Source organism: Ammospiza nelsoni, chromosome 32 (assembly GCF_027579445.1).
Source record: "Ammospiza nelsoni isolate bAmmNel1 chromosome 32, bAmmNel1.pri, whole genome shotgun sequence".
Taxonomy (NCBI): domain Eukaryota; kingdom Metazoa; phylum Chordata; class Aves; order Passeriformes; family Passerellidae; genus Ammospiza; species Ammospiza nelsoni.
This window is the reverse complement of record NC_080664.1, coordinates 879-67,537: the sequence shown is the minus strand read 5'-3', so window position 1 is coordinate 67,537 and position 66,659 is coordinate 879. Positions and strand designations below refer to the sequence as shown.

The 66,659-nt window shown below is 50.6% G+C and overlaps 7 protein-coding genes and 4 non-coding genes across 16 annotated transcripts in view; 5 read left to right on the top strand and 6 right to left on the bottom strand.

The window, feature by feature from the left end:
- CHMP2A (charged multivesicular body protein 2A) overlaps positions 1–1,020 on the top strand; it is a 7,469-nt gene extending 6,449 nt beyond the window's left edge. For both annotated transcript variants that reach the window (XM_059491310.1, XM_059491309.1), the window contains exon 6: positions 1–1,020. This exon is cut by the window's left edge and continues 1,393 nt beyond it. The gene's annotated coding sequence lies outside the window, so the exon portion shown is untranslated.
- Positions 1,021–2,216: 1,196 nt separating this feature from the next.
- LOC132085831 (natterin-3-like) lies at positions 2,217–6,157 on the top strand. Of its 3 annotated transcripts, none has more exons than XM_059491307.1 (4): positions 2,217–2,440; positions 2,874–2,898; positions 4,010–4,093; positions 4,927–6,157. In XM_059491307.1, exons 1-4 carry the CDS (start codon positions 2,369–2,371, stop codon positions 5,934–5,936), a joined length of 1,191 nt encoding a protein of 396 aa, XP_059347290.1. In that variant the 5' UTR covers positions 2,217–2,368; the 3' UTR covers positions 5,937–6,157. The 3 variants fall into 3 exon arrangements, with proteins under 3 accessions (XP_059347290.1, XP_059347289.1, XP_059347291.1); XM_059491308.1 differs by having other exon boundaries at positions 2,373–2,440; positions 3,958–4,093; XM_059491306.1 differs by lacking the exon at positions 2,874–2,898 and having other exon boundaries at positions 2,218–2,440; positions 3,958–4,093.
- A 14,638-nt stretch (positions 6,158–20,795) lies between these two features.
- On the top strand, positions 20,796–24,956 carry LOC132085706 (putative DMBT1-like protein). The gene is made up of 4 exons (XM_059491141.1): positions 20,796–20,853; positions 23,119–23,464; positions 23,881–23,982; positions 24,150–24,956. The coding sequence occupies exons 1-4, from the start codon at positions 20,796–20,798 to the stop codon at positions 24,475–24,477; spliced, it is 834 nt and encodes a 277-aa protein (XP_059347124.1). The 3' UTR covers positions 24,478–24,956.
- Positions 24,957–25,925: 969 nt separating this feature from the next.
- Positions 25,926–30,188, bottom strand: LOC132085830 (zinc finger protein 883-like). The gene is made up of 2 exons (XM_059491305.1): positions 30,157–30,188; positions 25,926–28,224 (listed from the first exon to the last, which is right to left on the bottom strand). The coding sequence occupies exon 2, from the start codon at positions 28,214–28,216 to the stop codon at positions 26,558–26,560; it is 1,659 nt and encodes a 552-aa protein (XP_059347288.1). The 5' UTR covers positions 28,217–28,224; positions 30,157–30,188; the 3' UTR covers positions 25,926–26,557.
- Positions 30,189–31,948: 1,760 nt separating this feature from the next.
- On the bottom strand, positions 31,949–32,030 carry TRNAS-GCU (transfer RNA serine (anticodon GCU)). Its single transcript has one exon. It is a non-coding gene; the product is annotated as a tRNA-Ser (tRNA).
- Positions 32,031–32,791: 761 nt separating this feature from the next.
- Positions 32,792–32,863, top strand: TRNAM-CAU (transfer RNA methionine (anticodon CAU)). The gene has a single exon. It is a non-coding gene; the product is annotated as a tRNA-Met (tRNA).
- A 1,090-nt stretch (positions 32,864–33,953) lies between these two features.
- Positions 33,954–34,027, top strand: TRNAT-AGU (transfer RNA threonine (anticodon AGU)). Its single transcript has one exon. It is a non-coding gene; the product is annotated as a tRNA-Thr (tRNA).
- A 200-nt stretch (positions 34,028–34,227) lies between these two features.
- Positions 34,228–34,299, bottom strand: TRNAE-CUC (transfer RNA glutamic acid (anticodon CUC)). The gene has a single exon. It is a non-coding gene; the product is annotated as a tRNA-Glu (tRNA).
- Positions 34,300–36,082: 1,783 nt separating this feature from the next.
- On the bottom strand, positions 36,083–40,633 carry JOSD2 (Josephin domain containing 2). Of its 3 annotated transcripts, none has more exons than XM_059491271.1 (5): positions 40,583–40,633; positions 39,633–39,840; positions 38,585–38,719; positions 37,664–37,858; positions 36,083–36,734 (listed from the first exon to the last, which is right to left on the bottom strand). In XM_059491271.1, exons 1-5 carry the CDS (start codon positions 40,602–40,604, stop codon positions 36,635–36,637), a joined length of 660 nt encoding a protein of 219 aa, XP_059347254.1. In that variant the 5' UTR covers positions 40,605–40,633; the 3' UTR covers positions 36,083–36,634. The 3 variants fall into 3 exon arrangements, with proteins under 3 accessions (XP_059347254.1, XP_059347255.1, XP_059347256.1); XM_059491272.1 differs by having other exon boundaries at positions 38,585–38,710; XM_059491273.1 differs by lacking the exon at positions 38,585–38,719.
- Positions 40,634–40,795: 162 nt separating this feature from the next.
- Positions 40,796–47,103, bottom strand: ASPDH (aspartate dehydrogenase domain containing). Its single transcript, XM_059491270.1, has 8 exons — positions 47,079–47,103; positions 46,588–46,645; positions 45,215–45,356; positions 44,125–44,209; positions 43,176–43,325; positions 42,048–42,280; positions 41,076–41,227; positions 40,796–40,988 (listed from the first exon to the last, which is right to left on the bottom strand). Exons 2-8 carry the CDS (start codon positions 46,640–46,642, stop codon positions 40,951–40,953), a joined length of 855 nt encoding a protein of 284 aa, XP_059347253.1. The 5' UTR covers positions 46,643–46,645; positions 47,079–47,103; the 3' UTR covers positions 40,796–40,950.
- Positions 47,104–54,088: 6,985 nt separating this feature from the next.
- On the bottom strand, positions 54,089–62,613 carry LRRC4B (leucine rich repeat containing 4B). Its single transcript, XM_059491140.1, has 3 exons — positions 62,329–62,613; positions 56,561–56,906; positions 54,089–55,624 (listed from the first exon to the last, which is right to left on the bottom strand). The coding sequence occupies exons 1-3, from the start codon at positions 62,611–62,613 to the stop codon at positions 54,216–54,218; spliced, it is 2,040 nt and encodes a 679-aa protein (XP_059347123.1). The 3' UTR covers positions 54,089–54,215.
- Between the last annotated feature and the right edge of the window lie 4,046 nt (positions 62,614–66,659).

Here is a 66,659-nt window from a genome sequence, read left to right as displayed (position 1 = left end):
CCCCTTTTTGGGATTTTTTTTTGGGACTTCCCCCTTTCTTTTGGGATTTCCTCCCTTTTTTGGGGATTTCCCCCCTTCTTTTAGGGTTTTCCCCTTTTTTGGGGAATTTTCACTCTATTTAGGGGTTTTCCCCTTTTTCTGAAATTTCCCCCCTTTTAGTTGGGATTTTCCCCATTTTTTGGGGATTTTCCCCATTTTTTGGGATTCCCCTCCTTTTATTTGGGACTTTTCTAATTTTTGGGGGGATTTCCCCCTTTTTTAGGGATTTCCCCCCATTGTTGGGATTTCCCTCTTTTATTTACTATTTCCCCCCTTTTTGGGATTTTCCGGTTTTTGGGGCTTTTTCGGGATCTTCCTCCCTTTTGGAGCACTGGCACTACTTTGGGGTCAATCCCCCATTTTTTGGGGTCAATCCCCCCTTTTTGGGGTTTTCCCCCTTTTTGGGGGGGTTTCCCCCTTTTCTGGGACACTGGCACTACTTTGGGGTAAAAATCCCCATTTTTGGGGTCAATTCCCCAATTTTGGGGTCTTTCCCCGCTATTTTCAGGTCTCTCTCTCCCATTTTTGGGGTAAATTCCCATTTTTGGGGTTTGTTCTGGGTCTCTCTCCCATTTTTGGGGTAAATTCCCCATTTTTGGGGTCTGTTCTGGGTCTCTCTCCCATTTTTGGGGTAAATTCTCCATTTTTGGGGTCCATTTTCGGTCTCTCTCCCATTTTTGGGGTAAATTCCCCATTTTTGGGGTCTATTTTCGGTCTCTCTCCCATTTTTGGGGTAAATTCCCCATTTTTGGGGTCTATTTTCGGTCTCCCATTTTTGGGGTAAATTCCCATTTTTGGGGTCTGTTCTGGGTCTCTCTCCCATTTTTGGGGTAAATTCCCCATTTTTGGGGTCCATTTTCGGTCTCTCTCCCATTTTTGGGGTAAATTCCCAATTTTGGGGTCCATTTTCGGTCTCTCTCCCATTTTGGGTTTCTCTCCCCATTTTGGGGTCCCCCCCCCAATAAAGTTTTGGTTCCTGGGGCGGCTCCGGCTCCTCCTGCTGGGAGGGGGGAGGGGCGGGGGGGATTTGGGGATTTTGGGGAATTTTGGGGAATTTTGGGTCTTTGGGGATTTTGGGTCCATTTGGGGTGTTTGGGGTGGGGAGTGGAAAACCCCAAAATTGGAATTTTTGGGCGGGGAAGCCCCAAAGTTTTGGGGTCTCTGGGGCAACTTTGGGCTCAGTTTGTGGGGTTTGGGTTCAGTTTTTGGGATTCCGGGTTCATTTTGAAGGATTTGGGTTCATTTTTTGAGATTTTGGGTAATTTTGAAGGGTTTTCACTTCATTTTTTGGGGGGTTTGGGGTCCTTTTGTGGGGTTTGGGTAATTTTGAAGGGTTTGGGGCTCATTTTGAGGGGTTTGGCTTCATTTTGGGGGGCACAAACCCCAAAATTTGACTTTTTCGGGGGGGAAAACCCCAAAATTTGGGATTTTCTGAATCTCCTGGGCTGAATTTTCGGGTTTTTGGGGCGATTTTGGGTTCATTTTATGAGATTTGGGTAATTTTGAAGGATTTTGGGCTAATTTTTTGGGTTTTGGGTTCATTTTATCGGGTTTGGGGGCTTTATTGTGGGGTTTGGGTTCATTTTATGGGGTTTTGGGGTTTTGGACGGGTTTGGGGTCATTTTGGGGTTTTTGCGTTAATTTTTTGGGATTTTGAGTCATTTTATGGAGTTTTAGGTCATTTTTGGAGGATTTGGGTTAAATTTTTAAGTTTGGGGTTCATTTTTTGGGGTTTTGGTTCATTTTATGGGATTTGGGTTTATTTTTGGGGATTTTTGTTCTTTTTGGGGTTTTGGTTTCATTTTTGGGGGGTTTTGTGTCATTTTAAAGGGTTTGGGTTCATTTTTTGGGTTTTGGGTTCATTTTGTGGGATTTTGGTTCATTTAATGGGGTTTGGATTAATTTTGAAGGATTTGGGTTTAGTTTTAAAAGTTTTGGATTCATTTTTAAAGGTTTTGGGTTCATTTATGGGATTTTGATTCATTTCTTTGGGTTTGGGGGGACATTTTGGGGCCTCTCACAGATTTTTGGTGTATTTTTCTCATTGCTGTTAATTTCTAAATAAAATAAAAATTCTTTTCTCGACCCGACCCTGGGAAAAGCAGAAATTCCTCAATCCCCCCCAAAATCGCTGATTCTGGCACCGTTTGGGTTTTTCTCAGTTTCAAATTGAATAAAAAAAACCCCAAAAAGTGAAGTGAAAAATCCCCAAAAAGCGGAAAAATCCCCCACAAAAAAATTTCACTTCTCTTTTTTGGGGGTTTTTGGGGTTTTGGGTTTTTTTTTTTTGCATTTCTGACGTTTTTCCTGGGAGGTTTTAGGGGCTGAAATGACACAAAAAGCTCCAAAATCAGCTGAAAAAAACCCAAAAAATCAAAATTTTCCTGGGACAGGAGCACAGGTGAGGGGGGACCCCAAAATTTGGGGTTTGGGGGCCCAAAATGGGGAAATTTGGGGAGAAAATCCCAAAATTTGGAGGTGGGAACACCCCAAAATTCCAATTTTGGGTAAAAAAATCCCGAAATTGGGGCTGGGAATTGGGGGAGCCCCAAAATTTGGGGGTTTGGGATTGGAGAACCCCAAAATTTTTACTTTTAGAGAGGGGAAACCCCAAAATTTGGGGATTTGGAGCCCCAAAATTGTGAATTTTGGGAGGGAAAACCCCAAAATTTTTATCTAAAAATGCCCCAAAATTCAGGTTTTTTGGGGTAAAAAATCCCAAAATTTGGGCTGGGAATTGTGGGAGCCCCAAAATTTGGGGTCTGGGACCCCCAAAATTGGGAATTTGGGGTTTGGGGTTGGATTTTTGAGGAAATTTCCGGATTTTTCCGCAGCCCCGGAGCGATGGCGCCGCTGCAGGTACGGCCGGGGGGTTGGGGGGAATAAAATGGGGAAATTATTTTGAATTTGTGTCCAAAAATCACAATTTTGAATTCTTTAATTTTGATTTTTTAATATATAATATATATATTTTTCTACATTTAAATGTTTTTATTTTTCATTTTTAAAATTCATGCTAAAAATTTAATATCTTAATTTTAATGTATTATTTTTAGTTTTAATTAATTTAATTTTGAATTTAATTTTTTAATTTCTAATTTAATTTTTAGTTATTGAATTCTCTAATTCTTGACTTTCTAATCTAAAGTTTTTAATTTTTAGTTTTGAAACTTTTAATGTTTTAATTTTTGATGTTTTCATTTTCTATTTTTAATTTTTAATATTTTATTTTTGAAATTTTCTATATATTATTTTTTAATTTTTAGCTTTATAATTTGTAAGTTATTTTTAATTTTTCATTTATTAATTCTTAATGTTTTAATTTTAATGCCTTCATTTTCTATTAATTTTTCATTTTTAATTTTTAATATTTTAAAATTTATTTTAATTTTTAATTTTGATTATAAGTTTCTTAATTTTTAATTTTAATTGTAGTATCTTAATTTTAAATTTTAAATTCTTATTTTTTTATTTTTTAATTTTTAATTTTTATTTTGAATTCTGGATTTTGTGTTTTTAATTGTAAATTTTAAATTTTTAATTATTTATTTTAAAATTTTTATTTTGAAATTTTTATTTTGAAATTTTATTTTAAAATTTCACTTTTAGTTTTAAAAATTATTTATATTTTAGTTTTTAATTTTTAACATTTCTTAAAATTTCGAATATTTTCATTTTTACCTTTAATTTTAAAAAAATTTAATATTTTCTTTATTTTAAAATTATTTTATTATGTAATTTTGAATTTTTAATTTGAATTTGTAATTTTTTTTGTTTTTTTTTTTTATAAGGGGAGGAACGGGATAAAATCCCAAATCCAGACCTGGGGGGGCTTTGGGACAATTTGGGGTTTCAGCCCCAAAAGGGAATTTGGGGTCGGCTTTGGGGTTTGGGGTGACGGCCCTGGGTCCCCCCCAGCTCCCGGTGCTGCTGCTGCTGCTGTTCGGAGCAGCAATTCCAGCAATTCCAGGAAATTCGGGAATTCCGGGATTTTCGGGAGTTTCGGGGATTGCGGCGGCGCCGGCCCCGGGCAGGAACCGCGAGGAGACCCCAGGTGAGTGCTGGGCTGGAGCCCGGAGCAGTGTGGACCAGTGTGGACCAGTATGGACCAGTATGGACCAGTATGGACCAGGCCATCCCAGTCCATTTCAATCCATCCCACTCCATCCCAGTCTGTCCCAGTCCGTCCCAATCCCCTCTCAGTCCATCCCAACCCCTCCCAGTCCCTCCCAGTTTTGTCCCAGTTTGGTTTCAGTCCTCCCCAGTCCATCCCAGTCCCTCCCAGTCCATCCCAGTCCCTCCCAGTCCATCCCAGTCCTCCCCAGTCCATCCCAATCCCATCCCAATCCCATCCCAGTCCCTCCCAGTCCATCCCAATCCCATCCCAATCCCATCCCAGTCCATCCCAATCCCCTCCCAGTCCATCCCAATCCCATCCCAGTCCATCCCAGTCCATCCCAATCCCATCCCAATCCCATCCCAGTCCATCCCAATCCCATCCCAATCCCATCCCAGTCCCTCCCAGTCCATCCCAGTCCATCCCAATCCCATCCCAGTCTATCCCAGTCCATCCCAATCCCCTCCCAGTCCATCCCAATCCCCTCCCAGTCCATCCCAGTCCATCCCAGTCCCTCCCAGTCCATCCCAATCCCATCCCAATCCCATCCCAATCCCATCCCAGTCCCATCCCAGTCCATCCCAGTCCCTCCCAGTCCCTCCCAGTCCATCCCAGTCCATCCCAGTCCATCCCAATCCCATCCCAATCCCATCCCAATCCCATCCCAGTCCCATCCCAGTCCATCCCAGTCCCTCCCAGTCCCTCCCAGTCCATCCCAATCCCATCCCAGTCCATCCCAGTCCCTCCCAGTCCGTCCCCCTCCGTTCCAGCTCCCTCCCAGCGCCGCCCTCGCTCCGTGGCCGCCTCCCCGTGGCTCCGCTGGGCTCCGTTCCGCGGCTCCGTCCCCGCCGACGCCGTGTCCAGCCCCGACCCCGTGTCGGGCCGCGCCGCGTTCGTGTGCTCCACGCGCGCCCACGGCTGCAACCTGGGCTCCTTTGAGCCGGCCCGCGGCCCCTTCTGCGCCTACCCCTGGAACGAGCTGGAGCTGCGCAGCTCCGACTTCCAGCTGCTCCTCAACCCCGGCGGCTTCGAGGCGCTGCACTGGGTGGACGATTCCTTCGGCGGGACGCCGCCGGGAGCCGTCGAGGGCTGTCCCCTGACCGACGTGTTCGTGGGCCGCAGCCCCGAGGGGCTGGGCAAGGTGTCCAAGGAGCAGCAGGCGCTCTTCGTGCCCGTGGAGGGCGAGGAGGTTTGGTACAAGTGGTACCAGGTGCTGGCGGTGCGCCAGGACCCCGCCGGCCTCTCCATCGCCGACGTGTCCTACAACGGCAGCGCGGCGCTGGAGAGCGCCGAGGAAGAGGAGCTGGGCGAGGCGCTGGCCCGCAACGAGGGCTGCCGGGCGGCCTGGCAGGCGGTGGCCGTGCAGGAGGCCACCGAGGCGGAGCGGGGCTGGAGCGCCGCGCTGCCCGCGCTGGCGGCCGCCCGCGGGGTTCTCCGCGCGGCCCCGTTAATCCCGACGGAGCCGCGCGGGTGGCGCTTGGGCAACGCCAGCGCCGTGCCGTGGGTCGGCGGCGCCGCCGCCACCGAGTTCGTGTCGCGGGCGCACCGCGCGTGGCGGGAGCTCCCGGCGCGCTCCGAGTGCTCCGTGCGGCTCCGCGGGCTCCGGCGCCGCCTCCGGGTCCCGTTCGAGGCGCGGCTGACGCGCGAGTTCCGCTCGGGGCCCCCGCACCGCGTGCGCGTGGCGGGCACGGCGTGGAGCAGCGGCGTCACCGGGCTCCGCGTGGAGCTGGGCACGTGCCGGCCGATCACCGGGCTGCCGCCGTGCCCCGGCCGGGGCTGAGCCCCCGAAACTGCGGTGTTAGCCCCAAAAAAAACCACCCCAAATCCCCAGGAATGCCTGGCTTCCACGTGGGGGTTTGAGTTCTGTGGAATGAAGTGACCCCAAAGTGCAGGAAAATGGTTCTGGTGAAGTGTCGTTTTTTGTTCCCAAAAATCCAGCAGGAAACTGGGGGTGAGTCCCTGGAATTCCGGTTTTATCCCAAAAAAAAAAAAAAAACCAAATTCGTGGGAATGCTCAGTTTTGGAATGGGGTTTTGGGGTTTTGTGGTATAAAATTCACCTCAAAATGCAGGGAATGGGGTTTCTGGTGAAGTGTCCTTTTTTGTCCCCAGAAATTCAGCAAGAAACTGGGGGTGAATCCCTGGAATTCCGGTTTTATCCCAAAAAAAAAAACCCCAAATTCGTGGGAATGCTCAGCTTTGGAATGGGGTTTTGGGGTTTTGTGGTATAAAATTCACCTCAAAATGCAGGGAATGGGGTTTCTGGTGAAGTGTCCTTTTTTGTCCCCAAAAATCCAGCAGGAAACTGGGGGTGAATCCCTGGAATTCTGGTTTTCACCCCAAAAAAACCCCACAGATCCATGGGATAACTCGGCTCCGGTGCCCGAATCATGGAACCGTGGAGCCACCAGGGGATGGTTGCGTCAATGGCCATGGTCCCACCACCTCTGCTGGCTCGCAGGGAGCACAGGACGGGGTCACGGAGCCACCGGGTGATGGGAGACACCAAACCCCAGCTCAGGTCCATCCTCACCCGCGTCTGAGCCACCTCAGGGCAGCCCTGGGGCCACCGGCTCCTGGGGGACACCAACCCAACCAAGGCGGACATCCGGGAGCTGGGATGGGATCGTGGAGCCACCAGGGCACGGGGGTGCCAATGGTCGTGGTCCCACCACCCGTGTGGGACCTCTGGGAGCAGGGAACAGGTTCAGAGAGCCACCAAGTCATGGAGGACATCCCATCAGCCATGTGGGATACCTTTAAGCAGGGAACCAGATCACAGAGCCACCAGATCATGGGGGAGTCAATGGCCATGGTCCCACCACCCATCCTGGATCTCCAGGGGCAGAGAATGAGATCATGGAGCCACCAGGTCATGGAGGACATCCCATCAGCCATGTGGGGGACTCTTGCCCCAAAATCCCCGAACGTGGTATTGGGGACTCTTTCCCCCCAATATCCAATCCCGGGGGTCCCCAGATCCCCCCTCACCCCAATATCCAATCCCGGGGGTCCCCAGATCCCCCCTCACCCCAATATCCAAACCCGGGGGTCCCCAGCCCCTCTTTCCCCCCAATATCCAAACCCGGGGGTCCCCAGCCCCTCTTTCCCCCCAATATCCAATCCCGGGGGTCCCCAGATCCCCCCTCACCCCAATATCCAAACCTGGGGGTCCCCAGATCCCCTCACCCCAATATCCAAACCTGGGGGTCCCCCCGAGCAGGGCCCGGCCCCGCGGCCGCCGCCCCCCGACACAAAGGGCGGGAGCGGCCGGGCCCGGCACCGCCCCCGGCACCTCCCTGGGGGTCCCGAGGGGTCCCGGGAGTCCCGGGGGGTCCCGGGGATCCCAAATTTCTCCCCCCTCCCCAAATTCTCCCCGCCGGGACCCGCCGTACCTGAGGGAGGCGGCGAGGCTCCGCCCCTCATTGGGTGAGGGAGCTGTCAATTACGGGGAGGCCACGCCCACAAGGCGGAGTGGGGGCGGGAGCCCTGGGGGTCAGATTGACAGCACGAGCAGCCAATGAAAAAACGGGATGAGGGGAAAGAGGCGGGACAAGGGCGGGAGGGCTCGCCCCTACACGGCATGGCGGTGGGGAATGATTGACAGCACCGACAGCCAATAGAAGGGCAAGAAGGGCGAGGAGGCGGGGCCTGTGGGAGAGGCTCAAAAATTGTTCTTTTTTCAGGAAAATCGGTGAAAATATTTTCTTTTTCCTGGAAATTGACGAAAATTGGGCTTTATCCAGGAGAATTTGGTGCAAATTGTTTTTTTTTTTTTTGTCAGGCAAATCAGTGAAAATTGAGGGTTTTTTTTCTAGGAAAATTGGTAAAAACTGGGGGTTTTTTCCAGGAAATTCAGTAAATTTTTTTTTCAGGAAAATCGGTAAAAATTGGGGGTTTTTTAATCCAGGAAAATAGGTGAAAATTAGGATTGTTTTCCCAGAAAAATTGGTGAATTTTTTCCTCAGGAAAATTAGTGAAAATTGTCTTTTATGCAGGAAAATCATAAAACCCAAAAATTTGTGGGTTTATTCCAGAAAAAATGGTAGAATTTTTTTTTCCCCACAAAAACCGGTGAAAATTGAGATTTTTCTCCAGAAAAATCAGTGAAAACTGGGGGCTTTTTCTCTAGAAAATTGGTGAAAATTGCTTTTTGGGGATTTTTTCAGGGAAATTGGTGAAAATTGCATTTTTTTTCCCATGCAAATCAGTGAAAACTAGGATTTTTTTCCAGAAAAATTGGTGAAAATTGGGGTTTTTTTTCCAGGAAAACCAGTGAAAACCTTTTCTTTTCTGTGAAAATTGGTGAAAATTGGGACTTTTTTTCATGAAAATTGGTGAAATTTCCTTTTTTTCTTTTCCTCTTCTTTTTCTTTCCCCCCTCTTTAACCAACATTTTTCCTTTTCCCTTCTTTTTTCCCATTTGTCCTTTATTTATTTTATTTTTTTAGTTTTTTATTCCTGATTTATTTCACTCCCGTTCCAGGGCGCCTCTCCCGGTACCGGGGGTTCAGAGCGGCTCCGGGAGCGGCCCCGGGGTCGGCCCCGGTACCGGCACCGGGAGCGGCTCCGGGAGCGGCTCCGGGATCGACCCCGGTACCGGCTCCGGGAGCGGCACCGGCACCGGCACCGGGCGGATCCGGAGCGCCCCCTCCTCCCCTCGGGACACGAACGGGAAAAACTTTCCCGGGGAAATCCCGGCCAGCGGGTCCCGGTGCCCCGGGGGATCCCGGAGCGAGATCCCGGCCAGGAGCTGCCTCCGCTCCGCATCGTAGAACTCCAGCAGCGCCTTCTCCCGGTCCAGGAGCACCCCGAGCACCGAGAGACGCCCGGGATCGTTGGGGAGCACCGAGAGACGCCCGGGATCGTTGGGCAGCACCGAGAGACGCCCGGGATCGTTGGGCAGCACCGAGAGATGCCGGGAACGCTCAGAGAACACCGAGAGATCCCGGGGATGATTCCCGAGGGTGGAGAGATCCCGGGGATGACTGGGGAGCACCGAGAGATCCCGGAACACCGAGAGGTTCCCGGGATGATTCCCGAGAACTGAGAGATCCCCGGTGAGCGCCGAGAAATCCCGGGGGTGATTGCCGAGATCCCGGGGGTGATTCTCGAGATCCCGGGGGTGATTCTCGAGATCCCGGGGGTGATTGCCGAGATCCCGGGGGTGATTCTCGAGATCCCGGGGATGATTCTCGAGATCCCGGGGATGATGATTGCCGAGATCCCGGGAATGATGATTGCCGAGATCCCGGGGGTGATTCTCGAGACCCCGGGGGTGATTGCCGAGATCCCGGGGGTGATTGCCGAGAGCGCGGCTGGCGGAGAAGAGGCGGCCCTGGGACGCGCAGAGAGCCCAGAGCCACGGCGGCTCCCGGGGATTTCGGGGGTCCCGGGGCTCCGGGGGCTCCCGGAGCACGCCCAGGGCCCAGCCGCGCTCCCGGCCCAGCTCCACCTCCCAGTAGCGGCTCCCGGCTCCCAGCGCGTCCCGCGCCACCAGCGCGTCCCCGAGGGGCAGGAGCCGCGGCTCGGCACCCAGCGCCACCGGAGCTGCGGGGACATTCCCGGGAGAGCGGATTCGCAGGAGCCCCGAGTCCCCGAATCCCCAAAATCACAGAAACCCCCAATCCCGGAATCCCAGAATCCCCAAATCCCCAAATCACAGAAACCCCAAATCCTGTAATCCCAGAATCCCCAAATTCCGGAATCCCAGAATCCCCAAATCCCCAAATCCCACAAACCCTGAATCCCCAAATCCCGGAATCCCAGAATCCCCAAATCCTCAAATCACAGAAACCCTGAATCCCCAAATTCCGGAATCCCAGAATCCCCAAATCCCCAAATCACAGAAACCTCGAATTCTGGAATATCAGAATCCCAAATTCCAGAATCCCAGAATCCCAGAATCCCCAAATCCTCAAATCACAGAAACCCTGAACCCCCAAATTCCGGAATCCCAGAATCCCAGAATCCCCAAATCCCACAAACCCTGAATCCCCAAATCCCTGAACCCTGAATTCCCAAACCCCCAAATTCTCAAATCCTCCAATCCCTGAATCCGCAAAATCCCAAATCCCTGAAATCCCAAATTCATGAACCCCTGCACCCCCAAATCCCCCAAATTCCTGAATCCCTGAATCCCCAAATCCCCGAATCCCCAAATCCCCAAATTCCCAAATTCCTGAACCCTTGAATCCTCAAATCCCAAATCCTGGAATCCCCGAACCCCCAAATCCCTGAAATCCCAAATCCCCGAATTTCCCACTCACCCGCGTGGCTCCGCGCTTCCCAGAAATCTGCAAGGAGAAGGAAAAAAATGGGAATTGTGATTTTCATGGAGGAGTTCTGATTTTTATGGAGGAATTCCATCCTTTTCTCCCCCAGAGTTCCCATTTAATTTCCCCCAAATCCCAGGAATTTGGGCATTCCTGAGGTTTTCCCAGGAATTTGATTTTTCCGGGAATTTGGGCATTCCTGGGCATTTGGGGATTCAGGGATTCAGGAATTCGGGGATTTGGGGATTTGAGGTTTCTGGGATTCGGGGATGGGGAAATTCAGGGATTCAGGGATTCAGAAATTTGGGATTTTCGGAATTTGGGGATTCAGGAATTTGGGGATTTGAGGTTTCTGGGATTCGGGGATGGGGAAATTCAGGGATTCAGGGATTCAGAAATTTGGGATTTTCGGAATTTGGGGATTCAGGAATTTGGGGATTTGGGGATTTGAGGTTTCTGGGATTCGGGGATGGGGAAATTCAGGGATTCAGGGATTCAGAAATTTGGGATCTTCGGAATTTGGGAATTTGGGGGTTCGGGGATTTGGGAATTCGGCCGTTCAGGAATTCAGGGATTCAGGAATTTGGAGATTTGAGGTTTCAGGGATTCGGGGATTTGGGATTTCAGGAATTTGTGAATTTTGGGAGTTCAGGAATTCAGGGATTTGGGGGTTCCTGAGGTTTCCCAGATATTTGGGTATTCCCAAGATTTTCCCAGGAATTTGGGCATTCCCAAGGTTTTCCTGGGAATTTGGGGATTTCTGGGATTCGGGGATGGGGAAATTCAGGGATTCAGAAATTTGGGGTTTCAGGAATTCGGGAATTTGAGGATTCGGGGGTTCAGGGATTCAGGGATTCGGGAATTTGGAGATTTGGGTGTTCCCGAGGTTTTCCCAGGAATTTGATTTTTCCCAGGAATTTTTGCCATTCCCGAGTTTTCCGCACTCACCCAGCTCGGCTTTCAGCTGACCTGAAAGGAAAAGTTTTTCCGTCCTTTTTTGGGATTTTCCCGTTTTTCCCCCCATTTTCCCCATCCAAACCAACCCTGAATTTGGAATTGCGGGAAATTCCCATCCCTGGCTGAATTAACCCCAAATTCCAGGGAAAATGTGGAAAATCAGCAGAATTCCTGGGTTATTTTTAACCGGTTTCAGGGGAAATGTGGATTTATGGAATCTGAGGTTTCTCACCCAAGCGTTCCTTGAATTGGATTTTTGCTGGAAAGGAAAAAAGGGAAATGAGTGATGGGAAAATTCCATGGAAAAATGGGAATATCAGCAGGAAAGGCATGGGAAAATTGGGAAAAAATGGGAAAAGGAGAAGAAAGGGGATAAAAGAAAGAAAAATGGGGAAAAAAAGGGAGGAAATGGGATTTAAAATGGGATTTAGAATGGGATTTAAAATGGGATTTACCTTCTCGTTTCTTGGTTTTTTCTCCATCTGGGAATTCCGGATGTGGAATCAAAGGAATGACAGGGAGAAATATTAATTTAATAATGGTTAATAGTATTGAATAATAGTTAATAATAGTTAATTATATCAGGTTTGTAAGTGTTTGCATTGATGGTGTTTGTAGGGGGAAGGGGAAAGGGGAAAAACAGGAAAAAGTAAAAAAAGGGGTAAAAAAAGGAAAAATGGGAGAAAAAGGGGTAAAAAAAGGAAAAAAGTGGGGAAGGGGAAAAAAGGGAAAAGGAGAAAAAAAAACATGAAAAAAAGGAAAAGGGGAAAAAGGGGGGAAGGAGAAAAAGGGGGAAAGGCAAACGAGAAAAAGGAAAAAAGGGGAAAGAGAGAAAAAAGAGGAAAAAATGGGGAAAAAGGGGAAAAATGGGGAAAACGGCGCAAGGGCAGCACTCACCCAGCAGCGCCTTCACTTTCTTCTTGTCTGGAACAGAAGTGGCAGAAATTCAGCCCCAAGCCCGGGAAAATCAATTTCGGGTTTTGGGCACCGATAATTTCATCCACAGAATCCGCAAAGTTCGTTTTCATTAACAGGCGAGGGCAAGTGAAAATCAATTAACAGTTCATTTCTGATTAATGCATGAAATAATTCAAAAATTAATATAATTATTGTATTTAATAGGCGAGGTTAAATTAAAATAAATTAATACTTCATTTATGATTCATACATTAAATAATTCAATAATTAATGCAATTAATTTGAATTAATAGGCGAGGTTAAATTAAAATAAATTACTAGTTAATTTATGATTAGTGCATTAAATAATTCAAAAATTATAATTTAAATAAGTAGGCGAGGTTAAGTGAAAATTAATTAATAGTTAATTTATGATTAATGCATTAAATAATTCAAAAATTAATACGTGACAATTGATTTAATAATTAATATATTTATTAATTTAATCATTATTATAGTTTATCATAAGTATATATGGCATATTTAATAATTAATATATTTTATAATGATCATGTTTAAAATTTAATATATTTATAATTAATCTATTTAATAATAATGTAAATATTTAAAATATTTTAATTTTTTTTACATTTTCACTTGAGCCAAAAGTCGTTTCCCAAAAGAAACCAAACCCAGATTTGATCCATTTTAAATGGGAAGAAAAGAGCAAGTAAAGCAAAATTAGAATCGGGAAATATTGAATTAAACATTAAGCATTAAGCATTAAAAATTAAAAATTAAAAATTTTGCAAGTAAAGCAAAATTAGAATTGTGAAATGTTGAATTAAAAATTGAAAAATCAATTTTAGATATTAACATTTTTGACATTTGAATTTTCTTTCATTTGGACATTTTGAAGTTGTAAGAGTTCAATTGATTAAAAAATTAAATTAAATTAAAGAAATTAGCAACTCAATCAAAAATCTAAATGTAAGAAAAACGAGGGAATTTTTGGAATGGGAATTTTTAAATTGTAAGAAACTTAAAACTACAAATTTAATTAATTTAAATAATGAAATTTAATTTATTTCAAACACAGAAGATTTTTACCTTCCTCCCTGTCCAGCTTTGCCTTGCCTGGAAAAAAGAGAAACATTTAATGAGTGAATTGGGAACAATTCACAATATATTTATATTTATATTTATATTTATATTTATATTTATATTTATACCTATATTTATATTTATAAACATTTAATGGGTGAATTGGGAACAATTTATAGTATATTTATGTTTATGTTTTTGTTTATGTTTATATTTATGTTTATGTTTATGTTTATGTTTATGTTTATGTTTATATACGTGATTGTACACATATTTATAGACATATTCACATTTCCATTTCCATTTCCATTTATACTATTTCAGTTACTTATGTTTTCAATCTATACCTAATTACCTGTTAAATATGAACATATCCAATATCTTTAATTAATTATCTTTAATTTGAATTAATTTGGAAGTAAATCTATTGAATATTTGTACGATTTTGTTGTAATTATATCTCTATATATTTCTATTTCAATAATATTTAATAAAACCTACATTTGTTATTTTATATTGAATAGTTTCAAGATTTTATCATATTTTCTATGTCTACATCCGTTTAGCAATATTCAATAAAATCTTATTTTCTTATTTACTGATGTATTATCTTTCATTTTTCTTTCAACTTTAATTATTTGCTACTTTTATTCATTACAATTAAATAATATAATTTTAATAACAATTATTAGAAATTAATAACTACAAATAAATCATTAATAAATATTTTTACAATATTTTAATGGTCAAAATTGAAAGTAATAAGTAAAATTCTCTGTAATATAATTTTATTTAACATTATTTTATAAAAACAAAGTATTAAATATTTTATGTAATAAAATATTAATATTTTATAAAAATAAAATATTTTAATAAATATAAATATAAAATATTTTCTGGTAAATATTTGATGAAATTTTATTTTTATGAGTTCATTTAAATTTCGTTTTTAAGAAATAGAAAAGAAATATTATTTTAAAAAGAATTATTTGTAATAAATATTTTATGATGATGATAATAATTAATGATTATAATATAATATAATATAATATAATATAATATAATATAATATAATATAATATAATAATATCTTAATATTTATAATTAATTAGGATAATTTTTGATATTGTAATATTTAATTGCAAAAAAATACAAGTAAGAAATAATTAAAGTAAAACCAAAAATTAAATTATGAAAATCCTTGGCAAAACCGCCATTAGCTATCATTAATAAAGACATTATTATTATGATTAACAATTAATTATTAATTAATTACTAATTAATTCCCCTACCTGCCTTCAGAGTTCTCTTGTGGCTCCCTGGGGGAAAACAAAAAAAGAAGAAAAATTTCAAAATGTCATTTTTCCCCAAGGTTTGGGTGGGAAATTCGGCTCCTCCTGCAGGGTTTGGTTGGGAGCGGGAACGGCCGGGACTGCCCTGACTGCGGGATTCGGGATTTGGGGTTTCATCGGATTTGGGATTTTGGGGTTTCATCGGATTCGGGATTTGGGGTTTTCATCGGATTCGGGATTTGGGGTTTCATCGGATTTGGGATTTGGGGTTTCATCGGATTCGGGATTTGGGGTTTCATCAGATTTGGGATTTTGGGGTTTCATCGGATTTGGGATTTTGGGGTTTCATCGGATTCGGGATTTGGGGTTTCATCGGATTTGGGATTTGGGGTTTCATCGGATTTGGGATTTTGGGGTTTCATCAGATTTGGGATTTGGGGTTTCATCTGATTTGGGATTTTCTGAGATTCCTGCGGGATTTGGGATTTGGGGTTTCATCGGATTTGGGATTTTCCCTGGATTCTGGAGGGATTTGGGATTTTTTCTGATTCCAGCAGGATTTGGGATTTTCCCTGGATTCTGGCAGATTTGGGATTTCTGTCCCTCATTCCAGCAGGATTTGGGATTTTGGTGTCCCCGATTCCAGCAGGATTTGGGATTTCTGTCCGTGATTCCAGCAGGATTTGGGATTTTCCCTGGATTCTGGCAGATTTGGGATTTTTGTCCCTGATTCCAGCAGGATTTGGGATTTCTGTCTGTAATTCCAGCAGGATTTGGGATTTTGGTGTCCCCGATCCCATCAGGATTTGGGTTTTTTTGTCCCCGATCCCATCAGGATTTGGGATTTCTGTCCGTGATTCCAGCAGGATTTGGGTTTTTTTGTCCCCGATCCCATCAGGATTTGGGGTTTCTGTCCCTGATTTTGGGATTTCCCGGACTCACTCTGGAGCAGACAGAAAATGCCAGAAATCAGCGCCAGGGTCAGGAACAAAAGCGCCAGGAAAATCTGCAGCCAGAGCGAGACGGACGGCAGGAACGCCTCTGGGAAAACAAAGAATTAACAATTAATAACTAATAACTGATAATTAACAATTAATATTAACCAATAGCTAATGATCGATAATTAATGATTAAAATTTATAATAAATTGGCGGCCCTGCCGTGCGCACCGTGCAGGCGCAGGCGGGCGCCGCGGGAGCCGTTCAGCCGCGGGTTGAGCACCAGGCAGGAGATGTCCGGCTCCGCTCCCGGCGGGACGCGCACCGAGCCCTCGACGCTGAAGAGCCCCCCGGGGGTCGCGGTGGCCGCGGTGAGCGAGGGCTCCGGGCGGACGCGGCCGCGCCCGTCCAGCCAGAGCAGCTCCGGCCGCGGGAACCAGCCCGAGGCGCGGCACGACAGGCCCAGCGCGCGGCCGTCGCGGCCGCGCAGGATCAGCGACGGAGACTCGCCCATGGCTGCGAAGAAACAGAGGGATTTTCATTGAAATCGTGGTAAATTTGGGGTTTTGGGGAGTCAAGGATTCCGTTCATGATGGAGATGTCACCATGGGATCAGCGACGGAGACTCGCCCATGGCTGCGGAGAAACAGAGGGATTTTCATTGAAATCACGTTAAATTTGGGGTTTTGGGGAGTCAAGGATTCCGTTCATGATGGAGATGTCACCATGGGATCAGCGACGGAGACTCGCCCATGGCTGCGGAGAAACAGAGGGATTTTCATTGAAATCGTGGTAAATTTGGGGTTTTGGGGAGTCAAGGATTCCGTTCATGATGGAGATGTCACCATGGGATCAGCGACGGAGACTCGCCCATGGCTGCGGAGAAACAGAGGGATTTTCATTGAAATCTCGTTAAATTTGGGGTTTTGGGGAGTCAAGGATTCCGTTCATGATGGAGATGTCACCATGGGATCAGCGACGGAGATTCGCCCATGGCTGCGGAGAAACAGAAGGATTTTCATTGAAATCACGTTAAATTTGGGGTTTGGGGAGTCAAAGATTACGTTCGTCGAGGAGCCGCCGCCCACCGGATCACGGATGGAACCTCTGTGGAAAAACAGGAGTTCCCATTTTAATCCCGTTAAATTCGGGGGTTTGGGAGTCAAGGATTCCGTTCATCGAGGAGGTGCCACCACAGGATCACCAATGGAGATTCAACGATGGCTGGGGAGAAACGGGAATTTGTGATTAAATTCTGGTAAATTTGGGGTTTGGGAGTCAAGGATTCCGTTCATGATGGAGGTGTCACCACAGGATCACGGATGGAGATTCACCCATGGCTGGGGAGAAACAGGAATTTCCAATTAAATCCCGTTAAATTTGGGGTTTTGGGGAGTCAAAGATTCCGTTCATGATGGAGATGTCGCCATGGGATCACGGATGGAGATTCGCCGATGGCTGGGGAGAAACAGGGATTTCTGTTCAAATCACGTTAAATCTGGGTTTTGGGAGTCAAGGACTCTTTTCATCAAGGAGGTGTCACCACAGGATCACGAATGGAAACTGTGTGGAACAACAGAGGCATTTCCATTTTAATCCCGTTAAATTTGGGTGTTTTGGGAGTCAAAGATTCCCTTCAATGAGGAGTTGTCACCATGGATGGAACAACATAAATCCTGTTAAATTTGGGGTGTTGGGAGTCAAGGATCCCATTCGTTGGGCAGTTGTCACCACGGGACCATGGATGGAGTTTCTCCAACAGCAGGGGAAAACCAGGAATTCTCCATTTCGATCCCATTAAATTTGGGTTTTTTGGAACTCAGTTTTTTGCCCAGGGGCTGTAAAGTCTTGGAGGATTTTCCGGGATTTGATCCACGGGGTTGGAGGTTCTCAGTGGTCGATGGATCCGAGAATGTCCTTGGGAATGAGGGATTTAATGGAGAATCTGGAAAAGGATGGAGCGGTGGGGGCGGTTCTGGGATGGATTTGGGAGTGGAATTTGCCAGGATTTTGTGGAATGCATGAAATATAAAAGTTGTAGTAACAAATACATAAAATATATAGAATTATCTTTTATCTTTTATATAGTTATACCTATATATAGAATTATCTTTTATTAAAACTATAAAATATAAAAATATAAACTATATGATTTAGAACTGTAAACAGATAAATATGAATATAAGTGTAAATGTAAAATAATGTATCACTCATATTTATTTTCTTATATATTATATATATTGTAGCATGTATTGTAATAGATCTATAACTGTATTAATAATTGTATTAATAATATATTATAAATATAATATAATATAATATAATATAGTATAATATAATAGAGTATAATATAGTATAATATAGTATAATATAGTATAATATAATAATGTCATGATATAGCAATTATTATATTGATATAATTAATTATAGCAATTATTATATTGGTATAATGATATCGCATTATAATAGCAATAGCATGTAAGATATAAGATATAAATTAATAATATATTAATATATTTAATATATTAATAATTATAAGTAACATAATATATGTAATATAAAAAACAAACAATACCTAATTACAGAGCTGTATAATATATAAAAAATTATTCTATTGAATTGAAGATAACTTATATCCTATAGTATTATACATAATGCAATACATATAATATATATATTATTGTGTATATGTATATACATATATGTATTTATATCTTTCTATAATGTAATATTTATATTATATAACATATGTTATACATGTTACGTTTTACAAAGTATAAGAAGTCAAATATAAAAAATAAAAGTATAAAAACAGAAATTAAAGGTGCAAACATATAAATTGTCTAATGTAAAAAAAAAATTAGACATGAACACTAAAAACATTATTTAATTATTTAACGATTAGAAAATGCAAAAACATTAAAATGTAAGAGTGAATTGATTTTAATGAAACGAGAAAAAGGGGGGAACGGCACCGACCTGCCACTTGCAGCTCCACCAGCACCTCCCAGGACTCACCCTGGAGGGAGACCCGGCAGCCGTAGGAGCCCTGGTCGGAGCTGCGCACGTCGCTCAGGAGCAGGGACGCGTTCCCGGCGCGGAGCTCCCGGCGGAACAGCTCCGCGCGGCCCCGGTACCGCCGGTCCGGCTCCTCGCCGCGGCCCTCGCCGCTGTAGCCGCACACGGGGACGCGCCGGGACCGCCCGGCGTGGAAGGTCCAGCGGATGGAGAAGTCCTGGCCAGCGAGCGTGGCGCGCACCTGGCAGGGCAGCAGCACCGGGTCCCCGATGATGCCGAGGACGGGAGTGGAGGGAGCGCTGAGCAATCCGCCTGGTTTGGGGTAAAACGGGACAGTTCTGGGTTTCCCCACCGCGTTTCCCATCGACTTCCATCGGGATCCATCCCGTCCTCAGCAGGAGAGGGATATCCGGAGGAAAACCAAAAAACAAAAAATAAATGGGAACGCGGTGCTCATGGATTTGTCGTTGGGTGTTTTGAACAACAGCTCGATTTCTCGGCTGGTAAAACGTTGGGGAATCCCGGGAAAAGGGATGGAAACAGCAAATTCCTTCCAAAACGGGATTCTCGAAGCTGGGATTTACATCCAGAAAATCCCAGGCGGGAATCGCCCGCCCCCGCAGCGGTTCCCAGGAAGGTTGGGAATGTCCCAGGGCCTGGAATTCATCCCTACAGCGCCGGGAGATGTGGGGACGTCCCCAAGGATACACGAGGGGTTCCTTGGATGTCCCTGAGGGTCTCCCAGGGCGGGATTGGGATGTGGGTGATAAAACCATGGAATTCCCTGAGCTGGGAGTGGTAAAATCACGGAATTCCCTGAGCTGGAAGAGGATCAGAGCCCAACCCCTGGCCCTGCACAGGAGAATCCCGACAATCCCGACAGTCGCGGCAATCCTGGAAATTTTGACAATCCCCACAATCCTGACGATCTCAACAACCCCCACAATCCCAAACAATCCCAACAGTTCCAACACTACAGTCTCAATAATCCTGACAGGCCCGACAACCCCGACAATCTCAACAGTACCGACAATCCCAACAATCCCAACAGTCCCAACAACCCTGACAATTCTGACAATCCCATCAATCCAAAAAATCCCGACAATCCTGACAATCCCAACAATCCAAACCCAACTACCCCGACAGTCCCAACAACCCCGACAATCCCAACAATCCTGACAATCCAAACCCAACAATCTTGACAATCCCAACAGTCCCAACAATCCCAACAATCCCAACAATCCCAACAATCCCAACAGTCCCAACAATCCCAACAATCCCAACAATCCAAAAAATCCCGACAATCCTGACAATCCCAACAATCCCAATAATCAAAAAAATCCCGACAATCCCAACAATCCAAAAAATCCCAGCAGTCCTGAATATCCTGACAACCCCAACAGTCCCAACAGTCCCGACAATCCCAACAGTCCCAACAACCCTGACAACTCTGACAATCCCAACAGTCCCAACAATCCAAAAAATCCCAACAATCCCAACAATCCAAAAAATCCCAGCAGTCCTGAATATCCTGACAACCCCAACTATCCCAACAGTCCCAACAATTCCGACCGTCCCAACAGTCCCAAAATCCAAACCCAAAAATCCCGACAATCCCGACAATCCCGACAATCCCGACATTCCCGACAATCCCGACATTCCAACAGTCCCAACCCGACAATCCCGACAATCCCAACAATCCAAAAAATCCCAACAATCCAAAAAATCCCAGCAGTCCTGAATATCCTGACAACCCCAACTATCCCAACAGTCCCAACAATTCCGACCGTCCCAACAGTCCCAAAATCCAAACCCAAGAATCCCGACAATCCCGACAGTCCCGACAATCCCGACAGTCCCGACCCAACAATCCCGACATTCCCAACAGTCCCGACATTCCCAACAGCGCCAACAATCCCAACAGTGCCTGACAGCGTTGCCCCAACGCTCCACAAACTCTGGAATGTTCCGGAGTCGCTGCGGAGCAGCTCCACCCTCTGGAGACGGAACCTTTCCCAAGCTAACCCCGCGCGCTCGTTAGGCGTTAATTGACATTTCGGAGCGGGAATCGGCCGTCTCCCGGGAACGGGCGCCCGGTGGAGCCTCCCTCACCTGCGGCCAGGACCGGGAGCAGCGCCAGCCGCCACAGCCGGGCATCCATGGGCGACCCCGGCGGGAAGCTGCGAGAGGGAAAACCAGAAACATCCGCGGAACCCCGTGGGAAACGGGACCCCAGGAATCTTCCTCCCCGCGGAGTCGCGCGGGGCTCAAACCCACCCGCGAAATCCTCCTGGGGGTCTTCGCTCCCGCTTTTCCCCTCTCACTGAGGAACCCCGCCCAGCTGGAGCTTGGTTTGATATCAGTTTGGGATGTCGTTTCGGTATCGGATTTTTGGTTCGATATCAGATTTTAGTGGGGTTTGGGATGTCGTTTCGGTATCGGATTTTTGGTTTGATATCAGTTTTAGCGGGGTTGGGATGTCGCTTCGGTATCGGATTTTTGGTTTGATATCAGTTTTAGCGGGGTTGGGATGTCGTTTCGGTATCGGATTTTTGGTTTGATATCAGTTTTAGCGGGGTTGGGATGTCGCTTCGGTATCAGATTTTTGGTTTGATATCAGTTTTAGCGGGTTCGGGATGTCGTTTCGGTATCGGATTTTTGGTTTGATATCAGTTTTAGCGGGGTTGGGATGTCGTTTCGGTATCGGATTTTTGGTTTGATATCAGTTTTAGCGGGTTCGGGATGTCGTTTCGGTATCGGATTTTTGGTTTGATATCAGTTTTAGCGGGGTTGGGATGTCACTTCGGTATCGGATTTTTGGTTTGATATCAGTTTTAGCGGGGTTGGGATGTCATTTTGGTATCGGATTTTTGGTTTGATATCAGTTTTAGAGGGGTTGGGATGTCATTTTGGTATCGGATTTTTGGTTTGATATCAGTTTTTAGTGGGGTTGGGATGTCGCTTCGGTATCGGATTTTTGGTTCGATATCAGTTTTTAGTGGGGTTTGGGATGTCGCTTCGGTATCGGATTTTAATATTGGATCTTGTGATTATATTTTAATACTAAATTTTAACAGTGGGTTTTGATACTGTTTTGAAATAATTTCTAATGCTATACATTATAAAAATTATTAACATTACAGATTTCCCGCCCCGGGTGAGGACAAATGCTCAAACTGAGCGGCGAGCCGGGATTTCACGGGGGATTTTTCCTGGGATTTCCTGCGTTTTCCGCCACATCCCAAACCACGGATAAATCCCGCGGGAGAGCAATTCCGCCCCAACCGCTCATTAATCCCCGCCGAAACGCATTTATCCCCGTTCAATTAATTAATCCCGGTTAATTAAAGGGGTTTTTTCCCAATGGGAGTTCCGTACCTGAGCGGGAAGGACGCGGCGGCTGCCCCGGGGTGGGGCTGGGACGGACCTTTGTCCCCGGATTTATGGATTTATGGATTTATGGATTTTTATGGATTTATGGATTTATGGATTTATGGAAACTGAGACCGGCCTTTTCCGGAGGGGGATGGAGCTCGGGAAAACGCCCGGAAAATCCCGTCCTTCTTCCCGGCCATCGCCACGGATGTTCCTCCTCATCCTCACGCGGGAAATCCTTCCCTGCCCCACCAGGACCTAATGGGAAAAAGGTTTCACGGACCAAAAATTCTGGGAAAAAAGCGAAATTCCACAGGTGGGATAAAGCCATGCTTGGTTTGGGATTTTTTTTTCCTGGGGAATGGTGTTGGGTGTTTTTTGGGGCAGGGTTGCCCTGGTTTTCTTCCTTTTTGTCATGGAAATTTCAATCAGTTTTGGGATTATTCAAATCAGTTTTGGAATTATTCCAATTACTTTTGGGATTATTCCAATTACTTTTGGGATTATTCCAATTAGTTTTGGAATTATTCCAATTACTTTTGGGATTATTCCAATTACTGTTGGGATTATTCCAATTAGTTTTGGGATTATTCCAATTAGTTTTGGGATTATTCCAATTAGTTTTGGAATTATTCCAATTACTTTTGGGATTATTCCAATTACTGTTGGGATTATTCCAATTAGTTTTGGGATTATTCCTTTTTTTTTGGGGGGCAGGGTGGGGGTGTGGGGTTTTTTTTTTGGGGGGGGAGGATGGGGGAAATTTTCTCCTGGTGCTTTTTCTTCTTATTTTGTCACGGAAAACTTACTGATGGGAATTCATTGATTAATTAAGTCACTATATCAATTTATAAAAACAATAAAATACAATGCAATAAAATGCAATCAAACAAAAATAATAAAAATGAGAGAAATAAAAGTTCCTTGATTTACCGGGGAGAAGGGAGGGGAAAAAAAGTGGGAAAAAAAGGGGGGAAAATGTTCCACACCTGGAAGAAATTCCTCCCCGTGAGGGCGGTGAGGCCAAGGCACAGTTTTCCCAGAAAAGTTTCCTCACCTGTCCCCACCTGTCCCCGCCCCCCTGACCCCGCGTCCCCTCCCCCCCAGGTGCGGATCCCCCCCAGGTGCGGCTGCGGGGCGGGGCCGGGCCCTGCTCGGGGCAGGTGCAGGTGCTGCTGAACCGCACCTGGCTGCAGGTGTGCGGCCTCACCTGGGGGCCGCCCGAGGCGCAGGTGCTGTGCCGGCAGCTGGGCTGCGGCCCCGCCCTCGGCGCACCTGCGGGGCCGCACCTGCAGGAGCAGGGACCCCGCCCGGCCCGGGGGCGGCTCTACCTGTCCGGCCTCACCTGTGACGGCTCCGAGGCGCACCTGGCCGAGTGCCTGCAGGAGGGGGCGGGGCCGGGCACCTGCGCGGGGGGGGGCGGCGGCCGAGCTCAGGTGCGAGATGCCCAAAGGTGAGCGGGGGGGAGGGGCTAAAGGGGGGAGGGCGGGGCCAATGGTGAGGGGGAGGGGCTAAAGGTGAGGGGGAGGGGTTCCAAATGTGGGGGAGGGGCTAAAGGTGAGGGGGAGGGGCCAAAGGTGAGGGACAGGTGTGGGGGAGGGGCTAAAAGTGAAGGACAGGTGAAGGGGAGGGGCTAACGCTGAGGGGGAGGGGCCACAGGTATGGGACAGGTGAGGGGGCGGGGCTCTGGGTGAGAGGGAGGGGCCAAAGGTGGGGACAGGGGGAGGGGCCACAGGTGAGGGACAGGTGTGGCAGGACGGGCGGGATTCAGGACAGGTGGGACAGGCGAGAAGGCTGGGACAGGTAAAGACACGTAAGGACAGGTGAGTCCAGGTGTGACATCTCCCCCTGCCCCTCACCTGTCCCCAGGTGCTGCCCCCTCCTGCTCGTACCTGGTGGCGCTGCTGGTGCTGCTGACGTCACTGGGCGGGGCCCTGCTCTGGCTCACCTTGCGGGCCAGGTGTGTCCCAGGTGAGTCCCGGGTGTGTCCCCATCCCAGGTGTGTCCCAGGTGTGACCCCAGGTGACCCCAGGTGTGTCCCAGGTGACCCCAGGTGTCCCCAGGTGTGTCCCAGGTGAGTCCCGCCCCCCCAGGTGTGTCCCAGGTGTGACCCCAGGTGACCCCAGGTGTGTCCCCAGCTCACCTGGACGCCTCGAGGGCCCCCGGCGCCATTTACCTGCCCAGGAGGAGCTCACCTGGCCAGGGGGAGGAGCTGCAGCTGATGGACGACGCCCCCTGAGCTCACCTGGAGGGACTCACCTGGGACTCACCTGGTGGGGCTCACCTGGCACCTGGAACCTCTCACCTGAACCTCTCACCTGGGATCTTCACCTGAACCTCACCTGGCCCTCCTCACCTGGCTGCTCTCACCTGGAATCTCTCACCTTGAACCCCACCTGGAACTTCTCACCTGAGCCTCACCTGGCTGCTCCCACCTGGAATCCTCACCTGGAATCTCTCACCTGAACCTCACCTGGCATCCTCACATGCGTTCCCTAACCTGAACTTCACCTGGAATATCTCACCTGGAATCCTCACCTGGCTGCTCTCACCTGGCTGCTCTCACCTGGAATCCTCACCTGGAATCTCTCACCTGAACCTCACCTGTCTGCTCTCACCTGTCTGCTCTCACCTGGAATCCTCACCTGGAATCTTCACCTCAAACTCACCTGGTTATTCTCTCACCTGAACCTCTCACCTGGAATCTCTCGCCCGGAACCTCTCACCTGAACCTCATGTGGAATTCTCACCTGGAATCCTCACCTGCAAACCTCACCCGAACCTCTCACCTGGATTCCCTCACCTGGAATTTCTCACCTGGCTGCTCTCACCTGGAGTCCTCACCTGGAACCCTCACCTGGCTCCTTCCTTCCCCCCCCCTCCACCTGTGGAGCTCAGGTGTCCCCGCACACCTGGGCAGGCGAATAAATTAAAAATGGCGTCTGGAGCCTCCAGGTGTGAACTTTGGGGTCTCCTCTTCTCCCAGGTGTGACTCCCAGGTGTCCCCACCCCCTCCAGGTGCGACAGGTGTGAATTCCAGGTGCTCCTGAACACTCCGGGTGCGAATTTTGGGAATCCCAAACCCCTCAGGTGTGACAGGTGTGACTCTCAGGTGCTCCCAACCCCCCCCAGGTGTGAATTTCAGGCGTTCCCACCCCTCCAGGTGTGACAGGTGTGAATTTTGGGAGGTCTCCCCCCCCCAGGTGTGACTCTCAGGTGTCCCCAAACCCCTCCAGGTGTGAATTCTGGGGTTCCCCATCCCCTCCAGGTGTGAATCTCAGGTGTTCCCAAACACCCCAGGTGTGAATTTTGGGGTCCCCCACCCCTCCAGGTGAGACAGGTGTGAATTTCGGGAGGTTCTTGTTCTCCAGGTGTGAATTTTGGGAATCCCAAACCCTCCCAGGTGTGACAGGTGTGAATCCCAGGTGCTCCCAAACCCTCCAGGTGTGAATGTTGGGGTCCCCCACCCCTCCAGGTGTGACAGGTGTGAATCTCAGGTGACCCCACCCACCCCAGGTGTGAATTTTGGGGGCTCCCCCCCCCCCCCCCCCCCCCCCGTCTGCTGACTCCGCCCCCAAAGCTCCAGGTGAGACCGGCGATGACGTCATCAATGAACGATCCTTTAATGAACGATCCAGGTGTGCCCCGCCCACCCCCAGCGCTACGGAACCGCCCGGAAAGGTGCGACAGGTGAGCTCAGGTGTGCCCAGGTGAGCTCAGGTGTGTGCTAGGGTTAGGGTTAGGTGTGTTCAGGTGTCCCCAAGGTAAGCTCAGGTGTGTTCAGGTGTGCCCCAGATAAGCTCAGGTGTGTTCAGGCCCCGCCCCATCCAGGTGTGCTCCTGCCCCATCCAGGTGTGCCCTCCCCCATCCAGGTGTGCACCTGCCCCATCCAGGTGTGCCCCGCCCCATCCAGGTGTGCTCTGCCCCATCCTGTGGCTCAGGTGTCGCTGTCCAGGTGTTGCTGCTGCAGCTTTTGGGGTCCACACCTGTCCAGGTGTGCAGGTCCGGGGTTCCCACACCTGGTCAGGTGTGAGGTTTCAGGTTCCACACCTGTGCTGGGATGGAGATTCAGGGTGCCCTCACCTGTGGCTCAGGTGCCGCTGTCCAGGTGTTCCTGCCACACCTTTTTGGGGTCCAAATACAATTTCTGGGCTCCACACCTGTGCAGGTGTGCACATCTGAAGTCCCTTCACCTGGGGCTCAGGTGCCGCAGTCCAGGTGTTGCTGCTGCAGCTTTCGGGGTCCGCACCTGTGCAGGTGTGCAGATCTGAAGTCCCTTCACCTGTGGCTCAGGTGCCGCAGTCCAGGTGTTGCTGCTGCTGCAGCTCTCGGGGCCCACACCTGTGCAGGTGTGCATTTCCGGGGTTTCCACACCTGGGGCTCAGGTGTTGCAGTCCAGGTGCCGCAGTCCAGGTGCTGCTGCTGCAGCTTTCGGGGCCCACACCTGCCCGGGCTCACAGGTACCGAGTCCTTCCACCCGGGCCTTCATCCCCGGGGCTCGGCCGCCGCCGCCGCCGCACCTTTCCCGGCGCGCTCACCTGCGCGCTCAGGTGTCGCGGTGCACGCGGCGGTGCTGCAGCAGGTTGGAGGGGTGCGCGAAGCCCTTGGCGCACACGCCGCACCTGTAGGGTGTCTCGCCCGTGTGCACCTTCTCGTGCGCGGCCAGGTAGGCCGGGTCCTTGAAGAGCTTGTGGCAGCGGGCGCACCTGTGCGGGCGCGCCCGGCCGTGCGCGCGCCGGTGCCGCAGCAGCAGCGAGGGCCGCGCGAAGGCCCTGCCGCACGCCTCGCACGCGTACGGCCGCTCGCCCGTGTGGGCGCGCCGGTGCACGGCCAGGTACGAGGACTGCTTGAAGGCCTTGCCGCAGGTGCGGCAGGCGAAGGGGCGCTCGCCCGTGTGCACGCGCGCGTGCGAGGCCAGCGCGTTGCTCTGCTTGAAGGCCTTGCCGCACAGCGCGCACCCGAAGGGGCGGTCGCCCGTGTGCACGCGCTCGTGCACCTTGAGCGAGTGCCCGTGGGCGAAGCGCTTGCCGCAGACGCCGCAGGCGTGCCGCTTCTCCTCGCAGCCGCGCCGCCGGTGCAGCAGCAGCGCGCCCGCCGCCGGGAACGCCTTGCCGCACGCGCCGCACCTGAGCGGCGCCTCCTCCGGGGCGGCCAGGTGCGTCAGGGCGTGGCGCCGGCGCTCGTAGGGCGTCCGGAAGGACTTGGCGCACCCGGCGCAGGCGAATGGGCGCTGGCCGCTGTGGGTGCGGCGGTGCTCCTGCAGGTTGGAGGAGCGCTTGAAGCGCTTCCCGCACAGGTCGCAGCCGTGCGGCCGCTCCTCGCTGTGCACCAGGGCGTGGCTCTTGAAGTCCGAGTGGCGCTTGAAGGCGGCGCGGCACAGGTGGCAGGTGAAGGGCCGCGCCTCGGTGTGCACCACCTGGTGGCTCAGCAGCTCCCAGGTGCGCTTGAAGCTCTTGTGGCAGGCGGGGCACTGGAAGGGCTTGTCGGCCACGATCACCTGGCGGATCTCCAGGTGGGCGGGCGGATCCTCCTCCTCCTCCTCCTCCCCCTTACCCGCGCCTTCCTGCTCCCCGTTGTCCTCGTTGTCGGGCTCACCTGGCGCACCTGAGCGCCCGCCCAGCACCAGCTTGGCGGTGGAGTAGACGCCGCGCTCGTCGATGAGCTGCACGAAGCCGGGCGCGGCGGGCTCACCTGGCTCAGGTGAGCGTGGGGCTCCCGGTGGGTGGGGCCAGGGGTGCTGCAGGTGGGAGGGGCCGGGCTCGGCCGGGGGTGGGCGTGGCCGCAGGTAAAGGCGGGGCCGGCGGGAGGAGGGGGCGGCCGGAGAGGGGCGCACCTGGAGGGACGCACCTGGGCGGCGGTGCTGGTCTTCATCGTCGTCGTCATCATCGTCACCTGGATCTTCACCATCATCACCCGGATCCTCTTCATCGTCATCACCTGGTTCTTCCTCACCTGGTTCTTCGTCATCACCTGGATCTTCTTCACCTGCATCGTCATCTCCTGGTTCTTCCTCACCTGGTTCTTCGTCATCACCTGAATCTTCATCATCACCTGGTTCTTCACCTGTTCTTTCCTCACCTATTCCTTCTGCTTCCTCACCTGTTCCTTCTTCCTCCTCACCTGGTTCTTCTTCCTCCTCACCTGGTTCCTCCTCCTCCTCGGACAGGTGAGGAATCACCTGGGCAAAGGGGGAATGGGCCTCCATGGTGGCACCTGGGAAAGGGGGCGGGGACAGGTGAGACAGGTGGGGGACAGGTGGGGGACAGGTGAGGATTTGGGGGTCCCTTGGAAACTCCTGGAGCTGAATTTGGGGAATTGGGGACCCCCTCGAGGACCCCCCCGGGCAGAGCAAAACGACCAAAAAAAAAAAAAAAAAAAAAAAATTGGGGGATTCCAGAGGATTTGAGCGGTTCTGAAAAACCCCAAAATAATCCTGGAACCCAAAACAATCCTGGATCCCAAAACCCCAAAATCCTGGATCCCAAAATAATCTCACATCCCAAAATCTGGGATCAGAATTCCGGGAGTTCCGAGGTCACCGAAGAGGCTCCAAACCCCAAAATCCAGGGTTGGAATTTTGGGAATTCCAAGGAGGCCCCAAATCCCAAAATCCCAAAATCTGGGATCACAATTTTGGGAATTCTGATGGATTCAAAGAGGCCCCAAATTCCCCAAATCTCAAAATCCCCGAATTCGCAATATTCCAAAACCCTTAAATATCAAAATCCCGAAAATCCCAAAACCCCAAAACCTCAAAATTCTAAAATCTCAAACCCCCAAAATCCCAAAATCCAGGATCGGAATTTTGGGAATTTTGATGTCACCACCAGGGTCCAACATCCCAAAATTTGGGATCAGAATTCCGGGACCTCCAAAGTCATTGGAGAGGCCCCAAACCCCAAAATCTGGGATTGGAATTTCAGGAATTCTGAGGAGACCCAAAACCCCAAAATCTGGGATTGGAGTTTTGGGAATCCTGGTGCCACGAAGGCCCAAAAATCCCAAAATCTGGGATCAGGATTTTGGGACTTCTGATGGCTCCGAGGAGGCCCCAAATTCCCCAAAACCCCCAAAACTCCCAAAATTCTAAAATCCTAAACCCCTAAACTCCCAAATTCCAAAACCCAAATCCCCAAGCCCCAAAAACCCCAAATCCCAAAATTCCTAAATCCCTCAAATCCCAAAAAATCCCAAATCCCCCAAAACCCCAAATCCCCAAAAAATCCCAAATCCCCCAAAACCCCAAATCCCCAAAAACCCCAAATCCCCAAAAATTCCCAAATCCCCAAAAACCCCAAATCCCAAAATCTGGGATGGGAATTCTGGGGATTGGGGATGGAATTCCCATTTTTGGGTCCCCGTGGATATTCCCAGGATGGGATGGGGATAAACGAGGCGCCGGGAATATGCAAATGAGGCATTTGCATCTCATTAGTGATAGGGGCGGGGATTCCTGCAGGGGGGATTCTGGGAATTTGGGGATTTTCTGGGGATCTGGGGATTTTCTGGGAATTTCTGGGAATTTGGGATTTTCAGGATTTGGGGTTTTGGGGAATTTGGGATTTTCTGGGGATTTGGGGATTTTCTGGGAATTTGGGGTTTTCAGGATTTGGGGGTTTTGGGAATTTGGGGTTTTTGGGATTCCCTGGGCTGGAATTTGGGATTTTGGGATCCTCTCGGGGGATCTGAGAATTTGGGATATTTTGGGAATTCCCTGGGATGGGATTTTGGGATTTTGGGAATTCCCTGGGTTGGGATTTTGGGATTCTGGGGATTCCCTGGGTTGGGATTTTGGGATTCTGGGGATTCCCTGGGTTGGGATTTTGGGATTTTGGGGATTCCCTGGGCTGGGATTTTGGGATCCCCTCGGGGGTCTCTGCGATGGGTTTGGGACCCCAGAAATTCGGGGGATTTGGGACCCCCAAAAAACTTCGAGATTTGGGATGCCCAAAATTCGGGATTTGGGACTCGGGGATCCACCCGGGAACGGCCCCAGTAAATCCCAGTCCCTCCCAGTTTGTCCCAGTTTGTCCCAGTCCATCCCAGTCCATCCCAGTTTATCCCAGTCCCTCCCAGTTTATCCCAGTTTGTCCCAGTTTGTCCCAGTTTATCCCGTTCCATTCCAGTTCCCTCCCGGTTCCTCACCGGGCGCCGCCGCCGCCCCCGGAGCCACTTCCGGCCGCGCTATCGCGAGATGACGTCACCTCCGGAATGGGCGGGGCCTGAGCGGGAACTGGGAGGGGACTGGGACGAACTGGGACGAACTGGGACAGACTGGGACAGACGGGGACAAACTGGGACAAACTGGGACAGACTGGGACAGACGGGGACAAACTGGGACAAACTGGGACAGACTGGGACTGACTGGGACAGACTGGGACGAACTGGGACAGACTGGGACAGACTGGGACAGACTGGGACAGACGGGGACAAACTGGGACAGACTGGGACGAACTGGGACAGACTGGGACAGACTGGGACAGACTGGGACAAACTGGGACAAACTGGGACGAACTGGGACAGACTGGGACAGACTGGGACAGACTGGGACAAACTGGGACAAACTGGGACGAACTGGGACAGACTGGGACGAACTGGGACAGACTGGGACAGACTGGGACAGACTGGGACAAACTGGGACAGACTGGGACAGACTGGGACAGACTGGGAGGGGTTCGGCGGAGATTTAAAAGGGAATTTTAGCGAGAAAAGGATCCCGAAATCGGGGATTTCCCGCCAAAAAAATCGGGGGGGGGTTCCCGCCAAAATTTGGGATGGAACCCCCAAAATTGGGGATTTGACCCCCAAAAAAATCCGGGATGTGAAACCTCAAAAATTCGTAATTGAAGCGCAGGATCGGGGATTTAGCTCCAAAGTCGGGGGTTGAACCCAAAAAAATTTTGAATCTCACTCCAAAAAATCGGGGGTTTAACCTCCAAAATCGGGGATTTCAGCCCCAAAAATCGGGGAATGAACCCCAAAAATTTGAAATTTCCTGCCAAAAATTCGGGGATTTAACCCCCCCCCCAAAAAAAATCGGGAATCGAAGCCCAAAACAATCGGGGAGTTCACCTAAAAAATTGGGGATGTAACCCCAAAAATCTGAGATTTACCCCCAAAAAATCGAAGATGTAACCCCAAAATTCGGGAATTAACCCCAAAAATTGGGGAATTCACCCCAAAAATCGGGAATTGAAGCCCAAAAAATTGGGGAGTTCACCACAAAAATTGGGGATTCGAACCCCAAAAATCAGAATTAACCCCAAAATGGGAGATTTCCCGCCAAAAATTGGGAATTTGTCCTGAAAAATCGGGGATTTCACCCCCCAAAAAAATCAGGGGATTGAACCCCAAAAATCGAGGACTTCACCTCCAAAATCCCGGTTTTGAAACCCCAGAAATCAGGGATATAACCCCAAAAAATCAGGGATTTAAGCTCCCCAAAAAACGGGATTTGAAACCCCCAAAATCGGGGATTCAACTCCAAAATTGGGGATTTCCCACCAAAACTCGGGAGTTTAACCCCAAAAATCCAGGATTTAAAACCCCCCAAATCAGGAATTTATTCTCAAAAACTGACGATTTAACCCCAAAAATTGGGGATTTCAAACCCCAAAATCGAGGATTTAACCCCCAAAAATCAGGTATTTTTCCCAAAAAAGCAGTTCCAGTTCAGGGTGGGATTGGGGAAATTGGAATCACCCCATAAAAATTGGAATTTCGGTTTTTTTACCCCAAAATTTGTGTCCTGATGAGGGTGGGATTTGAACCCAGGCATGAAGAGAACAATGGATCAGCAAAAAAGGGAATTTTCAAGAGAGAGAGAGATACCAAAATTGGGGCGTTTCCCCCAAAAATCATCTCCAGAGGTTGGAGGATTTGGGATTGAAACCCTGAAAAAGCGAATTTCGGGTTTTTCACCCAAAAGTGCGAGTCCCGACGAGGGTGGGATTCGAACCCACGCGTGCAGAGCACAATGGATTAGCAGTCCATCGCCTTAACCACTCGGCCACCTCGTCCGCGGCTGCGCGCCCGCGCCCAGCGCCCATAGGCTGCGCTAAGGGGGCGTGGTCACGGCTGGAGGCGTGGTGGAAGGCGTGGTCTGGGCGTGGATTCAGCTCCGGGAATCGCGGGTTCGAATCCCGACCCGACCAAATACGGGAAAATCTCAATTTTCTCTTTTTTTATCCTAATTTTTTCCCATTTTTTTTTCCCCCCCAAATTTCTCCTTGTTCTTTCCGAATGACCTCAAATTTTATTCTTCTTTGTTCTTTTCTTTTTTCCTTTTTTTTCCCGAAGGGGAAAATTAAATAAAAAAGGGAAAATTAAATTTTAAATAAGGGGAAAGTGAAACGAAAAAATAGAAAAGTCAGATTTCAAAAATAAAAGTTAAATTTAAAAAGGAAAACTTAAATTAAAAAGGGAAAAATTGAATAAGAAAGAAAATTAAATTAAAAAGGGACAATTAAAATTTAAGAAAGGAAAAATCAAATTAGAAAAGAAAAAAAATTAAATTAAAAAGGGAATATTAACTAAAAAAGGAAAAAATGAATTTTATAAAGGGGGAATTTAAAAAAAAAAAGGGCAAAATTTAAAAAAAAAATGAACAAAAACCCCGTAAAAATTAAATGCAAAATTAAAAATAAACCCCTCAATAAAATCGGCGGGGAAAGCGCGGGACCGAAGCTGCGCCAGCAGAGAAAATATCGTGAGATTTCCCAGCCAGTGACATCATGGGTAGTTAGGACCATTAAGGTTTAATCAGGAGCGAGGCTGCAGTAGCAGAGTGGCGCAGCGGGAGCGTGCTGGGCCCATAACCCAGAGGTCGATGGATCGAAACCATCCTCTGCTAGCCCGTAATTTTTCCCATTCTTTCATATAATTTTTCTATTTTTCTCTTTATTTTCCCTTTCCCCCTCATTTACCACTCAATTTTCCACATTAATTTCAATTTTTTTCTAACAAATTTTCCCCATGTAGCCCCCTCATTATCTCATCAATTTTCCCTTTTCCCCCCTCATTTCCCCCTCATTTTTGCCATTTTCTCCCTCATTTTCTTATCAATTTTCCATTTATTTTCCCCTCAATTTTCCTGCTTTTTCCCCCTTTTTCCCTTCCACTCAATTTTCCAATTTAATTTCAAATTTTCCCCTCATTTTCCCCATTTCCCCCTCATTTTCTCCTCAATTTCCCCGTTTTTCCCCTTCATTTTCTCATAAATTTTGGGATTTTTGGGGTTTTTCCCTTTTTGGGGGGAGGCGAATTTCGGGATTTTTTGTGGAGGAAAAATTTGGGAATTTTGGGATTTTTCCTTTTTTGGGGGGAAGAAATTTGGGATTTTTGGAATTTTTCCTTTGTTGGGGAAGGAAAATTTGGGAATTTGTGTTTTCCCTTTTGAGGGAGGAAAATTTGGGATTTTTTAGGGAAAGAAATTTGGAATTCTGGGGGTTTTTTCTTCTTTTATGGAGGGGAAATTTGGAAATTTTTGTGGAGGAAAAATTTGGGCTTTGGGGGTTTTTCCTTTTTAGGGGAAGGTAAATTTGAGGTTTTGGGGGTTTTTCCTGTTTTGGAGGAGGTGAAATTTGGGATTTTTCGTGGAGAAAAAAATTGGGAATTTTGGGTTTTTCCTTTTTTAGGGAACGCGAAATTTGGGATTTTTGGGGATGGGGAAATTTGGGATTTTTGGAATTTTTCCTTTGTTGGGGAAGGAAGATTCGGGATTTTGGGGCTTTTCCCTTTTTGGGGGAGGGGAAACTTGGGATTTCTTGGGGAAAAAAAATTTGGGATTTTGAATTTTCTCGTTTTTGCGGGGAAGGGAATTTGGGATTTTGGGGGAAGAAAATTTGGGATTTTGGGGCAGGAAAATTTGAGATTTTTGAATTTTTCCTTTTTTTTTTTGGGAATTTTGGGTTTTTGGGTTTAGGGCGGCGCTGGGAGCGCGCGGCGCCGTGGCTTAGTTGGTTAAAGCGCCTGTCTAGTAAACAGGAGATCCTGGGTTCGAATCCCAGCGGTGCCTCCGCTCTGTCGCGACCTAAATCGCGATAGAACCGTCAGTATTTTATGCTTTACGTCACAGTTCTTTTCCCTAATTTAATGAATTAATTTTTGACTAAACGAAACATAAGGGGTATAAGGAAAAACAGGATTCCGCCAGCGGAAGCGGAAATAAGTTGGGAAAAAATTTAAAATAAATAAAATGTAAAAGCATCACTCATATTCCCTGACCGGGAATCGAACCCGGGCCGCGGCGGTGAGAGCGCCGAATCCTAACCACTAGACCACCAGGGAACGCCAAGGACCACAAAGCGCGGGTGCCACCAGAGGCACTATAGTAAAAGCTGATTGGCTAAACCACTCCCGAATGCTGTCAATCAAATAGCGAAGCCAATCAGAGCGCGGTTCACGGGTGGTCACGCCCTCTGCCTCAGATTTCCCGCCTCTCGCGCCCGGCGCTTAGGGGAGGAAATTTGGGGATTTTTGGGTTAAAATTCGGGAATTTTGGGGGAAAATTGGGGCATTTTGGGGTGGGATTCGGGAATTTGTGGGCGAAATGCGGAGATTTTGAGGGAAAATTCGAGGATTTTGCGCAGAAGCCGCATGCTGTGCGCTGATTGGCTGGGATGGTATGGAGAAAGTGTCAATCAAAATGTAAAGTCAATCACAGCGCGGATCAGGGCTGGTCACTCCTCGCCTCAGGTATCCCGCCTCCCCGTGTGGGAGAGAATTTCGGGCATTTTGGGGTGGAATACGGAAATTTTGGTTAAAAAACCGGGAATTAAGGGGTGGAATTCGGGAATCTGTGAGTGAAATGCGGAGATTTTGGGGTAAAATTCGGGAATTTCGTATGGAAATTCGGTGATTTTGAGCTACGCGGCACGGACACCCTTGAAACCTCGCGGCGCGCTGAATGGCTAAAGCCCTCCGGCTGGAGTGCCAATCAAAGGGCGCAGCCAATCAGAGCGGGATTCTGGCGTGGTCACGCCCTCTGCCTCAGGTTTCCCGCCTCTTCGGCGCTGTTGGAAGGAAATTTGGGGATTTTGTGGTGGAATTCGGGGGTTTAGGGAAAAAAATTCGGGGATTTTGGGGTGGAACTCGCGGGTTTGTGGGGGAAAATCGGGGATTTTGGGGGTAATTTCGGCGATTTCGGGTGGAAAGTCGGGGATTTTGCACCGAAGCCGTATGCTGCGCGTTGATTGGCCGTGATGGCACGGCGATGGTGTCAATCAAAAAGCAAAGCCAATCAGAACGCGGTTCTGGCGTGGTCACGCCCCTCGCCTCAGGTTTCCCGCCTCTCCCTCCCGGAGCTGTGAGGAGGAAATTTGGGGATTTTGGGATGAAAATTGGGGATTTGGACTGGAATTTGGGGGGTTTGGACTGGAATTTGGGGGGTTTGGGGCAAAAATTTGAGATTTTGGGCAAAATTAAATTATTTGGTGTGAAAATTTGGGGTTTTAAGATGGAATTTGAAGATTTTGGGGTGAGATTTTAGAATTTTGTGGGGGTATTTGGAGATTTTGGGAAGTTTGATGTGGAATTTGAAGATTTGGGGGTGAAATTCGGGGATTTTGAGGTGAAATTCACAGATTTGGGCTGGAATTCAGCCATTTTGGGTGAAATTTGGGGATTTGGTTGTTTGTAAATAAATTCGGGATTTGAGGCAAAATTCAGTGATTCTGAGGTGAAATTTGGGGCAAAACTGAAATTTGAGCTGGAATTTGTCCATTTTGGAGTGAAATTTGGAGATTTTGGGGTGAAATTCGGGGATTTTGATCCGCCTGGCGCCGGAACCCCGCGTGGCGCTCGAAACCCCACGCCGCGCGCTGATTGGGTGCTTGGCATGAATGCAGCTGTCAATCAATGCAGAGAGCCAATCAGAGTGCCTGCTTAGGGCTTGGCACCGCCCCCGTGACGGGTTTCCCGCCCCTGGCCATGAAGGGGAGAAAATCGGGAATTTTGGGGTGAAAATCGGGGATTTTAGGGTCAATTCGGGAAAATTGGGGTTAAATGTGGGAATTTTGGGGTAAATTCGGTAAAATTGGGGGATTTTAGTCCCAGTACACAGACACGAAGCTGCCACCGATCGCTTTTAATCCTTTCTGGGAGGGATTTGCTGCCACTGAGGTGCCCAGGTGTCCCCAAGTGCCATCCAGGTGTGCCCAGGTGCCACCCAGGTGTCACTCAGGTGTCCCCAAGAGCCCCCAGGTGTCCCCAGGTGCCACCCAGGTGTCTCCAGGTGTGCCCAGGTGTTACTCAGGTGCCCCCAGGTGTCCCCAGGTGTTACTCAGGTGTCCCCAGGTGTCACTCAGGTGTCTCCCAGGTGTCCTCAGGTGTGCCCAGGTGTGTCACCCAGGTGTCACTCAGGTGCCCCCAGGTGTGCCCAGGTGTCACTCAGGTGTGTCACCCAGGTGTCCCTCAGGTGTCTCCAGGTGCCCCTGACGTGTCCCCAAGTGTGCCCAGGTGTCACTCAGGTGTCCCCAGGTGTCACCCAGGTGTCCCCAGGTGTGCCCAGGTGTGTCACTCGGGTGTCACTCAGGTGTCTCCAGGTGTCCCTGAGGTGTCACCCAGGTGTGCCCAGGTGTCCCCCAGGTGTGCCTCCCAGGTGTCCCCCAGGTGTGCCCAGGTGTCACTCGGGACTCAGCCAGGTGCCCGCCTCCTCCACGTCCCGCGTCACCACCAGCAGGAGCTCGGAGGGCGCCGGGGCCAGCGCCGAGCGCAGGAACTCCCTGGGGACAGACGGGGACAACCAGGTGACAACCAGGTGACAACCAGGTGACAACCAGGTGTCCCCAGATGCCGCTCAGGTGCCTCCAGGAGCAACCAAGAGCCCCCAGGTGCCATCCAGGTGTCCCCAAAGTGTCCCCAGGTGCCATCCAGGTGTCCCAAAGTGCCATCAGGAGCCCCCAGATGCCACCCAAGGTGTCCCCAAAGTGTCCCCGAGGTGCCACCAAATCCCGTCCAGGTGTCCCCAAGTGCCACCCCAATGTCCCCAGGTGTCCCCTGCTGCCATCCAAATGTCCCCAAGTGCCATCCAGGTGTCCCCAGATGTCCCCAGGTGCCACCAGGAGCACTCAGATGCCACCTGAGATGTTCCCGAAGTGCCACCAAATGCCACCCTGGTGTCCCCAGATCCCATCCAGGTGTCCCCAAGCTCCACCCCCCCCCCCCCCCCCCCCGTGATGTCCCCAGGTGTCACCTGAGCTGCGGCTCCGCCCCGGCGTGGGTGGGCGTGGCCAGCTTGGAGCCCAGGTGTCCCCAAAGTGTCTCCAAAGTGCCACCAAATGCCAACACAATGTCCTCAAACTGTCCCCAGATGCCATCCCAATGTCCCCAAGGTGTCCCCAAGGTCCCCAGGTGCCATCCAGGTGTCCCAAGGTGCCACCAGGAGCCCCCAGATGCCACCCAAGGTGTCCCCAAAGTGCCACCAAATCCCATCCAGGCGTCCCCAGATGCCACCCCAATGTCCCCAGGTGTCCCCAGGTGCCATCCAAATGTCCCCAGGTGTCCCCAGACGTCCCCAGGTGCCTCCAGGTGTCTCCAGGTGCCACCAGGAGCACTCAGATGCCACCTGAGATGTTCCCGAAGTGCCACCAAATGCCACCCTGGTGTCCCCAGATCCCATCCAGGTGTCCACCCCCATGTCCCCAGGTGTCACCTGAGCTGCGGCTCCGCCCCGATGCGGGTGGGCGTGGCCAGCTTGGAGTCCAGGTTGTAGAAGGCGGGGCCGAAGGGGCGCACGCAGAGCCAGTGGGGGCGGCGCAGCGGCAGCGCCAGCGCGCCCAGCGTCACCCGCGAGGGGACGTTGAGCAGGAAGCCGAGCACGCGGGGCACGCACAGCCGCTCCAGGGGGCTGCAGCATTAATTAATTAACTCGTTAATTGGGGCTGGGGTCCCCAGCGTTCATTAATTAACTCGTTAATTGGGGCTGGGGTCCCCAGCGTCACCCGCGAGGGGACGTTGAGCAGGAAGCCGAGCACGCGGGGCACGCACAGCCGCTCCAGGGGGCTGCAGCATTAATTAATTAATTAATTAACTCGTTAATTGGGGCTGGGGTCCCCAGCGTTCATTAATTAACTCGTTAATTGGGTCTGGGGTCCCCAGCGTCACCCGCGAGGGGACGTTGAGCAGGAAGCCGAGCACGCGGGGCACGCACAGCCGCTCCAGGGGGCTGCGTTCATTAATTAGGTGGTTAATTAATTCATTCATTCATTAATTAGTTCATTAGTTAACGGGGAGTTAAAGGGAAGGGAGTGGGAAATGGCGGTGGGAAAAGGGGAAGGGGGAAGGAATTGGGTCTGGGGGCTCTGAGGGGTTTGGAATTGGGGTGAGAGGTCCCAGATTTGGGTCTGGGGTCCTGGGAGGGGTCTGGAATTTGGGTCTGGGGTCTCAGGGAATTTGGGGAATTGGGTCTGGGGGCTCTCTCGTTCGGTTAATTTGGGTCTGGGGTCTCAGGGAATTTGGGGAATTGGGTCTGGGGGCTCTCTCATTCAGTTAATTTGGGTCTGGGGTCTCAGGGAATTTGGGGAATTGGGTCTGGGGGCTCTCTCATTCGGTTAATTTGGGTCTGGGGTCTCACCGCCGCTTGTCCCACCACACGGCCGCCAATCCCAGCATGCCCAGCGCCGCCATCACCACGTTGACGTCATAATTGCCCAATCCCAGCAGGCTCCGGTGGGGGTTGGGCCGCGAGTTTGGGGCCAACCTGGGGGGGCTTCCGGGTGAGACCCCGCCCCAAATTAACCCTGAGCATCCTCGCGACCCCCCCCCGAGACCCCAGACCCAATTTGGGGAGGGGAATCCCCGCCTGAGAGACCCCAGACCCAATTGGATCCCTTAAAGCGCCAATGGGATCCCTCAAAGCAATGACGTCATTTGAAATGGGGAAACCCCACCCCAAACATGGGAAATCCCTCAAGACCCCTCCCCAAATTAACCCTGAGCCTCCCTGGGACCCCACTGGAGACCCCAGACCCAATTTGGAGAGCGGAATCCCCCCCTGAGAGACCCCAGACCCAATTGGATCCCTTAAAGCACCAATGGGATCCCTCAAAGCAATGACGTCATTTTAAATGGGGAAACCCCACCCCAAATATGGGAAATCCCTCAAGACCCCTCCCCAAATTAACCTGGACATCCCCAGAGACCCCAGACCCAATTTGGGGAGGGGAATCCCCGCCTGAGAGACCCCAGACCCAATTGGATCCCTTAAAGCGCCAATTGGGGATCCCACAAAGCAATGACGTCATTTTAAATGGGGGAAACCCCCCCTGAGACCCCTCCCCAAATTTGGGAAATCCCTCAAGACCCCTCCCCAAATTAACCCTGAGCCTCCCTGGGACCCCACTGGAGACCCCAGACCCAATTGGATCCCTTAAAGCGCCAATGGGATCCCTCAAAGCAATGACGTCATTTTAAATGGGGGAAATCCCCCCTGAGACCCCTCCCCAAATTAAGGCATCCCTCTGAGACCCCTCCCCACAGCCTTGAGACCCCTCCCCAAATTCAGAAACTCCCCTAAACCCCCCCCCAAACCCCCTCCCACCACCCTAAAACCCCCCCAAGACCCCTCCCCGGAGCCCCCAACGCCCCCGGGACCCTTCCCCGAATTGGGTCTGGGGTCTCACCGCTGGCAGATGCGGTCGGCCTGGGCCTGGCTCAGCCAGGGCCGCTGCAGGAGGTTGTTGAGGGCGTGCAGGGCGCAGAGCTGCCGGCGCTGCCGCTCGTGGTACGGCACCCCCGGGACCCCAGACCCAAATCCGGGCAGCCCCCCCCCCACGTCGGGGAGCTCCTGGTCCCCCAGGACCCCCCCCAAATCCAGGGAGGCCTGGGGGGCTGCGGGGAGAGTGGGAACTGTGAGAGCCCAGACTCAAATTTGGGGAGACCCCCTCCTCAAATTCCTCCCCAAAATTCCCTCGAATTCCCCCCAAATTTCATCAAATTTACTCCAAGGCCCCTCCTCAAATTCCCCCAAAAATTCCCTCAAAATCCCCCCAAAATTTCACCAAATCTCCTCCAAGACCCCTCCCCAAATTCCATCAAATCCCCCCCGAGACCCCTCCCCAAATTCCTGACACCCCCAAATTCCCCTCAGGAACCCCAAAACCCCTCCAGACCCCCGAGACCGCCCCAAAAATCCCCTCAAAATCCCTCCCAGAGACCCCCCAGAACCCCCTAAATCCCCCTCAAGCCCCCTCCCCAAATTCCTGACACCTCCAAATTCCCTCAGGACCCCTCCCCAAATTCTTGACACCCCCAAAGTTACCCCAAAATCCCTCAAATCCCCCCAAAATCCCCTCAAAATCCCTCCCAGCACCCTTCAAACCCCCTCCCCAAATTCCTGACACCCTCAAACCCCCCCCGGACCCCCCAAAATCCTCTCGGGACCCCCCAAAACCCCCTCAGGCCTCGCCAGCCCTTCCGCCCTCCCGGGCCCTCAGCGCGGCCTCCGCCTCCCTTCGCCCCCAGATCCCCTCCGGACCCCCCAAAAACCTCCCCGAGCCCTTCCTGAGCCCCCCAAGAACCCCCAGGACCCCTCAGGACCCCCCAAAATCCGGCTGGGCCGCCCCCTCCTCACCCCGCGCGTCCTCCAGGGCCATGGCGGCCTCTGCCCCCCAGGGCCGCGGACTACAACTCCCGTCGTGCTTTGCGAGGCGCTAACCAATCAGAACGCGCCGCTCACGTCCCTCCTCAGCGTCTAACCAATCAGCGCTTTGACCTTTTTCCTGTGATGCTTTGCACCGCCGCGTCAACCAATCAGCGGTGAGAACGCTTCTCCCGGCAGTTTTTCCACCAATCAGATCGCGCCTCTTCGCCGCCGCCATTTTAAGAAGGGCGCCACCACCTCCAGGCCTTGCCAGGTCTTTATTGTCCCCAAATTGTCCCCAAAATGTCCCCAAATCGTCCCCAAGTCGTCCCCCGCGGGTTTTTTTCCGCCGTTCCTCCTCAGCAGATCTTGACGCAGCCGCCGTGTCCCGTGCAGGCTGCGGGGAGGGCACAGAGTGAGCGGGCCTGAGGTGGCACAGGTGACACCGAGGGGTGGTGGCACAGGTGACACTGAGGTGACAAACCCTGCACGCTGCTCCAGAAGCTGTGGCGGGTGGCGCTGCCGGTGACGCGGCCGGGCTCGGCGGGGTTGCGGCGGGTGCTGGTGACGGTCAGCGAGCGGCCGCCCTCGGGGACGGCGGTGACCTCGACATCGATGATGTGACAGTCGGGGACACTGAGGGGACAGGGACAATGTGACAGTCGGGGACACTGAGGGGACACTGGGGACACTGAGAGTGACGCCGATGTGACCTCGATATCGATGATGTCACAGTCGGGGACACTGAGGGGACACTGAGAGTGACAGTGATAGGGACATTGGGGACACTGGGGACGCTGACATTGGGGACGCTGAGGGGACATTGGGGACGTTGACAGGGACATTGGGGACACATCGACAGTGATGAGGTGACAGTCGGGGACACTGAGGGTGACAGTGACAGGGACATTGGGGACACCTCAGCAGTGATGAGGTGACAGCTGGGGACACTGAGGGGACATTGGGGATACTGAGGGGACAGTGGGGACACTGAGGGGACAGGGACATTGGGGACCTTGGGAACACTGAGGGTGTGTGACCTCCACAGTGATGATGTGACAATTGGGGACACTGTGAGGGGACAGGGACAGTGACAATGTGACCGTCGGGGACACTGAGGGGACAGTGGGGACATCGATGAGGGGACAGTCGGGGACACTGCGGACAGTGACAGGGACACTGAGGGGACATTGGGGACACTGGGGGGGGACATTGGGGACACTGAGGGTGACAATAAGGGGACAGGGAGGGGACATTGGGGTGGCACTGGAGGGACAGTGAGGGGACAGTGAGGGGACAGAGGTGACACAAAGAGGTGACACAGCACAGGAGGTGCCACAAACAGCACAGGTGACACAGGAGGTGCCACAGGTGCCACACAGATGACACAGGGGACACTCAGAGGATGCAGATGACGCACAGGAGGTGACACACAGGTGACACTCAGGTGACACACCTGGGGTCGGCCACCAGGCAGGCGGTGACGCCGTCGAAGCCCAGGTGCGGCGCTGCCACCGCGGCGGCCGCCATGGTGTTGACGTTGTTGGGGACAAGGGGACAGAGCGGGCGCAGGGGACCCTCGTAGAGCACCGTGCGTGTCCCCGAGGCCACCGCGGCCGCCACGCGCGGGGACAGCCAGCCCTGGGCACGGAAACTGCCGGGGGCCTTGGTCATTGTCACCTTCAGCGCCTGGGGACAGACAGAGGGACACTGTCAGTGTCACTGTCATTGTCACTGTCATTGTCATTGTCACTGTCAGTGTCACTGTCATTGCCATTGTCATTGTCACAGCCAGCCCTGGGCACGGAAACTGCCGGGGGCCTTGGTCATTGTCACCTTCAGCGCCTGGGGACAGACAGAGGGACATTGTCACTGTCATTGTCATTGTCATTGTCATTGTCACTGTCATTGTCATTGTCACTGTCACTGTCACTGTCACTGTCACTGTCATTGTCAGTGTCACTGTCAGTGTCACTGTCATTGCCATTGTCATTGTCACAGCCAGCCCTGGGCACGGAAACTGCTGGGGGCCTTGGTCATTGTCACCTTCAGCGCCTGGGGACAGACAGAGGGGACATTGTCAGTGTCATTGTCCCCTCTGGGGACAGTCAGGGACATTGTCATTGTCCCCTCTGGGGACACAGGGCACAGCCAGAGGACGAGATCAGGGGACAGTGTCGGGATGGACCTGCAGTGTCCCCAATGTCCCCGGTGTCACCTGCAGCGTCCCCGCGCGGTCCATGCGGGCGATGTCCCCAATGTCCCCGATGTCCCCAATGTCCCCGGTGTCCCCAATGTCCCCGGTGTCACCTGCAGCGTCCCCGCGCTGTCCATGTGGGCGATGTCCCCAATGTCCCAAATGTCCCCAATGTCCCCAATGTCCCCAATGTCCCCAGTGTCCCCATTACCCCCAATGTCCCCGATGTCCCCAATGTCCCCAGTGTCCCCAGTGTCACCTGCAGCGTCCCCGCGCGGTCCATGCGGGCGATGTCCCCAATGTCCCCAATGTCCCCAATGTCCCCGGTGTCCCCAATGTCCCCAATGTCCCCATTACCCCCAATGTCCCCAGTGTCCCCAGTGTCACCTGCAGCGTCCCTGCGCGGTCCATGCGGGCAATGTCCTCGCAGCCCCACAGCGCCCCCCGGGGCACGTACAGGGTGTGGCCCCCGCGCGCCGCCGCCGCCCGCAGCCGCCCCTCGGTGACGGCGTCGGCCAGCGCCGTGGGGGACCCCAGCTGGGGACAACGGGGACAGTGGGGACACTGGGGGCAGTGAGGGGATTGGGGACGTTGGGGGCAATGGAGATGTTGGGACGTTGGGGGCAATGGGGACATCGGGGACGATGGGGGGACTGGGGACGTTGGGGACATTGGGAATAATGGGGGGAATGGGGACATTGGGGACAATGGGGGGATTGGGGACAATGGGGACAATGGGGGAATTGAGGACATTGGGGACAATGGGGGGATTGGGGACAATGGGGACAATGGGGGGATTGGGGACATTGGGGGAATTGAGGACATTGGGGACAATGGGGACATTGGGGACATTGGGGGAAATGGGGATAATGGGGGCAATGGGGACATCAGGGACACTGGGGACAATGGGGACATTGAGGGGATGGGGGACATGGAGAATAATGGGGGGAATGGGGACAAGGGCACATTGGGGACATTGGGGACATCGGGGACATTGGGGACATTGGGGGGAATGGGGTCAATGGGGCATTGAGGACAATCTGGGACATTTGGGGACATTGAGGGGATTGGGGACATTGGGGACAATGGGGGCATTTGGGGGTAATGGAGACATTGGGGCCAACGGGGACGCTGGGACATTGGGGACATCGAGGACATTGGGGACATTGGGGGGGATTGGGAATATTGGGGACACTGGGGACACTGGGGTCTGTGGGGGCAATGGGACATCGAGGACATGGGGAGGTTGGGGACATTGGGGACATTTGAGGGGTTTGGGGACATCGGGGACATTTGAGGGGATTTGGGGACATCGGGGCCAGGTGCGCGGTGTCACCATGAGGTCGGCGTGTCCCAGGATGTCCTCGCCGTGCTCCTGTGTCACACACGGGTGTGCCACCTCCACCACCAGGTCCACCCCCCTGGGGACAGCGTTGGGGACATTGGGGACAATGGGGACAATGGGGACAATGGGGGCATTGGGGACATTGGGGACATTGGGGACAGTGGGGGGCATTGGGGACAATGGGGGCATCAGGGGGATTGGGGACATCGGGGACATTGGGGGGCATTGGGGACAATGGGGACATTGGGGACATTGGGGACAATGGGGACAATGGGGGCATTGGGGACAATGGGGGCATTGGGGACAATGGGGACATTGGGGACATCGGGGATATTGGGGACATTGGGGGGCATTGGGGACAATGGGGACATTGGGGTGATTGGGGACGTCGGGGACATTGGGGGGCGTTGGGGACATTTGGAGGATTGGGGACAATGGGGACATCGGGGGATTGGGGACATTGGGGACATTTGGGGACATTTGGGGACATTGGTTTTTTCCTGTTTTTTTGGGGGGTATTTTGGGACGTTTGGGGTGAAACTGGGAGGTTTTGGGATGGATTTTGGATATTTGAATTTGGGGTGAGTTTGGGACTTTTTTGGGGACATTTTTGAGGGTAAATCCGGGACATTTTTGGGGTGAATTCCGGACGATTTCAGGACATTTTTGGGTTGAATTCGGACCATTTTTTGGGACATTTTTGGGTTGAATTCAGGACATTTTTGAGACATTTTTCGGGACATTTCTGGGGTGAATTCCGGATATTTTTGGGACATTTTTGGGGTCAGTTCGGGGCACTTTTAGGGACATTTTCGGAGCGAACCCGGGACATTTCTGGGGACGTTTTTTGTGGTGAATTTAGGACATTTTGGGGACATTTTTGTGGTGAATTTAGGACATTTTGGGGACATTTTTGGGATGAATTTAGGACATTTTGGGGGACATTTTTGGGGTGAATCCCGGACATTTTGGGGACATTTTTGGGGTGAATCCCGGACATTCTGGGGACATTTTTGTGGTGAATCCCGGACATTTTTGGGGACATTTTTGGGTTGAATTCGGGCCGTTTCGGGTCCCTCACGTGCTGGGCAGGTCGCTCAGGTCGCGCAGGCGCAGAGCGGGCGGCAGCGCCTCCAGCGCCTCCCAGCGGCGAGCCCAGACAAAGGCGAGGGACAGACCGACGGACGGACCGTGCGACAGCAGCTGCGACACCAGGAACTGCCCTGGGGACACCGCGACTGTCATTGTCACCTCCCTGGCACAGCCCTGGGACAGCCCTGGGACACAGGGACAGGGACAGACCGACGGACGGACCGCGGGGACATCGGGGACAGCAGTGTCACCTCCCCTCTGTGACACCAGGAACTGCCCTGGGGACACCGCGACTGTCATTGTCACCTCCCTGGCACAGCCCTGGGACACAGGGACAGGGACAGACCGACGGACGGACCGCGGGGACACCGGGGACAGCAGTGTCACCTCCCCTCTGTGACACCAAGGAACGGCCCTGGGGACATTTGGGACGTTGGGGGCAGCCCTGTCACCTCCTCCCTGTCACCTCCCCTCTGTGACACCAGGAACGGCCCTGGGGACGTCGGGATTGTCATTGTCACCTCCCCCTGGCACCTCCTATCGCCTCCCAGTGTCCCCTCAGTGTCCCGTCCCAGTTCGTCCCAGTTCCCTCCCAGTGTCCCCAGTGTCCCCTCAGTGTCCCCTCCCAGTTCACCCCAGTGTCCCCTCTCAATGTCCCCAGTGTCCCCCCAGTTTCCCCCCCAGTTCCTCCCAGTTTATCCCAGTCCCTCCCAGTGTCCCCAATGTCCCCTCAGTGTCCCCAGTGTCCCCTCCCAGTCCCGAGCTCTCTGTATCCCAGTATAAACCAGTATCCCCCAGTATAAACCAGTATCCCCAGTTTGTCCCAGTCGCTCCCAGTACGGAGCTCTTTGTATCCCAGTATAAACCAGTATCCCTGGTCCATACAACCAGTATAACCCAGTCCATCCCAGTATAACCCAGTCCCTCCAGTCCATCCCAGTATAACCAGTTTATCCCAGTCCATCCCAGTACAGACCAGTATAAACCAGTATCCCCAGTCCACATAACCAGTATAAACCAGTATAAACCAGTATAACCAGTACGTCCCAGTCCATCCCAGTATATCCCAGTCAAACCAGTATAACCCAGTATATCCCAGTACAAACCAGTGTATCCTAGTATAAACCAGTACAACCCAGTATAAACCAGTACAACCAGTACAACCCAGTATAACCCAGTATCCCCAGTCCGTATAACCAGTATAAACCAGTATAACTGAGTATATCCCAGTATAAACCAGTACAACCCAGTATAAACCAGTATAAACCAGTCCCTGCCAGTATATCCCAGTCCATCCCAGTATAAACCAGTCCATCCCAGTCCATCCCAGTATATCCCAGTATATCCCAGTATCCCCAGTACCGAGCTGTCCGTATCCCAGGATCCCGACGCGCCGAGTCTGCGGCTGCTCCTCCATGGCCTGGGGCAGCCAATTAACGCTAATTAACCCCTAATTAACCCCTAATTAACACTCATTAACCCCGAATTAACCCCCAATTAACCCCCAATCACCCTACTCAACCCAAACTAACACTAATTAACCCCAAGTAACACTAATTAACCCCAAACTCCCTTAATTAACCCTCAAGACCCCTAATTAACCCCCTAAATTCTCGTAATTAACCCCAATTTCCCCTAATTATGCCCCAAACCGCCCTGATTAAAACCCTAAATTCCCCTCATTAACCCCTAACCTTCTAATTAACACCTAATTAAGCGCCAAACCCTACTAATTAACCCCCCCAAACCCCTTAATTAACCTCCAAACCCCTTCAATTAACCCGAAACCCCCTTCAATTAACCCCAAACCCCCTTAATTAATGCCCAAACCGCCCTAATTAACCCACACTCACTAATTAGCGTTCGCTCCCCTCCCCCCCCGCGCCCTTTGCCCCCCCCGCCCCTCCCCCTCCCCCGCGGGGGCACTTCCGGGTGTGGGCGGGGCCTGAGGACAAGGGGCGGAGCCTGGGGGCCATTTGTGGGCGTGGCCCGGAGCACATTGGGGACGTGGTCCAAGTTAATTTGTGGGCGTGGCTTGTGGGATTTGAGGGCGTGGCCTGACCCTACTTGAAGGCCTTTGGAGGCGGGGCTTGGAGCTCTTTGTGGGCGGGGCTTGGGGCCAATTGGGGGTAGAGGGAGACCCCCCAATTGTGGGTGGTTCCATTTTCTGGAGGGGGGGGGTCGCGCCCTTAGGGCCCAAAATTTTGGGTGAGGGGTTCCCAAATTTTGGGACGATCCATTTTTGGAGGGGGGTCATGTTCCTTGTATCCCCAAATTTTGGGAGGGGTCCTCAATTTTTGGGCATTTCCATTTGTTTTGGTGGGGGTCGTGCTCTTGAGACTCCCAAATTTTGGGGAGGGGTCTTCAATTTTTGGATGGTTCCATTTTTTTGGGGGGGAGTCGCATCTTTGGGACCCTCTAAATTTGGGGGTGGGTTCCTCAACTTTTGGGTGATTCCATTTTTGGAGGGGGGGTCGTGCTCTTGGGACCCCAAATTTTGGGGAAGGGGTCTTCAAATTTTGAGAGGTTCCATTTTTGGGAGGTCACACCTTTGGGATCCCAGATTTTGGGGGAGAGGTCCCCAAATTTTGGGAGGTTCCATTTTTGGGGGGGTTGTACCCTTGGGATCCCAAATTTGGTGGAGGTTCCCCAAATTTTGGGCGATTCCATTACTGGGGGTGGTCGTGCTCTTGAGACCCCCAAATTTGGGTGTGGGGTCCCCAATATTTGGGAGGTTCCATTTTCTTGTGGGGGGTCGTGTTCTTGGGACCCCAGATTTTGAGGGGAGGGCCCCAAATCTCTGGCTATTCCAGTTTTTGGGGAGTGTCCCTAAATTTTATGGGTGGGGAACCCCAATTTTTGAGGTGATTCCATTTTTTGAAGGTGGGGTCACGTCCTTGGGACCCCAGTTTTTGAGGGGGTCCCCCAAATTTTGTGCGATTCCGTTTTTTTGGGGGGTGTTGTGCTCTTGGGACCCCCAAATTTTTAAGGAAGGGTACCCAAAATTTGGGAGGTTCCATTTTTTGGGGAAGTTCCATTTTTAGGGGGAGGTCCTCACCTTGAGACCCCAAATTTTTGCCAGATCCCAAATTTTTTGGGGGGATCACGCCCTTGGGACCCCAAATTTAAAGGCACCCCATTTTTGGGGTGGAGGTCCCCAATTTATGAGGGGCTCGCATCCTTGAGATCCAAATTTTGGGTGGCGGGTCCCCAAATTTTGGGGGCCTCCATTTCCTCCATTTTTGGGGAGAACTCGCGCCCTTTGAACCCCAGATTTTGGGTGGGGGTCCCCAAATTTTGTCAGGGGGATGAGTCGCATCCCTGGGTCCCTTTTTAGGGGAAAAGTCCCCAAATTTTCTGGGGGGGTTCCATTTTTGGGGTCCCCCCCTCCCCCAATTCCAATTTTCCCGGAGGGGGCCGCGATTCGCGTTCCAGCGCTGTTCCCGTTGCTATGGGAACAGCCCACTCCCGTTCCCGTGGCAACCGCCGTTCCCGCAATCTCCTCCCTCCCTCCTCACCTCCCTTCCCGTTACCATGGAAACTCCCCGCGCTGTTCTAACGGTCGCGCCGCCTCCCTCGGCGCCGCTGTCGTCATGGCAACGCCGTTGTGCTTTGTCCCCTCCCTCCGCGCTGTTCCCACGGCAACCGCGCTGTTCCCATGGCAACGGGAACAGCGGGGAGACGGGACCCCCCCCCCCCCCCCCCGGGACCTGGGGGATTTTGGGGAGATTTTTGGGGCGGGTTTAGGGGATTTTGGGGCTATTTGGGGTTTTCTGGGGGATTTTTGTGGTTTGGGGGTATTTTGGGGGTTATTTTGGGGGTATTTCGGGCTGATTTTGGGGGTATTTGTGGGTGATTTGTGGGATTTTTTAGATTATTCAGGTGGATTTTGGGGGCATTTTAGGGGCGATTTTAGGATCTTTTGGGGTGGGTTTGAGGGATTTTGGGTGGTTTTGGGGTAATTTTAGGGCATTTTTGGGGTGGTTTTAGGGGATTTTGGGGATAATTTGCTGTTTGGGGGGAAATTGGGGGGGATTTTTGTGGTTTTGGGGTATTTGGGGATATTTGGGGGGGGGTTTGGGGGATTTTTGGGTGATTTGGGGGAATTTTTTTGTAATTCTGGGGATTTTGGGGTATCTTTAGGATATTTTGGGTATTGTTATTGATTTTTGGGGTATTTTTAGGAAATGTTTTGGCAGTTTTAGGTAATTTTGGGTGGTTTTTTGGGGGTGGATTTGGGGGAATTTTTGGGGTGAGTTCTGGTGGTTTTTAGGGCACTTTTGGGGTAATTTGAGGTGGCTTTGGTGTCATTTTAATGAGGTTTTTTTGGGGATATTTCAGGTGTGGCTTTTCAGGACTTTTTGGGTAATTTGGGGTTGTTTTGGGGCCTTTTGGGTGGATTTTAAGGGTATTTTGTGGGTATTTTTAATGTGGTTTTTAGGGTATTTTTTGGGTGTTTTTAGCGTAATTTTGGGGTGGTTTTGGTGAGGGTTTTGGGGTATTTTTGAGGTGCAATTTGAGGGGAATTTTAGGATAATTTGGGGTGTTTTTGGTGCAGTTTTTGGAGAATTTTTGGGGTGTTTTTTGGAATTTTGGGGGCAATTTGGGGCATATTTTTGGTGTGGATTTTGGGGTTGTTTTGGGGTGTTTATGGAGGTGATTTTGGGGTATTTTTGGGGTGGTTTTGAGACATTTCTGGACCGTTCTTGATCGCAGCGAGGGATGTCCTGGTCCAGGGTCATTCACATCCCAAAGTCACCAAAAACACCCCCAAAACCCACCCAAAAACCACCCCCAAAATCACCCTAAAACCACCCAAAACCCTCTGATCCACCCAACCCAAATCAGCCCTGGTACCACCCTGATCTCACATCTGAAACGCTCCAAAATCACCCAAAACCAACCCAAAACCACCCAAAAATCCCACAACGACCCAAACCCACCCCAAATCCCCACGAACCCACCCCAAACCACTCCAAATCCCCCGAAATCCACCCCAAATCCCCCCAAAGCCACCCTAAATCCCCCAAATCTCACCCCAAATCCCCCCAAACCCACCCTAAATCCCCCAAATCTCACCCCAAATCCCCCCAAACCCACCCCAAACCCATCCTAACCCACCCCAAACCTCCCCAAACCCACCCTAAATCCCCCAAACCCACCCTAAATCCCCCAAATCTCACCCCAAATCCCCCTAAACCCACCCCAAACCCATCCTAAACCTCCCCAAACCCACCCTAAATCCCCCCAAACCCACCTCAAACCCACCCTAAACCTCCCAAAATCCATCCTAACCCACCCCAAACGCCCCTAAAACCACCCCAAACCCCCTAAACCCACCCCAAAACCCCCCAAACCCACCCCAAACCCAGCTCAAACCCCCTAAGCCCACCCTGAACCTCCCAAACCTCACTCCAAAACCGCCCAAACCCACCCCAAACCCCCCCAAATCCACCCCAAACCCCCTAAACCCACCCCAAACCCCCTCCAAACCCACCCAAACCCCCCCCAAACCCCCTAACCCCCCCCCCAAAGCCCCCCAAACCCCCCTAAACCCCCCTAAATAAACCCACCCAAACCCCCCCAAACCCACCCCAAAACCCCCTAAACCCCCCTAAACCCACCCCAAACCCCCCCCAAACCACCCCAAAACCCCCTAAACCCAGCTCAAAACACCCCCAAACCCCCCCAAACCCACCCCAAAGCCCCCCAAACCCCCCCAAACCCACCCCAAACCCTCCCCAAACCCACCCCAAAGCCCCCTAAACCCACCCAAACCTACCCCAAAGCCCCCCTAAACCCACCCCCAACCCCCCCAAAGCCCCCCGCCCGGGTTTAACCCCTTCCCTCCCTCCCTCCCTCCCTCCCTCCCCGTGCCCGGCGCCGTTGGAAACACCCGCTGGGTTTTTATTAAAGTAGGAAAGTTTCGCTTCTTTGCGGCCGCGGCGAATTAAAAAATCCCCCCCCCGGGCCCCTCCCCCACCCGCCCCTCCCCCACCCCGACCCCGACCCCCCCCCCCTCCCGGCCCCTCCCCCGCCCCCGTTTTTGGGGTCCCCCCCCGTTTTTGGGGTCAAATTTGGGATTTTTTTTGGTCAAATTTTTGGGGTTTTTGCAGTCAAATTTTGGAAATTTTGCTGTCGAATTTCGGGGATTTTTTTTTTTTTGGTCAAATTTTTGGGGTTTTGGGGTCAAATTTTGGGATTTTTGGGGTCCAAATTTGGGGCTGGGGGCGTTTCTTGAATGGGAGGAAGTTGGGGGTCCCCGCCCCTCATTTTAGGGGTGTCCCCCCATTTTTCCTCCATTTTGAGGGGTCTCCCCCCCATTTTCCTCCATTTTGGGCACGTCCAAACCTTAATTTTGGGGGGGGTCCCAAACCCCAATTTTTTGGGGGGGCTCCAAATTTTAATTTTTTTTTGGGTCGGGGCGGGGGTCCCAAACCCCAATTTTGGGGGGTACCATCTTATTTTGGGGGGGGGGGGGTCCCCACATTTTCCCCCCATTTTTGGGGGGGTTTCAACACCGAGTCCGCAAGGGGGGGGTCCCGCACCCCAAATTCTATTTGCGAGGGGGTCAGCTCCAAGTCCGTGGTTTTTTGGGGGGTCCCACCCCCATTTTTGGGGGGCTCCTCTTCATCTCCGCAGGTCAGGGGGGGGTCCCGCACCCCAAATTTTTTTTGGGGGGGGCAGCAACAGGTCCAAAGTTCAGGGGGGTCTCACACCCCAAATTATTTTTTTTGAGGGGGGGGGTCCAGCTCCAGGTCCGTGGTTTTGGGGGGGTCCAACCCCCATTTTTGAGGGCTCGCCCCCATTTTTGGGGGTCTTCATCTTCACCAAGTCCAAAGTTCGAGATTTGGGGGGGGGTCCCCCCATTTTTGGGGTTTTCCATCTCATCCAACACCGATTTAGGGTTGGGGAGTCCCCAATTTTTTGGGGTTTCCTTCAGGTCTGCAGGTCCGGGGGGTTCCCTTAAATTATTTTTGGGGTTCCCCGAAATTTTTTGGGGGGTGGGGGGTTCCACCTCATTTTTTAGGGTTTCTCCATAATTTTTGGGGGGGTTTTCCCATTTTTGGGTTTTTTTTCCCCATTGTTTTAGGGTTCCCTTCACATTTTTGGGGGGATTTTTCTCCACATTTTTGGGGGTTTCATTCACCTTTTTTGGGGTTTTCCCCCCTTTTTTTTTTTTTAGGGTTTCCTTCACAATTTTGGGGGATTTTTCTCCCATTTTTTGGGGTTCCCCCCCATTTTTTAGGGTTTCCCTTCCATTTTTGGGGTTTCCTCCACAATTTTTGGGGCATTTCCCTCTACAATTTTGGGGGATTTTCATTCACATTTTTTAGGGCTCCCCTCATATTTTTAAAATTTCGTCCATAATTTTCCCACCTGTTTTTCCCATATTTTTTTAGGATTTCCCCCCATTTTTTAGTTTTTTTTTTTTCCTCACATTTTTAGGATTTTTCCCCATTTTTTAGGGTTTCCCCCCCCCCACATTTTTGGTTTTTTTTTTTCCCTTTGTTCCTGGAGTTTTTCCCCACATTTTTTCCTAGTCTTTCCCATTTTTTGAGGGACCTTTTCCCTCACATTTTTTGGGTTTTCCCCCAGTTTTTTAGGAGTGTCTTCCACATTTTCGGGGGTTTTTCCTTGATATTTTTTAGGATTTTCTCCCCATTTTTTTTAGGATTTTCCTCCCCATTTTTTAGGAGTTTCCTCCAATTTTTTAAGAGTCTCTTCCCATTTTTTTTTAAGAATTTTTTTCTCAATTTTTAAGAATTTCCCCCACATTTTTATGAGTTTCTCCCACCAATTTTTTAGTTTTCCCCACATTTTCTGAGTACTTTCCTCACAATTTTTTAGGATTTTCCTCCCCAATTTTTAGGATTTCCCCCCAGTTTTTTCCCAGTCTCCCCCCTCTTTTTTTTTAAGAATCTCCTCCATTTTTTAGGAGTCTCCCCCTCATTTTGGGGGGGATTTTTCTCCCCATTTTTAGGAGTCTCCCCCACATTTTTTAGGGTTTTTCCCCCCACATCTTTTCAAGTTCCCCCACTTTTTTCCGCTATCTCCCCCATTTTTTTTTAATTTTCCCCACATTTTTAGGGTTTTTTTCCCCACTTTTTTTTTGGTTTTTTTTTTCCCTCCTTTCCAGCAGTTTTCCCCCACATTTTTTAGGAATTTCCCCCACATTTTTTGGGACATTTCCCCCCACACTTTTAAAAGAATTTTCCAGAAGTCTCTCCCCATTCCTCCAGAGCCTCCCCCCATTTTTGAGGGGTTTCCCCCCCCACATTTTTGGGGTTTTCCCTCCTTTTTTCCACACTTTTTTTAGGAGTTTCCCCCCGTTTTTGTGGATTTTCCTCCGCATTTTTTAAGAGTCTCCCCCAGTTTTTTTCAGCATCTCCCCTAAATTTTTTGGAGTTTCCCCCACATTTTTTCCAGAGTCTCCCCCTCATTTTTCAGGGTTTTCCCTCCACATTTTTGAGGTTTCCCCCACTTTTCTCCACATATTTTTACGGGTTTCCCTCAATATTTTTGGGGTTTTCTCCCCTTTTTTCCCACACATTTTTAGGAGTTCCCCCCCCACATTTTTGAGGTTTTTCCCCCCTCCTTTCCACCAGTTTTTCCACACAGTTTTTAGGGGTTTTCCCCCAACATTTTTGGGGTTTTCCCCCCTTTTTCCCACACATTTTTAGGAGTTCCCCCCCCACATTTTTAAGGTTTTCCCCCCCGTCCTTTCCACCAGTTTTTCCACACATTTTTTAGGACTTTTTCAGGACTTTCCCCCCATTTTTGGGGGTTGTTTCCCCCATCTCCCCCACTCCTCCACCTCCACCCCCCCCAAAGTCTCCCCCACTTTTTACTTTTCCCCTTTTCTCCCCCAAAATTTTTGTTTTTCCTTTCCCGGCTGGATTTTTTCGGGGAGTTTTTTGGGGAGGGGTAGAAAGTCCAAGGGCTGATTAGGGGGGGGTTCCATTCCAAACCCCCCCCTCCCCAAAATCTCAGATCTGCGTCTCCTGCACGTTCTCCTTGGAGGGGCTCTTGAAGAGCAGCGGCTCGTGCACCGAGTTGAGCAGCGGCGTCTTCCCGCAGCCCAGCGCCGCCGCCGGGCCCCCGTAGTGGGCGGCCAACGCCGCGTACCTGTCCAGGTGCTCCCTCTCCAACGCCGGCAACGCCAGCCGGTTGTCCCCACCCGTCCCGGCGCCGCCTCCGCCGGGGCCGCCGCCGCCTCCGCCGCCGCCGGCGGGACCCCCGGCCAGCTCGTCCTCGACGTTGACGATCTCGACGGCGCGCGCGGGGCCGCCGCGGTGCTTGTGGCGCTGGTGCTGCTTGCGGAGCTTGTAGAAGGCCACCAGCATGACGGCGGCCATGAAGGTGATGGCCACGAAGCAGCCGATGATGATCTTGGTGGTCTTCAAGACGTCGTCCAAATCTTGGAGACCTCCGCCGGCTGCCGCGCCGGCCGCCGCCGCCGTGATGGGCACGGTGAAGGGTTTGCCGGTGGCGCGCGTGGCCGGGGCGGCCGTGGAGGCGCCGGCTGGGTCCCAACCGGCCGCCGTGGGCGCCGCGGGGGTTTGGGGGGCTTGGTCGTCGCCGCCGGCGCCCTCGGTGGTCTCCACGGTGACCGTGGTGAAGTAGGTGTAACCGGTGGCCGCTGCTGCTGCTGCTGCGGCCGCGGCGGCGTCGGCGGCCGAGACGTTGAGCGTGGCGGTGGCCGTGGTGTTGCCTGCGGCGTTGGTGACCATGCAGGTGTACTGGCCGGTGTCCTGCACGGTGACGTTGGTGAAGTTGAGCGTGCCGTCGTGCAGCACCGAGATGCGCACGCGGTACGAGCCGTGCGTCATCAGCGTCCCGTTGGGCGTCAGCCAGTTGACCGACGTCATGGCCGTGCCCGTGCGGCACTTGAGCTCGGCCGCCATGCCCTCGGTGACGTTGAGGTCGGCCGGCGGCTCCACGATGACGGGCGCGTAGCAGGTGAAGTGGCCGGGCTCCAGCTCGCCCAGGTAGCGGCCGCGCAGCGCGGGCGGCGCGTGGCAGCGGGCGCAGCAGCTGGTGTTGCTGGGCACGGTCTCGCGCAGCCACCAGCTGAGCCACAGCACGTCGCAGTCGCAGCGCCAGGGGTTGTGGTGCAGGTGAACGCGCTCCAGCCGGTGCAGCGGCGCGAACAGGTCGTGGGGCAGCGAGGCCAGGTCGTTGTGGGCCAGGTTGAGCTCCTCCAGAGCCTTCAGGTCGTCGAAGGCGTTGCGCTCCACCGCCGCCACCCGCGCGTGCATCAGCCACAGCTTCCTCAGGCTGCCCAAGCCTTGGAACGAGCCCGGCCGCACCCGGCCCAGGCGGTTCCCCGAGAGCTCCAGCTCCTCCAGCCTCACCAGCGCCGTCAGGTTGGGGATCTCCTTGAGGTTGCACATGCCTGCAGGGGGGCACAGGATGGGAAAATGTAATGTTATCCCCTAAAGATAATCCTCGCACTGTAATGATAACGGAACTCTTGATATGAGATAACCAATGGTGACCCCGACGTGATTCGGGATAAAAAGGATTTGGGTCTAAAATATATTGCCTTGTGGATTCCGGATGACCCGTGGATTTCGGACTGAACTATTTTGCCCTGTGGATTTTGAGGAAACCAAATTTGACCATTTAACCCAGTGGATTTGGGGCAACAGGAATTTGACTCTAACCCCACGGATTCGGGGAAACTGGATTTGAGTACTAAACTATTGGCAAAATAGATCAATTCCACCTCTTGGTGTTTGTCAAATACGAGAGTAAAAGACCTTAATGATAAATGCTTTGTAAACTGGGAAAAGCTCTGGCGATACGGAATCCTTGAGCTATAATGATAAGAAAACTCTGGATAGATAAGCAATGGTGACCCCGACGTGATTTGGGAGATAAAGGATTTGGCACTAAACTCTATCGCCCTGCGGAATTCTCGCACGATAATGATAAGCGAACTCTTGATATATAAGACAACAAATGGTGACCCCGATGTGATTCAGGAGATAAAGGATTCAAGACTAAACCATATTGCCCCATGAAATCCTTGCACTATAATGATAAGAGAACTCTTGGTAGATAAGACAACAAATGGTGACCCCAACATGATTCGGGAGATAAAGGATTTGGGACTAATCTCTATCGCCCCATGGAATTCTTGCACTACAATGATAACAGAACTCTTGATAAATAAGATAACAAATGGTGACCCCGACGTGATTCGGGAAGATAAAGGATTCAGGACTAAACTCTATTGCCCCATGGATTTGGGACTAAACCCTATCGCCCCATGGAATCCTTGCACTACAATGATAACAGAACTCTTGACAGATAAGCCAACACATGCCCAGGTTGAGGTAGCGCAGGTTGACCAGGCCCTCGAAGGCGGCCTCGGAGATGTACTCGAGGCGCTTGAGCTCGCCCAGGTCGAGGCGGCGCAGCGAGGGCACGCGGTTGAAGGCGTAGCTGGGGATGCTCTCGATGGGGTTGTTCCTCAGCCAGAGCTCGCGGAGCTTGGACAGGTACTCGAAGGCCTGCGTGGGCACCGTGGTCAGGCGGTTGTCGAAGAGCTCCAGCGTGTTGAGGTTGGGCAGCCCGTTGAAGGCGCCCACCTCCACCTTGCGCACCAGGTTGCGGCTGAGCTGGAGGATCTCCAGGTGGCGAAGGTGCTTGAAGGTGTCGGTGCGGATCACCTGCGGAGGGGAGGTAATTAGTTGGTAATTGCAATCAGGGAGAAGCAGCAAAGGTTGGTTCGTTTCGTAATTTTAATTAAGGGAAACCAAAGGTTGGTTGGGTTGGTAACTGGAATTAGGGAGAAGCAGCATGGATTGGTTGGTTTCATAATTGTAATTAGGGAAAAGAAGCAAAGATTGGTTGGCACCAAAAGCTGGTTGGTTTGGTAATTGTAATTAGGGAGAAGCAGCGTAGATTGGTTCGTTTCGTAATTTTAACTAGGGAGAACCAAAGGTTGGTTGGTTTGGTAATTGTAATTAGGGAGAAGCAGCGAAGGTTTGTTCATTTTGTAATTTTAATTAAGGAGAACTAAAGGTTGGTTGGTTTGGTAATTGTAATTAGGGAGAAGCAGCGAAGGTTTGTTTGTTTCGTAATTTTAATTAAGGAGAACCAAAGGTTGGTTGGTTTGGTAATTGTAATTAAGGAGAAGTGGTAAAGATTGCTTAGTTTGGTAATTTTAATTATGGAGAAGTGGTAAAGATTGGTTCGTTTGGTAATTTTAGATAAGGAGAAGTGGTAAAGATTGGTTGGCACCAAAGATTGTCTCATTTGGTAATTGTAATTAAGTAGAACCACCAAAGATTGGCTCATTTTGTAATTAAAATTAAGGAGAACCCCAAAAATCGGTTGGTTTTGTAATTATAATTAAGCAGAAGCACCAGAGGTTGGTTGGTTTATAATTAAGGAGAAGTGTTTTTTTCTTGTGGAGAAGTTTCCATAATATTAATAATAAAAATTTAATAATAAATAATTTATTAGTGTGGACTTTAGCGTTCATTTCAATACTCCAGCACAGACTTTAATACTTTAGCATCGATTTAATGTTCTAGAATGGACTTTAATACTTCGGCACAGATTTAATACTCCAGCATGGACTTTGATTCTTTATTATTTTAATATCTTAGCACAGAGTTTAGCACAGACTTTGTGAATTTAATACTTCAGCACAGATTTAATACTCCAGCACAGACTTTAATACCTGCGTGGACTTTGATTATTTAATACTTGAGCATGGACTTTAATATTTTAATATTTTAGCCCAGAGTTTAGCATGGATTTTAACATTCTAGCGCGGACTTGAACACTTCAGCACGGACTTAAGCACGGACTTAAATACTTTATCACGGATTTAATACTTTACCACGGACTTTAATACTTCAGCACAGAGTTTAGCACAAAATTTAATATTTTAGCACGGATTTTAGCACAGACTTCGATACTTTAGTGTGGACTTCATTGCTTTAGCATGGATTTTAATATTTTCACATGGACTTTAATACTTTCGTGCAGACTTTAATACACTAGCATGAACTTTAATATTTTAGCACAGAGTTTAGCACAGGCTTTGGTACTTTAGCATGGAATTTAATACTTTGGCATGGATTTAATACTTTAGGACAGACTTTAATACCTTAGCACAGACTTCAGCTCAGTTTTTAATACTTTAGGCCAGGCATGAATTAATACTTTAGCACGGACACGAATTAATATTTTTAGCACAGACTTTTAATACTTTAGCACAGATTTAATACTTCAGCACTGACTTTAATATTTAAGCACAGAGTTTAGCACGGACTTTAATATTTTAGCCCAGACTTTAGTGCAGACTTTAATACGGACTAGCGTGGATTTTAGGATGGACTCGAATACTTCAGCATGGACTTAAACACAGACTTTAATACTTTAGCACGGAATTTAACCCTTTAGCAGGAACTTTAATACTTTAGCACTGGCTTTAATATTTTAGCCCAGAGTTTAGTGCAGACTTTAATATCCTAGCACGGATTTTAACACTCCAGCATGGACTTCAGGATGGACTCGAACACTTCAGCATGGTCACGAATTCTTTTGCATGGACTTTTAAGCACAGACTTCAACACTTTAGCACCGACTTTAACATTTTGGCACAAATTTAATACTTCAGCATGGGCTTTAATATTCTAGCTCAGAATTTAGCGCAGACTTCAATACCCTAGCGCAGACTTTAACACTCTGGCGTGGATTTCAGGACACACTTGAACAGTTAAGCACAGACTCGAACACTTTAGCACGGACTTTAGTACTTTAGCACGGACTTGAACACAGACTTTATTATTTCAGCACAAATTCAATGCTTTAGCAGGGAGTTTAATACTTTAACGTGGACTTTAATACTTTGTCGTGGACCTTAATATGTCAGCACAAATTCAATGCTTTAGCAGGGAGTTTAATACTTTAACGTGGACTTTAATACTTTGTCGTGGACCTTAATACGTCAGCGCAGATTTTAATACCTTTAAAATAAATGGACTTTAATATTTTAGCCCAGAGTTTAGCACAGACTTTAATATCCTAGCGCAGACTTTAATGCTTTAGCATGGACTTTAGCACAGGCATCAATATTTTGGTACAGAGTTTAGCACAGCCTCTAAATACTCTAGCACTGATTCAGTACCTTAGCACGGACTTTAATATTTTAGCCCAGAATTTAGCGCGGACTTTAAAACCTCAGCGTGAACTTTAACACTTTAGCACGGATTTAATATTCTAGAATGGACTTTAATACTTCGGCACAGATTTAACACTCCAGCATGGACTTTGATTCTTTATTATTTTAATATCTTAGCACAGAGTTTAGCACAGACTTTGTGAATTTAATACTTCAGCACAGACTTTAATACCTGCATGGACTTTGATTATTTAATACTTGAGCATGGACTTTAATATTTTAATACTTTAGCACAGAGTTTAGCACGAACTTTAATATCTTGGAGTGGGCTTTAACACTTCAGCACAGACCTTGATATCTTAGCATGGACTTGAGCACAGACTTTGATAGTTTAGCGTGGATTTTAATGCTTTGGCGTGGATTTTAATGCTTTAGGACAGGCTTTAACACCTTAGCATGGACATTAACGTTTTAGCATGGACATGAATATTTTAGCACAGAGTTTAGCACAGACTTTAGCACGGATTTCGATATTTTAGCACGGATTTAATACTTAAGGACAAACTTTAACATTTTAGCACAGAGTTTAGCACAGAGTTTAATACTTCAGCAATGACTTTAATATTTGAGCACAGAGTTTGGCACGGACTTTAATACTTTGGCATGGATTTGACACTTTAGCACAAAATTTAATATTTTAGCACCAACTTTAGCATAGAATTTAATAATTTAATTTAATTTAATTTAATTTAAATATTAGCACGGATTTAATACTTTGGCCCTGACTTTAATGCTTGAGCATGGACCTTAATACTTTAGCACAGACTTTAATACTTTAGAATGGACTTTAGCACAGGCTTTAACACTTTAGCATGGACTTTAATTAAAAATACTAAAACATATAAATATTAAAATACAAAAATATTAAAATACTAAAGCACAAAAATACTAAAATATTAAAATATTAAAAATACAAAAAATTAAAGTATTAATATACTGAATCACACAAATATTAAAATATTAATGCTAAAACACTAAAATAAATATTAAAATACTGAAATATTAAAATGCTAAAATATTAAAATACTAGAAATACAGAAATACAAGAAAATTAAAATACAGAAATACAAAAAAATTAAAACATTAAAAATAATAAAAATATTTCAAATAATAAATTATCAAATACTAAAATAAATGTTAAAATACTAAGATACCAAAATACAAGAAAATTGAAACACAGAAATACAAAAACATAAAAATGTTAAAAATAGTAAAAGCAGTAAAAATACTAAAATAATAAATCACACAAACATTAAAATACTAAAGTACTAAAATATTAAAAATTAAAACATTAAATTACACAAATACTAAAACAAATATTAAAATATTAAAATACACAAATACTAAAAATACCAAAATACAAGACAATTAAAACACTAAAATACAAAAATACAAACATGTTAAAAAACACAAAATATTAATTCCAAAAATATTAAACTACTAAAATATTAAAATCTACAAGTATTAAAATAATAAAAGTATTTTAATATAGTAAAAATTAAAATAAATATGAAAATATTAGAAATATTAAAATATTTAAAATACTAAAAATACTAAAATATTTAAAATAATAATTTATCTTTAAAATTGCAAATCTTTTATAGAATGAACCCTTTCCCCATCTCCCAGTGAACCTTCTCTAAAAATACTCAAATATTCAAATTATTTTTAGAAATTAACTCTTTTCCCCCCCGGTGTGTCCCACGAAATTATCTCTAAAAATATCTTAACAATTAAAATATTTTGAAAATATTAAAAACCTTTTATTGACCCTTTCAGGCCTGGACGTGGTTCTCCTGCAGGTTCAGTAGCGCGTGGTGACCGAGATGCTCTGCGGCACCTCAGCAGCTCGCGCATTGAAATATTTTAAATATTCATTGAAATTATAATAAAAATTGTTATTTAAATTCTAATAAAAATTTTATTAATTAAAAAAAATTTAACATTTAAAAAATGTTAAATTTTTTAAATATTTCAGTATTTATTTAGTATTTTAAATATTTAGTATTTAAATATTTCACTATTTATTAGTAAATATTTCAGTGTATATAAAATATGAAATATTTTATATATACTGAAATATACTCATATTAAAATACTGAAATAAAATATTACAATATCGAAAATATTTAAAATATAAAAATGATTTGTAAATCAAAATATTAGAAATATATTTTTTTTAAATACAGAAATACAAAAACATTAAAAATATTTAAAATAAAGAAAATTTTAATATTCTTGATAGTCTTAATATTAAAATAGCAAGAATATTAAAATATGTAAAATACGAAAATATTAAAAATACTGCATTTTAGAAACAGTTTCAGAGATTAACCCTTTCCCCGCTGTGTCCCCGAGAACATTAAAACATTTTTTAGAAATTAACCCTTTCCCCGCTGTGTCCCGGGAACATTAAAAACATTTCTTTTAGAAATTAACCCTTTCCTCCCCGTTCTGCCGGCGAACATCCTCTGAAATTATTAGGACATGAAAAACACTAAAACTAAATTTTTTTTTGTTTTTTTTTTTTTTTGTTTTGCAATTAACCCTTTCCTCCCCGTCTGCCGGCGAACATCCTCTAAAATTGTTAGGACATGAAAAAACACTAAAACTAATTTTTTTTGTTGTTGTTTTTTTTTTTTTTGTTTGTTTGTTTTTTTGTTTTTTTTTGCAATTAACCCTTTCCTCCCCCACGGAACTCCCTCTAAAAAATATCCGAATATCAAAAATATAAAAAAAAAAAAAAAAAAAAAAAATAAAAAAAAAAAAATAAAAAAAAATAAAATTAAAAAAAAAAAAATTTAAAAAAAATTTAAAAAAATAAAATTAAAAAAAAAAAATTAAAAAAAAAAAAAAAAAAAAATTAAAAAACAGTTTTGCCGTGGCTCTCAGACCTGGATGTGGTTCTCCTGCAGGTTCAGGTAGCGCGTGTTGACCGAGATGCTCTGCGGCACCTCCAGCAGCTCGCGCCGGGTGCAGATGACGCGGCTGGCCTGGTTGCTGCAGGTGCAGGCGGCCGGGCAGGGGGTGCCCGCGGCGCTGCCCCCCGCCCCGGGCACGGCGCCCGCGCCCAGCAGCGCCCCCAGCACCCCCAGCACCAGGGGCGCTCCCAGGGCCGGCGCCGGGGGGCGCCGAGGAGCCCTGAGGGCCATCCTAGGGGCAGCCATGGGCCAGGGCATCGCCGGCTTCAGCGCCCCGGGAGCTGCTGGGGGCAGAGAGAGAGAGAGAAAATGGGGGGTTAGGGGGGATTTGGGGGGGATTTGGGGGTGTTTGGGGGTCCCAGGCCATCCTAGGGGCAGCCATGGGCCAGGGGCTGCTGGGGGGGAGAGAGAAAATGGGGGGTTAGGGGGGATTTGGGGGGATTTTGGGGGTGTTTGGGGGATTTGGGGGGGATTTGGGGGTGTTTGGGGGTGTTTGGGGGGATTTGGGGGGTGTTTGGGGAGATTTGGGGGGATTTGGGGGTGTTTGGGGTCCCAGGCCATCCTAGGGGCAGCCATGGGCCAGGGGCATCGCCGGCTTCAGCGCCCCGGGAGCTGCTGGGGGGAGACAGAGAGAAAATGGGGGGTTAGGGGGGTCTGGGGAGATTTGGGGGGATTTGGGGGGGATTGGGGGGGGATTTGGGGGGGATTTGGGGGTGTTTGGGGGGTTTTGGGGTGTTTGGGGGGGATTTGGGGGGATTTGGGGGTGTTTGGGGGTTTGGGGGGTGTTTGGGGGGGATTTGGGGGGATTTGGGGGGGATTTGGGTGTTTGGGGTGATTTGGGGGATTTGGGGTGTTTGGGGGGGATTTGGGGGTGTTTGGGGGGGATTTGGGGGGGATTTGGGGGTGTTTGGGGGTGATTTGGGGGTGATTTGGGGGGGATTTGGGGTGTTTGGGGGTGATTTGGGGGATTTGGGGGTGTTTGGGGGGGATTTGGGGGGGATTTGGGGGTGTTTGGGGGGATTTGGGGGTCCAGCCATCCTAGGGCAGCCATGGGCCAGGGGCTGCTGGGGGGAGAGAGAAAATGGGGGGTTAGGGGGGTCTGGGGGAGATTTGGGGGGGTCTGGGGGGGATTTGGGGGTGCTAAGTGAGAGATTGGGGGTATGGGGGGGGGGTTGGGGGGTCCTAAGCGGGAGATTTGGGGGTTATGGGGAGTCCCAAGTGGACATTTGGGGGTCTGCAGGGGTCTTGGGGGGGTTTGGGGGGCCCTAAGTGGAGATCTGGGGGTTAGAGGGGGTCTGGGGTCTCCTAGGGGGTTCTGAGTGGGAGATTTGGGGGTGTTTGGAGGGGTCTGGGGGTCCCAAGGGGGAGATTTGGGGGCTCTGGGGAATTTTGCGGGGGGTTTTGAGGGCCCCAGGTGGGAGGTCTGTGGGTCTGAGGGGGTTCGGGGGGTCCTAACTGGGAGATCAGGGGGGTCTGGGGTCTCCTAGAGGGTCCTAAGCGGGACATTTGGGGGTTATGGGGGGGTCTGGGGTCTCCTGGGGGATCCTAAGGGGGAGATTTGGGGGTCTGGGGGTGTTAGGAGGGGTTTGGGGGGGGTCCCAAGAGGGAGATTTGGGGGTCTTGGGGATGTTATGGGGGTCCTATGGGGAGTCTGGGGGCGTTTTGTGAGCTTTGGGGGGTCTGAGTGGGAGATCTGGGGGTTACGGGAGGTCTGGGGTGATTTTGGGGGGGTATTTGGGGGTCCGAGGGGGAGATCTGGGGGTGTTTCGGGGGTCCCAGGCCATCCTAGGGGCAGCCATGGGCCAGGGGCTGCTGGGGGGCAGAGAAAAGGGGGTTAGAGGGGGTTTGGGGGGGGTCCCAAGAGGGAGATTTGGGGGTCTTGGGGCGTTAGAGGGGGTTTGGGGGTCCAAGTGAGAGATCTGGGGGTCTTGGGGAGCTCTGATGGGGTTTTGGTGGGGTCTGGGGTCTCTTGGAGGGTCCCAGGTGGGAGATTTGGGGGTCTGGGGGTTTTGGGGGGTCCTGAATGGGAGATTTGGGGGCTCTGGAGTTTTTAGAGGGGAGATTTGGGGTCTGGGGTCTCCTGGAGGGTGCTAAGTGAGAGATTTGGGGGGTCTGGGAGGGGTTTGGGGGGGTCTGGGGTCTCCTGGGGGGTCCCAAGCGGGAGATTTGGGGGGTCTGGAGGGGTTTGGAGGGTCCTGAATGGGAGCATTTGGGGGTCTGGGGTCTCCTGGGGGGTCCTAAGTGAGAGATTTGGGGGTCTGGGGGTTTGGGGGGTCCCAAGCGGGAGATTTGGGGGGGTCTGGAAGGCTTTGGGGGGGTCTGGGGTCTCCTGGGGGGTCCCGAGTGGGAGATTTGGGGGGGTCTGGGAGTGTTTAGAGGGGAGATTTGGGGGTCTGGGGTCTCCTGAGTGGGAGATTTGGGGGTCTGGGAGGGGTTTGGGGGGTCCCAAGCGGAGATTTGGGGGGGTCTGGGAGTGTTTAGAGGGGAGATTTGGGGGTCTGGGGTCTCCTGGGGGGTCCTGAGTGGGAGATTTGGGGGTCTGGGAGGGTTTGGGGGGTCCCAAGCGGGGAGATTTGGGGGGGGTCTGGAAGGCTTTGGGGGGGTCTGGGGTCTCCTGGGGGGTCCCGAGTGGGAGATTTGGGGGGTCAGGGTGGGGTTTGGGGGGTCGGGAGGGTCCTGGGGGGGTTTTGGGGGCTCTGGGGAGAATTCGGGGTCCCCAAAAGGGGAAATTTGGGGGCTCTGGGGGGGGGTTTGGGGGGCATTTGGGGGGGTTTTGGGGGGGCTTCAAGGCGAACTTGGGGTCCCCAAAGTGGAATTTGGGGGTCTGGGGTCTCCTGGGGGGGTTTTGGGGGGTCCTGGGGAGGGTTTGGGGGTCCCCTGAGAGACGCGGCCCCGCTCACACGAGCGTGCAAGCACGGGCGTGCAAAGACCTGCCAGACGCGGGCGTGCAAAGCCCACGTGTGCGCGCTCAGGTGTGCAAACCTCCCCCACCCACACAGGCGTGCAAAGCCCACCCGTCCTGAGCCCCGCGCGTGCAAGCACAGGCGTGCAAAGACCTGTCGCACGCGGGTGCGCAAACCGTCCCTGCTCGCACGCGTGTGCAAACCCCTCTGCACACGCACAGGTGTGCAAACCCCACCTGTCACAAACACGCCTGCCCAGGTGTGCAACCTGCCCACACTCGCACGAGCGTGCAAACCCCACCTGTAACACACAGGTGTGCAAACCCCACCGGTCACAGACGCACGCGCACAGGCGTGCAACCCCTCCCTGCTCACACCTGCGTGCAAACCACACCTGCCACACGCAGGTGTGCAAACCACACCCGACGTGAACCCGTGCACAAGCACAAGTGTGCAAACCCCGCCTACCACCGAGCCCACATGCTCACACAGGTGTGCAAGCCATCCCTGCTCACACAGGTGTGGCGAGCCGTGAGCCCACGTGTACACACACAGGTGTGCAACTCATCCTTGCTCGCACACGCGTGCTCCTGCCACACATCAGCGTGCACACGCACAGGTGTGCAAACCCCACCTGCCACAAACCCACGTGCACACGCAGGTGTGCAACCCCTCCTTGCTCACACAGGTGCACAAGCCCTGCCTCCTCACACGCGCGTGCAAACCCCGCCTGCAGCACGGACCCCACGTGCGCTCACGCAGGTGTGCACCCCGTCCCTGCTCACGCGCGCGTGCAAGCCCCGCCGGCCGCATCCCGCGCGTGCAAGCCCCGCGCGCGTGCAAGCCCCGCCCGTCACGAACTCGCGCGCGCCGCGAGCGTGCAAGCCCCGCCCCCCCCCCCGCCCGCCCCTCCCCCCCCGCGCGCGCCCCAGGTGTGCGAGCCCCCCCCCGCCCCCACCCCCTGCGCGTGCAAACCCCGCCCCGCCCCCCCCCCACCCCCCCCGATCCCCGCGCGCTCCTCCCTTGCACGCGCTGCGCGCGCCCCCCCCCCCCAAATGCCCCAAAATCCCCAAAATTCCCCCCAAAAATTCCCGGCCCCCCCCCTCCCCCTCCCCAAATCCCCTCCCCCACCCCCGGCCTTACCCCGCGCCCCTCCCCCCGCCCGGGCCGCGCTCGGGGCCCCGCTCGGAGCCTTCGGCCTCCCCTCCCCCTCCCCTCCCCCTCCCCTCCCCCTCCTCCCCGCCCCCTCCCCGCTCCTTCCTGCCCTCCCCCTTTCCCCTTCCTGCCCCTCCCCCCCCGGAACGGCGCCGAGACCCCCCCGGGACCCCCCAAAATCCCCGAGACCCCCCCGGGACCCCCAAAATCCTCCGGGATGGCGCCGAGACCCCCCCGGGACCGCAG

What these genes read in the sequence shown, in the direction of transcription:
- LOC132085831 (XM_059491306.1), top strand. Translation starts at nt 2,369, where the DNA reads ATGACACAAAAAGCTCCAAAATCAGCTGAAAAAAACCCAAAAAATCAA. An exon ending in TTCCTGGGACAGGAGCACAG is followed by an intron (nt 2,441 to 3,957) that starts GTGAGGGGGGAC and finishes GGTCCCCCCCAG; the next exon opens with CTCCCGGTGCTGCTGCTGCT. An exon ending in GAACCGCGAGGAGACCCCAG is followed by an intron (nt 4,094 to 4,926) that starts GTGAGTGCTGGG and finishes CCTCCGTTCCAG; the next exon opens with CTCCCTCCCAGCGCCGCCCT.
- LOC132085706 (XM_059491141.1), top strand. Translation starts at nt 20,796, where the DNA reads ATGGGCGACCCCGGCGGGAAGCTGCGAGAGGGAAAACCAGAAACATCC. An exon ending in CAGGTGCGAGATGCCCAAAG is followed by an intron (nt 23,465 to 23,880) that starts GTGAGCGGGGGG and finishes ACCTGTCCCCAG; the next exon opens with GTGCTGCCCCCTCCTGCTCG. An exon ending in GCGGGCCAGGTGTGTCCCAG is followed by an intron (nt 23,983 to 24,149) that starts GTGAGTCCCGGG and finishes GTGTGTCCCCAG; the next exon opens with CTCACCTGGACGCCTCGAGG.
- LOC132085830 (XM_059491305.1), bottom strand. Translation starts at nt 28,216, where the DNA reads ATGGAGGCCCATTCCCCCTTTGCCCAGGTGATTCCTCACCTGTCCGAG.
- JOSD2 (XM_059491271.1), bottom strand. Translation starts at nt 40,604, where the DNA reads ATGGCCCTGGAGGACGCGCGGG. An exon ending in GCCGACCGCATCTGCCAGCG is followed by an intron (nt 38,720 to 39,632) that starts GTGAGACCCCAG and finishes CTCACCCGGAAG; the next exon opens with CCCCCCCAGGTTGGCCCCAA. An exon ending in GTGTGGTGGGACAAGCGGCG is followed by an intron (nt 37,859 to 38,584) that starts GTGAGACCCCAG and finishes TTAATGCTGCAG; the next exon opens with CCCCCTGGAGCGGCTGTGCG.
- ASPDH (XM_059491270.1), bottom strand. Translation starts at nt 46,642, where the DNA reads ATGGAGGAGCAGCCGCAGACTCGGCGCGTCGGGATCCTGGGATACGGA. An exon ending in CCTGGGATACGGACAGCTCG is followed by an intron (nt 45,357 to 46,587) that starts GTACTGGGGATA and finishes CGGTGTCCCCAG; the next exon opens with GGCAGTTCCTGGTGTCGCAG. An exon ending in ACCGCGCAGGGACGCTGCAG is followed by an intron (nt 42,281 to 43,175) that starts GTGACACTGGGG and finishes GTCTGTCCCCAG; the next exon opens with GCGCTGAAGGTGACAATGAC.
- LRRC4B (XM_059491140.1), bottom strand. Translation starts at nt 62,613, where the DNA reads ATGCCCTGGCCCATGGCTGCCCCTAGGATGGCCCTCAGGGCTCCTCGG. An exon ending in TGCAGGAGAACCACATCCAG is followed by an intron (nt 56,907 to 62,328) that starts GTCTGAGAGCCA and finishes TCCCCTCCGCAG; the next exon opens with GTGATCCGCACCGACACCTT. An exon ending in CCTGCGCTACCTCAACCTGG is followed by an intron (nt 55,625 to 56,560) that starts GCATGTGTTGGC and finishes GCCCCCCTGCAG; the next exon opens with GCATGTGCAACCTCAAGGAG.